This window comes from Puccinia triticina, chromosome 11A (assembly GCF_026914185.1).
Source record: "Puccinia triticina chromosome 11A, complete sequence".
Classification (NCBI taxonomy): Eukaryota; Fungi; Basidiomycota; class Pucciniomycetes; order Pucciniales; family Pucciniaceae; genus Puccinia; species Puccinia triticina.
This window is the reverse complement of record NC_070568.1, coordinates 3755285-3827130: the sequence shown is the minus strand read 5'-3', so window position 1 is coordinate 3827130 and position 71846 is coordinate 3755285. Positions and strand designations below refer to the sequence as shown.

Genomic DNA, 71846 nt, shown 5'->3' with positions numbered 1-71846 from the left:
GCAGCCAGAGTCACGGCAGCAGGCCGAAACCTAGTTTGCCTCAGAGCAACCGGTACTGGTAGCAGCATCCAACCCGGAACCGCGAAATCACCAAATTTCACAGATCACGACTCGCCGCTGGTTTATCGCCGATACGGGATAAATTTTTTGCCCACCCACCCACCCAGTTAGGGGCCCCGCCGGCCCCGGGGCTCAGACCTTCCTGCTAGAGGTTCCTAGGGAGGAGACACGCCATGCTACCAGGATGCATAGGCGCCCCTCCAAGTCCCTTTTCACTTTCTAGACCTGTCCCCCGCCACTCACAGTGGAGGCCGTAGGAGAGGATAGAGAAAGGGAAAAGAGGGACGAACCTCTAGTTCACTTTTTCCCGAACTTTGGAGGACTTGGGGAGTTACAGGAGTAACTCACCCTAGGCGTTAGTAAAATAGACACTCAGCTATTTGACAGCGCTGAAAGAGTAAGCAACATAGGCCGGTGAGTCACTCACGGCCCACCAAGAAGACACCTAGAAGTGTCAGAAGATTGGATGTTGCGGCGACACGGCGACGTTCGCGCCTGACCGATATCAATCGAGGCATCAAGCCATCTCTTAACATCACCCTGGTGTCACACTGACCTCTTGGCAACACCGATGTCAGGGTGATGCTAAAATCCGTCCGATCGCAACGGTGGTGTATGTACATTTAAGAAACCCTCATGCATAATGAAATGCAATAATTTCCTCGCAACTTTGTTATTGGTTCAACTGTTCTAAGTTTTCGAACCCAGAACTGGGTTACACTAGGGTCTTGCCTAGACCCCTCTCTGTTCATGATATAAATTAGTTCCATGAAATATTTGTTTTGTTGTCCCTCATTGTCTGAGTTCCATCATCAACGATAAAGGAATGGGAATACAGAAAAGTACTGAGCACTCACGAGCGTGGAGAACAATCAGAAAAACAGTATAGCATCATTTTACCAGGAGCGTCATAGAAACTAGAAGAAAGGGGGTTGAAAATGGCCCACACGTCACGTCTGCCGCCTGCGAGGTTTTGGTGCTATGGCATAAGCCTCTCTAGTGAGACTATGCCCTGCCCGTACTCTCGCGCGCCTCGAGACGATAAGCTCTGATAAGCTCCTAGCGCGTCGTTGCCTCGGGACCCATGGCGGCTTGACACCGGTCTTCAAGTACATAAATCGCTCGAGTGAATGCCCCGGACCCGTCCGGACCGGAGGGCAGACTGGCCGAGTCTCTGCCTCACGCTATGGGCACCATGCGACAGGGGAGTCTTAGTTCGACTTGACACTTGTCGCAGCCTCCGTTTCAGGAACAGGCGATTGTGACAAGGTTTTAGCCCGCCGATGCTCCCAGAATTTTCTTGAGAGCTCCGTGCACCAGGTTCATAACCTCCCGCGTTGCTCCTGTAACCCCCGAAAACGGCGGGCTGGTCGACGCACTTAAAAACCCTGCATATCACAAAGGCTCGCATAAGAGCACACCTGCAGATTGGATTTACACTGATTCTCATTTATCTCAATTTTTAATCTGTCATCTGCGGAGCGCCATCACTGTTGGGTGAAATATCCATCACATGTCACATGCTCAGCCGCGAGTTCAAATCAACTTCCAGAATATTCCCGAGTCAGCTTTCTCAGCGAACCAACTCGGAACCATCAAGATCAAACTCTCCAAGCAAGACTCAACACCGGCAGTGATCAAGGTAACGTCGACGCTGTCTAGATATCAAAAACTATCACTCATTGGCATTTCTTGCTCAATAGTGTACACCGGTCAAGTCCGTGAGGGAATCACATAACCGTCAGAGGATACTTGCTCAGGGGGAGGAGAGGTACTTGGTCAAACGCTATTTCTCTTATCACTCAGATTGTCAACTCAATGTTTTTTCTATTTTTAGTGTTTGTCTCTCAATATCGTCGCCTTCTCATTAGTCTGATTAATCACAAAAACAAAAAATTATTAGGTAAAATATTCAATAACTCACTACATTAAAATTGTTTTTCTTCATTTATTAACTCTTGTTTTGTTGTTAAGTTTTACTACTACTGGTTTTAAAGTGTTTGCGATTATTAAAGATCTCATCAAACTACATGGTAGCGAGAGTCTAATAATTTGCATAACCGCCAGAGATAGAAAACAGGTACAGACTAAACAAGAACAATGTCGTCCAATTCCGATGAGTCAATTACTCCAAGCAAAATCCGCATAAAAAAACTCAACCGAAAGAACTATGCGGCTTGGTGCTATCATTTGGAACAATATCTACTCGGACGAGGCGATGACGAGCTGTTCGAAGCAAGCTTCTACCAGAAACCACATTCAAAGAAGTACAAGAAGAAGAATTCAGCAGCAATCTCACTCCTACTGAGTACAGTGTGCGACGAACTTCACCCAGAAATACGCACACACAATAACTTCTTGGATGCATGGAATTCTCTAGCTCGAGCATGCGGAAAAGACTCCATTGTAGTTATCTGCGAGAAACTCTTCGAACTTCTCTCACTTGAATACGACCCTTCTACTTCCTTACAAGACCACATTGCTACCTTCAAGAATCTAAACACCGAACTCCTTGTGCTCACGTCCTCAAACAAAGACCTTATGGAAATCTCATCCGGACTCTCAGCTGCGTTTTTTCTTCGTAGCATTAATCAAGACGAAAAACTTTTGGCTTTAGTTCAAACGCAATACAACGTCAAACCATTTGATTTACAGACAGTCACGGATCGAATTGGTATTGAGCATATTCGACGTGGAGGGGACAAGGACAGTGTCTTGACGGCAGGAGCTAAAGGAAAGGGACGCGCTTCAAGTTCTGGATCAACTCGCGGGGGAAGAGGCGCTTCACGTGGACGGGGAGGATTTCGCGGAGTGGCGCCAACTTTTCATACACACACAAAACAAGGCTCCTCCTTGGAACAGCGATTAGCCAATATTGAGCGAACCCTTAGTTCAACTCAAATGTCATCAAATCCTTCTGTTCGTATGATGGATGATCAATATGAACATGTCTCAAGCTCCCAGTCAGCCGGATATGATGCAGGCGACTCGTGGTTTCATGTCGACATCGATCCAGAGACAATCATGACATCGGGTGCAATCAAAGACACGGAACTCATCTTCGATACAGGTGCGACTGGATCGGCAGTATGCAACTTAAGCATGTTGTCTGACATCAAACCTATCCCGCACAAGAAGATTGCCACTTTTTCCTCGCCTTTATTTGCTACTCACTCTGGGAAACTCAAACTCGGAGATATGCATTTATCCCCTGTTCTATTTGTCCCTGGCGCAAGTGTAAATGTTCTGTCTTGTGCTCAAGCTGAAGATCATGGTCTTCGAGTAGTTCACAAAGAGGGTTTGTTTTTGTTGAAGCGAGGAAACTCAATAGTAAAATCGTTCAAGCGACGTGGTTGACTGTATATCGGTCAAAGTGAGGACATGTCAATTAATGCGATCCAACCTCACTCGACTTCATCAGTTGTCCGTCAAGATTGGCATGTGCTCTTAGGACACCCCTCCGATCAGTATCTGAAGATCATACTTGAGAAAATCAGCGTCAAACCCACTCCCGACATTCTGAATGCTCAAAAACTCTGTGATGTATGTCGAGCAGTAAAATTAAAGCAAACCCCACACGTTAATCATATTCCGTCTGCCTCCATGCCCTTTCAGAAGCTTCATTTTGACACAATGGAAATCAATACACCTGCGAAATACGGTCACAAATACATACTCGGTGTCGTCGACGATTTCAGTCGATATGTTCGGATTTTCATTGTCAAGTCAAAGACTGAAGTCGAAGGAAAACTCATGAGCTACTTTGAAGAGATTCATAACAAGCTGAATTGGTATCCAGCTTACTTGCACAGCGATCACGGATCGGAGTTTAGTTCGAAGTTTTTTCTTAATCAGGTTCAGTCACTTGGAATGACCCTGGAGCGCGGTGCACCTTACTCTCCTCAGACTAATGGCGTAGCTGAACGCTTCAATCAGACACTACTTGTCAAAATGCGCTGTCTTCTTGCGCAGTCTAATGTTCCTCTATGTTACTGGCACGAGGCAGCACTGTATTCCACCGTCTTAATAAATAATGCTCCCCACAAGACATTGAACTGGTCAACTCCCTCTGAAATTCTTATGGACTCGAATTCAGCAGTTGAACCTCAGCAAAGACTCACGGATCTGATCCCGTTTGGAGCTCTCACATTCGTTCATCGAAAGGCGGATTCGAAAATTCAGCCGGCCGGAGTCCGAATGACGTGTTTAGGCTTTGAACCTTTCTCAGATGCTATGTGATTCCTCAATCGAGCATCGGGTTGTATTATCCTCAGTCGGGACTACACGCAAGTTGCACCGGCGAATGTTGCTGACCTGTATTCATCCAAGAAGAATCTCAGTGAATTACCAAGTGCAACATCGGACTCGTATAATACATCCGAGTGGGTTACGCTGCCAAAGTTACCTTCCACATCCACTTCTCATTCGAGTGAGGAAGATGAATCTCGGAATGCGGTGAACGAACCACAAACTCAACGGAAATATGCCGCTCTTCCTCAACGTATGGTACCGACAACACCCGCTGCTCAATCAACAAGTGCTGCTCTTGGTCCAAACTCCTTGGTAAACAACACACCTCAATTTCCAGGCTCGTTTCCTGCCAAGGCATCAAATTCAAACAATCCCAAGTCAAGTAATCCTCCTCCTACTCAATCCACTCTTCCGGTATCAAAAAATCCGACTCTCAAGGATTTAATTACCGTGCCTGCTCGGACTCGCAAACTCAACTGGGAATATGTAGTTCGAAATCCGAATGATAAAGCTCCCAAGGATATCAGCAGCAAAATCTCTGCTGATAACATCATTCCTTCAGGTTCTTGGAATAAAGCTGCCGATGTTGAACCGGATGCAGACGATGAACAAGAAGCAGACGATTGGGTTCACTTTATCGCACTAGTGGATCAAGTCTCAGTTGACAAAGCGTTGGCTGATGAGAAGGAACGACCGGTATGGGAGGAGGTGATGTGCAAGGAGTTTGGTTCCCTCTCCTTTCACAACACGGGAATACTGACTCCTCCGCCGGCGGATGAAAAAATTATCGGTGGAATGTGGTTGCTGTCGCGCAAGCGGAACGAGTACAACGAAGTGTACAAACATAAGGCGCGGTGGGTGACTTTCGGAAATCACCAAGAATATCAAAAGCACTACTGGGACACGTACGCATCGGTTGGTCGAAACAAGTCGTTGAAGATCCTCCTTTCGCTGGCCATCAACAAACAATGGAATGTATGTCAATTTGATGTTGAGACGGCGTTTCTGTACGGCGAGATTGATGCTCCCGTGTACGTTCGTCAGGTAAAAGGGTTTGAGGAACCAGGAAAGGAAAACTGGGTTTGGAAACTGCAGAAGTCCTTATATGGAACAAAGCAGGCGCCGCGTTGTTGGAAGGCTCACCTGGTAAAAACCCTTCAATCCATTGGCATGTTTCCCTTAAATGCTGATGATGCTGTCTTTACAAACAAAACAAAGAACTTGTTTCTACATATGCATGTAGATGACGGCTTGCTTGTGGGGGAATCCGAATCAATTGTTCAATCTTTCCTGACGAATCTTCAAAAGACTTACAAACTGAAGATCACAAACCGGCCAACTCAGCATCTCGGATACACCCTCAAGTGGCTAGATAACGGTGAATTAATTTTACATCATGCAAATATGATTGCCCAAATCATTGAAGACTTTGGCATGAAGAACGCAAAGGCTGTTAAAACACCGGCTCCGACAAACATTCATGAATTACTTGACAAAGAAGATACACCTTTCGATGTCACAACTATGCAATGTGTGGTTGGGAGTCTCAATCATATTGCTCTGCACACTCGGCCCGATATTCAGTTCACTGTAAATCAACTAGCTTGGTATACCTCTAAACCAACTTGAACTCATTGGTTTTTGGTGAAGCACTTACTTCGCTATCTTCAAGGTACTCAATCCCTTGGCTTACATATTTGGAAAACCAAACCGTCATTGGAACACAAGAGTCATCTGGTAGGATGGGCAGATGCTGACTACGCTAATATCATTCCGTCGCGCAAGTCAATTTCGGGATATTTCATTGAATTTCTCGGCAATCCAGTTTGTTGGCTCACAAAGAAACAACCGGTTGTCGCTCAATCAACTACAGAAGCGGAATACATATCCATAAATGTTTGTGCCAAACAAATACGGTGGCTGTCCAATTTGCTCCTAGAAATGAATATTCAAATTGCAGCTCCGATAATTTTCAATGATAACTCCGGTGCAAACTGTATAAGTCAAGAAGTTCAACTTAACGCCAACTCAAAACACATTGACGTTCGATTTCAGTATGTTTGTGATCAAGTAAAGAAGAAGCGACTTCAAGTAAAGCAAGTAACTACCACCGACATGTCTGCTGACATACTAACTAAAGCACTAGGACCCAAAAAGATTGAGGTGGCAATTCAGCAACTTCACATGATACATGCGAATGATATTTAGGGGGAGTGTTGGGTGAAATATCCATCACATGTCACATGCTCAGCCGCGAGTTCAAATCAACTTCCAGAATATTCCCGAGTCAGCTTTCTCAGCGAACCAACTTGGAACCATCAAGATCAAACTCTCCAAGCAAGACTCAACACCGGCAGTGATCAAGGTAACGTCGACGCTGTCTAGATATCAAAAACTATCACTCATTGGCATTTCTCGCTCAATAGTGTACACCGGTCAAGTCCATGAGGGAATCACATAACCGTCAGAGGATACTTGCTCAGGGGGAGGAGAGGTACTTGGTCAAACGCTATTTCTCTTATCACTCAGATTGTCAACTCAATGTTTTTTCTATTTTTAGTGTTTGTCTCTCAATATCGTTGCCTTCTCATTAGTCTGATTAATCACAAAAACAAAAAATTATTAGGTAAAATATTCAATAACTCACTACATTAAAATTGTTTTTCTTCATTTATTAACTCTTGTTTTGTTGTTAAGTTTTACTACTACTGGTTTTAAAGTGTTTGCAATTATTAAAGATCTCATCAAACTACAATCACAAGTCCACTCAAATTCTTATCAGCTCACCGCAGCAGTTTTCAACCGTCGCCACAACCATGCGCCAACCCAGAGCACTCGTGTTGGCACTTTTAGTTATCTTGGCCTGCGCCGTCCTCTTCACCAACTCGCATTGTTTGAATCCGTGCCCCGTGTGTAAATTGTCTGATAATCTGAAGACCGAAACTATGGACGGCTTATGCGAGGAGAAACTTATAGGATGCTCTATCCATCTGTGTCAAAATTTCCGAAAAGGCATCAAAGTCACATGTTTGAAATGCGAGAGCTGGATAGGACGATTTGACAACATGGAGCCCTGCACCGCTAATCACGACACATGTTCCTGCCCGGGGATCCCAAGACCCCCTCCGAGCGAGCCGGCATTCCGAACTTTCAAGAACTTAATCTCTGCCGTGATGGGCACTCGGCAACCACGAGGCAAAATAATCCGCTGACAAGAAAATCAGAATCCAAACCCCAGTTTGACCCCGGATTTCTTCCCGACTCCAACTTTACATTTTATATTTCGCAAGGAAAATCTAATCACATACATATGCCAAATTTACTTCAAAATATACATATTTAGTTGAATGAAAAGTCTTCCTTAGAACGCAGTTTCACATCACTGTACCAAAGTCAGGACAGCAACCCCTTGTACGCAACGTGGCGAATCCTAACACGCGTCAATAATAACATAGTTAAATGTCTTTCTCTCTCTGAATTGTATACTCCATTGAGTTCACTTCATAGCCTTTCTTTCATCAATTAATAAACATCTCCGGTCATTCTCTTTCTTTTCTGACTCTGTGCTCAGTTGCAGTACTTTCCAGACACTTTTCCAGAGTCATAGGAGGTTTTGAACATGATGCAAGTACAAGTTCAGGAGACCCAATTCAGTAAACAAAATTTCCTGCAGAAAGAACTTCCCAGTTATTTCTGCATGTGTTTTATAGAGTCTTGGAAAAACAACTCCCAAATTTTGGGAAGACAACTCCCATTTCCGGATTTACGTCACCGGGACCAGTTTTGGGATTTGTTATCCCAAATATATTTTTTTGGGATTTGTTTGTATAATTTTTTACAGACTTACTTCACGCACTGCAAAAAGCTCTTTGTGCACTGAGGGTGAAGGAAGCAAATTTTTCAAATTTTTGTTTGACCAATCAATAGACAAGCTTATGAGTGTCCTCTGTGGAACTTTGGAAGTTTTTTGAAGCTTTCTTGCAAGCTCAAAAGGACCACTGAAAGAAAAATCAAGCACAGTCATTTGGGGACCTGGAGTCCAAGTTCCCACAGGCCAAAAAAATCCAATTAATTTAGTGAATCATGATAAATATGTATTCAAATGTTTTGGAAATTTTGGGCCACTGTGCAAGAAAAAGGCTTTCAAAAATTAGGAATGTTCATCACGTGCTGGCACATTTTGGCATATTTTGAGAGAAAGTTACTGATTTTTCAAAGCCTTTTTGTTGTACAAAGTTGCCAAAAAGATCTAAAACATTTGAATAAATATTTGGACTTACTTCGCGCACTGCAAAAAGCTCTTCGCGCACTGCGCAGTGCGCAAAGTTTGCAAACACTTCACGCACTGCGCGTGAAGGGCGCAACTTTTTCAAATTATTTTTTGACCAATCAATAGAAAATCTTATTATTTGCCTCTGTGAATTTATTTGGAGTTTTTTGAAGCTTTTCTGTATGTTTGAAAATTCCATCAATCAAAAGAACAAGTACAGTCATTTGGTGACCTGCAATCCATATTCCCACCAGCCAAAAAATCCAAATAATTGATTGAATCATGATAAATATGTATTTAAACTTTTTAGAATTTTTTGGCCACTTTGTGCAAGAATAAGGCTTTCAAAAATTAGGAAAGTTCACCACTTACTGGCACATTTTGGCATATTTTGAGAAATAGTTACTGGTTTTTGAAAGCCTTGTCATTGTACAAAGTGGCCAAAAAGTTCTAAAGCTTTTAAATACATATTTAATATGATTCACTAAATTACTTGGAGTTTTTGGCCTGTGGGAATATGAATTCCAGGTCCCCAAATGGCTGTACTTGATTTTTTTATTGGTGGGATTTTTAAGCACACAAGGAAGCTTCGAAAAACTCCAAATAAATTCACAGAGGACAATAATAAGCTTTTATATTGATTGGTCAAAAAATGATTTGAAAAAGTTGCGCCCTTCACGCGCAGTGCGCGAAGTGTTTGCAAACTTTGCGCACTGCACAGTGCGCGAAGTGTTGGCAAACTTTGCGCACTGAACAGTGCGCAAAGAGCTTTTTGCAGTGCGCAAAGTAAGTCTGTAAATATTTATAATGATTCACTAAATTATTTGAATTTTTTGGCCTGTGGGAACTTGTATTCCAGGTCCCCAAATGAAAATGTGTCTTTTCCTCAAGTGTTTCTGATTCAAACCATTCTTTTCAAGTTCTAAATATCACAGCCTGTGACATTACAGCTTTGTAGTCACCTGGAGCAGAAGATGTGGAGAGCCCTTTCCTCATCCTTCCATGTCCATCATCATCACAATCTGCTGTTCCAGGCAATTGTCTCTTTGTTTCTTTCTCTTCTCTTCTTTCCTCTTTTTGTTTTCTCTGTCTGATGCAATGATCTCCTTCCACGACCATCATCATTGCATTCTGCTGTTGCAGATCTATCACTGCAACATAGTCTATTCCGGTAATCAAGAGGGATGTGGCCTCTCAATGGCCAATCTATTCCATTAATTGAGAGGGATGTGGCCTCCCAATGACTAGAGATCACCCGTGGGTACCCATGGGCGGTACCCAGTATTGGTGGGTGGGTACCTGCCAGCCCTTGGCGGGTACCTGCCCGCGGGGGCCGTGTGCGGGTCCGGGTATGTAAATTTTGGATGGCGGGTACCTGTCCAGGTACCCGCTGCAAAAGGTCTGGAGACAAGCAGTCGCGGACGACCTTTTGCACCACAATCATGGCCCCCACTAACCCTAAGAGCATCTCCACCGCGGGTAATAAACTGCATTGCCAAATCTTTGAGTTCGGCGACTGGGGCACAGTTTTAGCAACCTGCAGCAAGGCAGCCTTGCACCGCGAGTTGCCATGATTGGCAGCTTCACTACCAAGATGGATGAATTTGCAATGTTGTATATTGATCAATATAGCATAGATTAATCAATTTATATTGATCATTTTTTTGTCCTCTTGATACCTTTGTCTGTGTTCCATGTCTCCTTAATACTCTTCTATAATCTCTCTCCTTCCCCCTGTGTTAGCTTCAAGCCACAGTTTTTTTTTTTTTTTTTGCCTGATAAAATTCATAAATTTCTACATACACCATTCAATTCTCAATGGAAAAAAAAGACATTGCAAGTTTGAGGATGAATGCAGGGTGGCTGAGGGGTCTCAAGTTTTTTTCTTTTTTTTTTTACTTCAACGATTGATGCCATCAGAAGTCTCCAAATCTGCTTTTTTTCAAAAAGGGAAAAACATTGACCCCTGACCTGTCTCATGATACCATCCTGCACAAATTATTAATTTGGTTGGTTGAACTTCCTGAAGATATTGCACATCATACTTGAAGTGCTACATGCATAAGGCCTTTTTCAAATTAGTTTACCATGGCTTAGCATATTTTTGTCAGGTTTTTTTTTATCTACTTTTGTTGTCAACCACAGATTAATGAGGAATATTTCCACATAAAATTTCATTGGACAATTGTTCTGCATATAAAACGCAGGAATATTGTGTTTGGGGTCACATCCATTATGCAGCAGCAACAATCTGATCAATTGCCAAATATCCCTAATTTGATAGTTTTGTGGTATTTCTGCCACTATATCTCATCACAGCGTGGGAATCCTTCTGCCATATGGTTACCAAAATGTTAAAAAGCCCCCAAAGGTTCATTCTCTACCTTTACTGACCACAAAACCCTCAAATGTAGCAGCTATAGTCTGATCAGTTCCCAAGTATCACTACCTGGTAGTTTCTTGGTGTTTCTGCCACTATATCTCATCCCAGCGTGGGAATCCTTCTCCCAAATGAAGACCAAAATGTTAACAAGCCCCCAAAAATTCATCATGTACCTTTACTGACCACAAAACTCCCCAATGTAGCAGCTACAGTCTGATCAGTTGCCAAAACTCACTACTTTGGTAGTTTCTTGGTGTTTCTGCCACTACATCTCATCCCAGCCTGGGAATCCTTCTGCCAGATGGTAAACAAAATTTTTACAAACCGCCAAAGTTTCACTATGTACCTTTACTGACCACAAAACCCCCAAATGTAGCAGCTACAGTCTGATCCGTTCCCAAATATCACTACATGGTAGTTTCTTTGTGTTTCTGCCACTACATCTCATCCCAGCGTGGGAATCCTTGTGTCATCTGGTTAACAACATTCTGACAGGCCCCCAAAGATTCACCATGTACCTTTAATGACCACAAAACTCCCACATGTTGCAGCTACTTGTTTAAAAGACCCCAAAGCTTTATTGTGCACCTTTACTGACCACAAAACACCCAAATGTAGCAGCTACAGTCTGATCAGTTCCCAAATATCACTACTTTGGTAGTTTCTTGGTGTTTCTGACACTACATCTCATCCCGGCCTGGGAATCCTACTGCCAGATGGTGACCAAAATTTTTACAAACCCCCAAAGTTTCACTATGTACCTTTACTGACCACAAAAATCCCAAATGTAGCAGCTACAGTCTGATCAGTTCCCAAATATCACCACTTTGGTAGTCTCTTGGTGTTTCTGCCGCTATATCTCATCACAGTGTGGGAATCCTTCTGCCATATAGTTACCAAAATGTTTACAAGCCAACGAAGGTTCATTCTGTACCTTTACTGACCACAAAACCCTCAAATGTAGCAGCTACAGTCTGATCAGTTCCCAAATATCACTACTTTGGTAGTTTCTTGGTGTTTCTGCCACTACATCTCATCCCAGCCTGGGAATCCTTCTGCCAGATGGTGAACAAAATTTTTACAAACCCCCAAAGTTTCACTATGTACCTTTACTGACCACAAAACCCCCAAATGTAGCAGCTACAGTCTGATCCGTTCCCAAATATCACTACATGGTAGTTTCTTTGTGTTTCTGCCACTGTATCTCATCCCAGCGTGGGAATCCTTCTACCATATTGTTACTAAAATGTTTAAAAGCCCCCAAAGCTTTATTGTGCACCTTTACTGACCACAAAACACCCAAATGTAGCAGCTACAGTCTGATCAGTTCCCAAATATCACTACTTTGGTAGTTTCTTGGTGTTTCTGACACTACATCTCATCCCGGCCTGGGAATCCTACTGCCAGATGGTGACCAAAATTTTTACAAACCCCCAAAGTTTCACTATGTACCTTTACTGACCACAAAAATCCCAAATGTAGCAGCTACAGTATGATCAGTTCCCAAATATCGCCACTTTGGTAGTTTTGTGGTGTTTCTGCCACTATATCTCATCACAGCATGGGAATCCTTCTGCCATATGGTGACCAAAATAATTAAAAGCCCCCAAAGTTTTATTATGAACCTTTACTGACCACAAAACCCCCAAATCTTACAGCTACCGTCTGATCAGTTTCCAAATATCACTACTTTGGTAATTTCTTGGTGTTTCTGCCACTACATCTCATCCCAGCCTGGGAATCCTTCTGCCAGATGGTGACCAAAATTTTTACAAGCCCCCAAAGTTCCACTATGTACCTTTACTGACCACAAAACACCCAAATCTAGCAGCTACAGTCTGATCAGTTTCCAAATATCACCACTTTGGTAGTTTCTTGGTGTTTCTGCCACTATATCCCATCCCAGCATGGGGATCCTTCTGCCAGATGTTGACCAAAATATTTGGAAACCCCCAAAGTTTCATCATGTACCTGTACTGACCACAAAACTTCCCAATGTAGCAGCTACAGTCTGATCAGTTTCCAAATATCACTACTTTAGTAGTTTCTTGGTGTTTCTGCCGCTATATCTCATCCGAGCGTGGAAATAATCTGCCATATGGTTACCAAAATGTTGAAATTCCCCCAAAGTTTCATTATGTACCTTTACTGACCACAAAACTCCCCAATGTAGCAGCTACAGGCTGATCAGTTTCCAAATATCATTTCGTTGGTAGTTTCTTGGTGTTTCTGCCACTATATCTCATCCCAGAGTGAGAATTATTCTGCAATATGGTTACCAAAATGTTCAGAAGCCCCCAAAAACTCATTATGTACCTTTACTGACCACAAAACCCCCAAATGTAGCAGCTACAGTCTGATCAGTTCCCAAATATCACTACTTTGGTAGTGTCTTGGTGTTTCTGCCACTGTATCTCATCCCAGTGTGGGAATCCTTCTACCAAATGGTGACCAAAATTTTTACAAGCCGCCAAAGTTTCATTTATATCTACCTTTACTGGCCACAAAACCCCAAAATGTAGCAGCAGTCTGATCAGTTCCCAAAAATCACTACTTTGGTAGTTTTGTGGTATTTCTGCCACTGTATCTCATCTCAGTGTGGGAATCCTTGTGCCATCTGGTTAACAACATTCTGACAGGCCCCCAAAGATTCACCATGTACCTTTAATGACCACAAAACTCCCACATGTTGCAGCTACTGTCTGATCAGTTTCCAAATATCACTACTTTGGTAGTTTCTTGGTGTTTCTGCCACTATATCTCATCCCAGCATGGTAAATATTCTACCATATGGTTACCAAAATGTTCAAAAGCCCCCAAAGTTTCATTATGTACCTTCACTGACCACAAAACCCCCGGATGAGATATAGTGGCAGGAACAACACCCCAACTATTACACTACATTTAGCGCATATAGCAAATTTTTTAGCGTAGCGGTCTGCCAGCTACGCTGCAATTTAGCGCAGTTGTCTTTCAGCTACAGTTTCAATTGCAACCTGAGTTGGGAGAATAACAGACAAATTTAATTGCTAATGTTTAGCGTTTGTAGCGCAAAAAAACTACGCTACATTTCTTTTAGCACCCCAATCGCTAATGCAGCGATTAATTAGCTAAGTTAGATCACTAATTAGCGACTAATGCAGTGCGCACTCCGCGGTAATATTTCCCTACTCAGCGCTTGCAGAGCTCATAGTACGACTGTGCTACTGTTGAGTTTTACTGTTGGATTTTACGAAATCCTGCAGTGCGCACTCCGCGGGAATATTTGCCTACTCAGCGCTTGCAGAGCTCGTACTGTCGGATTACGCGTAATCCGACAGTACGACTGTGCTACTGTTGAGTTGTACTGTCGGATTTTGTGAAATCCGACAGTACGCCTGTGCTACTGTTGAGCTGTACTGTCGGATTTCGTGCAACAGTAGCTGTACAAGCGCTGGGGGCGCTTGGGAGCGCTCGCAGAGCTCTTACTGTTGGATTACTCGAAATCCAACAATATGAGCTCTGCGAGCGCTGGGGGGCGCTTGGCCCATCAAACTCCCATAACTTCAACACCACTCCAAATTATCATAGATTGATTGCAGAATCAAATACTACTGTATATGGGGGTAAAATTGCTTGGGTATTTTCCTTGGCAAAGCACCAGTACTCCTTGTGCAAAGATTGATTGCTCATTTTTAGCGGTGCTGGTGTGTTCCAACCAGGTCAAAGCCCCGCTAAAGTACCCCTACACTGCTAATTGGTCAATGTAGCGGTGTAGCAAGTACTTCAGCAATTGAAAGCCGCTGCACAGCTAAATTACATGTAAACTTAGTGTTAGCGCCCTCATTGTAGCTACGCTACATGGGAGGCGTGAAAAGATTAGCGGCAACTTCGCTACGCTACCCCTAAAAAGTCTATTTTTGTGCTACCGCTAACGCTTACCGCCATTTTATTTAGCGATGGTTCTCTACGCTACGGAATTAGCGCCGCTAATGTAATTCAGTTTAATAGTTGGGGTGTTGGCAGGAACACCCAGTCACTACCAAAGTAGTGATATTTGGAAACTGGTCAGACTGTAGCCGCTACATTTGGGGGTTTTGTGGTCAGTAAAGGTACACAATAAAACTTTGCGGGCTTGTAAACATTTTGTTCACCACATGGCAGAAGCATTTCCAGGCTGGGATGAGATGTAGTGGCAGAAACACCAAGAAACTACCAAATTAGTGAGTTTTGGGAACTGACCAGACTGTAGCTGCTACATTTGGGGTTTTTGTGGTCAGTAAAGGTACATCATGAAAACTTTGGGGGCTTTCAAACATTTTGGTGCTCATCTGGCAGACGAATTCCCACGCTGGGATGAGATATAGTGGCAGAAACACCAAGAAACTACCAAAGTAGTGATATTTGGCAACTGATCAGATTGTAGCTGCTGCATAATGGATGTGACCCCAAACACAATATTTCTGGGTTTCATATGCAGAAAAATTGTCTGATGAAGTTTTATGTTGAAATATTCCTCATTAATCTGTGGTTGATAACAAAAGTAACTAAAAAAAAGAACCTGACAAAAATATGCTAAACCATGGTAAACTAATTTCAAAAAGGCCTTATGCATGTAGCACTTCAAGTATGATGTGCAATATCTTCAGGAAGTTCAACCAACCAAATTAACAGTGTGTGCAGGATGGTATCATGAGAGAGGTCAGGGCCAATGTTTTTCTATTTTTGAAAAAAAGTAGATTTGGAGACTTCTGATAACATCAATTGTTGAAGTAAAAACAAAACAAGAAAAAAAATTTGAGACCCCTCAGCCACCCTGGATTCATCCTAAAACTTGCAATAGGAGGTATCAAATATGAGAAATCCACAATTAGAAACCATTCAATTAGCCAAAAATGAAATTTGTCACCAGTGGTTCCCAAAATGGAGTAGAAGAAGGACCAGCATGTTTTAAAAATGGTGGGTTTTTTCAAACCCGTCAATTACATAATGGTGGATTTTGTCATATTTGTTACCACATAATGTCCTTTTTTCATGTAGAATTGAATGGTGTATGTAGAAATTTATGAATGTTATCAGGCAAAAAACAAATCCTATGGCTTGAAGCTAACACAGGGGGAAGGAGAGAGATTATAGAAGAGAATTAAGGAGACATGGAACACAGACAAAGGTATCAAGAGGAATAAAAAAAATTGATCAATATAAATTGATCAATATACACTATATTGATCAACACATGACATCACAAATTCATCCATCTTGGTAGTGCTTGCGGTTGTGAAAAGTGTGGTTTTGTGTTGCTGTTGGGGGAGAAGGTGAGAGTATCACATGAGAGATGTGTGATACTCGCAAGGGTGGCGCAAGGTTGGGGTGCTATCCTGTTTCAAAATTTGCAAACGGGATAGCTCCCAAGAGGCAAGTTGGCAGATTTGATGTGTGTTTGGCACCCGCGGTGGCGTTGCTAAAGCAGGTTTGGGGTGCTATATCTGGTTTAGCACCCGCTGTAAAGCTCAAAAGTGTTCCTGAGAACCTTTTGCTGAGTGCGGAAAGGGATGAATGAGGTTACCTCTGCCTTTCCTGGGTCACTAGACACTAAAACAAGCCCCCCAATCTACGATTGGAAGGTTTATGTAGTGATAGTGGAGGTGTATCAAAAGATAGCCTACGTTGAAAAAGTGGCTTAGGGGATATGGGTGATGTAACCGGTGCTGAGCGAGTCGTGAGTTGATATGGTCCGTTTGTTGCCGCAAAGAGGTTGTGGAACACCCTGACAGAGGGGTTGATGATGATTGAGCGATGTAATAGTGTTGTTGTATGTATGTAATTGTTATGTAATAAGGGTAAAACCACAATATAGTGGGGGCTAATACTGTAGAGTGAGCAAGTGTTGTACTGTTATGGGGTAAGCTGAGTGCAAGTAGTTTGCTGAGAGAAATTTGAGGGATTTTAGCTCCAGGGGAACCAGGGAATGAGGGATTTTAGCTGCCCTGAGCTGTCAAATGAGGGATTTTGGCTGGTGGTACAGCCTAGATGAGGGAATTTAGCCCAATTGACAGGTCACATGATGTAATGATGAGGGAATTTAGCTGGTGAGAAAGTGGAGGTGAGAGGTTTGAGTTTGGCTTATGATGTCATTGACGTATGATGTCATTGGGTCATCTGATCATCTGTACTGCCCCTGTCTGTCAAATGATGTCATACAAGGGAATTTAGCTAGCCTGAGCTGTCAACTGATGTCATGTGTAAGCTGCATGAGGGGTTTTTGCTAGCTTGACACCTGCATGAACTGCAGCCCCTATTACACTAGTCTGCATGCACCTGCATGAACCTGCATAAGACTGCATAAGCCTGCATCTAGTGTGCATGACACTGCATGACACTGCATGACACATGCATAACACATGCATAACACAATGTAATGAGTGCAGCTGATGAGGTAAAGCATATGTAAAGGGTAGACAAGTGTCAGAGCGGACCATGTAACAGATTACATGGTCCTGGGTAAGGGTGGTTCATGTAACGGATTACATGACCTGAGTATGGTGTTTGTGTGCGTGATACTGGCTGATGGTGTCTTGAAGGGGTTGTATCTTCTGATCCAGAGGGGTGTAAGGTGTGTTGTCCATGGTGTCCTGTGTAGTTTTGGCCGTAGAATCCAATGGTGTTGCCGTATTGGTTGATTTGTGAGTGTACATATGAGAAAATGGAAAATTTTGAAATGGGCTAGATGGGTAACCATAAAGCATACCACACCGCGGTGGAGATGCTCTAACCCTCTTGATTTCCGGTATGTGCTGGACACCAAGAGGGCATACACTCTTGATGTCTGGCACAGACTGGAAATTGGGAGGGTATACACACAGTCTCTCCATTTCCGGCAAAGAACAGACATTGGGAGGGTATACACACAGCCTCTCCATGTCTGGCACAGAACAGACATTGGGAGGGTATACACACACTTTCTCCATGTCCAGCATAGACCGGAAATCGAGAATTCGAACGCACACATACACTTTTGATATCCGGCCCAGACCAGGCACCAAGAGGGTATATACACCCTTGATGACGGTCTATGCCGGCTTCAATGGTGGTGTAAACTCTTGATGACCGGCACAGACCGGACATTGAAAGGGTATACACACACCCTCTTGATTTCTGGTCTGTGCCCGTCATCAAGACTGTATGCCCTCTTGGTGTCCAGCACAGACCGTACATTGAGAGGGTATACATTCACCCTCTTGATACCCAGCTCAGGTTGGGCATCAAGAGGGTATATACACCCTTGATGACCAGTCTGTGCCGGTCATCAAGAGTTTACACCACCCTCGAAGCCGGCACAGACCGGCTAGAGGGTTGAATCATAGGTGGTACCTGTGATACCCGCCACAGGTACCGCCGGTACCCGCCCTACGGGTGCCGGGTCTGAGTCCGGGTATCTAAATATGACCAAAATGACCGCAGGTACACGTATCCGCCGCGGGTACCCGGTTCCAATTGGTCATCTCTATTAATGAACAATCTATTCCAGTCATTAAGAGGGATGTGGCCTCTCAATGACCAATCTATTCCAGTCATCAAGAGGGATGTGGCCTCTAAATTACTGGTATGTACCGGTCATCAGGAGGGATGTGTCCTCTCAATAACCGCCAGTCTATTCTGGTCATCAAGAGGGATGTGTCCTCTTGATGACCGGTCTGTACCAGTCATCAAGAGAGATGTATCCTCTCAATGACCGCTGGTCCATCAGTTCATCAAGAGGGATGTGGCCTTTTGATGAATGGCACAGGCCGGTCACTGAGGGGATTGATTCCTCCAGATGGCCGGAGTGTCTCAGCCTGGCTGCCTTTCACTGCACAGCACCCCTGTGTGCGGAGAGTTTCTTGGGAGGAGCTGGTGGCGCGCACGGAGGGGGGCCCAATGTCAAAGGACATTGAGTCAATGGAAATTCCTGTGGAGTTTCCATCTGTGTGTGAAGTAGATCCAATAATTTATTCAATCATGATAGATATTTATTCAAGTGTTTCAGATTTTTTTTCCACTTTGTGCAAAAATAAGGTATTGAAAAATTTGGAGATTGCACCATGTTATACGGGTGCACTTTACAGATTTCCTGCAATTTTTCTTAGGGCCTGTTCGGCCGCGCAGCAGAATCTCAATCTGAACTCGCGGTCCCCCGCAAAAGTGAGATTCTGACAAGATTCTTAATCTTGTCAAATGAGATTTTTGTGAGATTCCAAAAAACCGTTTGGCTGCCAAAATATCTGGGAAAAATCTCTGATTGGCGATCTTGCCAGCCACCAAAGAGAGATTGCACTGAGATACAGCTATTTTGCTGAATGAAACAGAATCTCAACTCTCTTGACACTCACAAGGGACTTCAAAAACACCCACCACAATATGTACTACACCCTACAACCCCTCTCACCTCGATGGCCAACGGCTTGGTCCGGATGATCCTCAGTCAACACACCTCCCAGCCTAACTCAATTCACTGCAAGCAGGCCCTTGACAAGCACTTTGGAACGGGCAACTATGTATCATGTCACCACCTCCTCTTGATGGCGGATTGAACCGGCCATCAAGAGGAGGACACACCCTCTCGATGGCCGGTTGAACTGGTCATCAAGAGGAATACACCTCTCAATAGCCGATCAAACCAGCCATCAAGGGAGTGCACACCCCCTCAATGGCCGGTTGAACCGGTCATCGAGAGGATTATACACATCCTCTCGATGGCCAATGAGTGCACACCCTCTCAATGGCCGGTTGACCGGTTGTTGAGAGGAATAAACATCCTCTCGATGGCCAATCAAACCGGCCATCGAGAGGAATACACATCCTCTCGATAGCCAATCAAACCGGCCATCGAGAGGAATACATATCCTCTTGACGGCCGGAATTCAATCAGCCATTGAGAGGATGTGCACTCATCTCGATGGCCGGTTCAATCGGCTATCGAGAGGTTGTGTCCTCCTCTTGTTCAATCAGCCATCAAGAGGATGTGTATTTGTCTCGATGACCTGTTCGGCCGGCCATCAAGAGGGTGAGAGGGGGCCGGTGTACATGCATATCTAGTTGTGCAGCCGAACACCCTTGATCAGTAGAATCTGGATCTCAGTGTCACAGATCCAGATTCCGGGAATGTTTGGCTGCCTGGCTGTCATTGGGCGAGATCAGAATCTGCCCATGGGCACATTCTGATCTCGCGAGATTGAGATTTTGGCCCCCGCGCGGCCGAACGGGCCCTTAATTTTTCAATGCCATATTCTTGTAAAAAGTGGCCAAAAGATTCTGAAACACTGGAATATATATCTATCAAGATTCAATAAATTATTTGGGATTTCTGGCATTTGGGAACATGAATTCCAGGTCCCCGTTTTTTGAAGCTTCCTGAAAAATTTATGACTGTAATTTTTAAGGAAGCTTCAAACAACCCCAACAAAATGCAAAGAGGACCATCAGAGACCTGTCTATTGATTCATCAAAAAGAATCTTGAAAATGTTGCTTCCTTCACCCACAGTGCACAAAGTTTATGGAAATAGGCTCGCAGTTGCAAAGAGTTTTTTGCAGTGCGCAAAGTAAGTCTGTAAATGTATTCAGGCGTTTTTCTTGAAGATTCAGCTGTCATTGTGATTATCATGGATCTACAAGCCCGTTTATCCCCTCAGGTGTCTTCTTTGAAATTTTTGTATTTCAAGAATTGATTACTTGTGAGCCTGAGTCTCTTATGTGACTACAGGACACAAGAAAAGGAAGGGGGAATGTGTGGATTTCTTGGGATAAAGAAATACAAACAAGGAGAGAGAGAGAGAAAGAGAGAAAAGAGAAGATCAGGCCTAGACTTTTAGTCTTTATTGATTGATCTGGGCTATTCTCAACCTAGAAAAGTTGGATGCCAGCTGTGCCAGGCCAAAAAGAGTGCAACAGCCTCCACTCACAACAAGGAAACGTTGGTGGGATTCAGAAGTAGGGTTACTACTCTGTTCTGGTTTTATAGGTCTTAACCAGAGACAACCTTTTGATCTTTGATGATTGAAAAAGTTAAAGAAATGAAGAAGCAATCAAGAGCAACAGAGTTTCACTCTAAATAAGCAAGGTTCAGTGAAAGAGTTTACTTACCGTCAATATCCTAGGCGCCTGTGATGGTAGGTATACTGGGAGCGTGGTAATCTCTTTGATGGTGATCCTGGGTTATCTGGGGTGTGGTTCTGGTGTGCTGAAGTCTGTAGATCCTCCTCAGGCAGGGGGGGATCCTGACTTCAAAAATTTTCAGAGTTTGCTTACATAATTACATATGTACAAGTGGTTGGCGCGCCTGGTAGCACTGCCACGTCACAACTGCACATGCGCGCCATAACTAAAGAACTCAGGGAAGGAGTAGAGTTACAAAGAAGTGGCATGTTGTAACTAGGGTTAAAATTGCATGGGAAAACATAATATGAAGTCAAAACAAGGTTATCTCTTAAGATGAAAAAGATATGAAGTAATTCATATGTAAAAAGGTAGAAAAGGCAGCTTTTAGGTCAGCTGTGTTGACTCTAAGGCTGACATTACTGGTTGGTTATTGGCATTGAATCCATGAGACCATTTGAAAGAGAATATTCAGTTCTATCATTTTCATCTGGGGCAAGAGGAAAGGTTTGGTGATGTGGAAATCAGAGGAAATTGAACAGGCTCCCAGCCAAATGGCTCAAACTGATACAGACAAAAAGTGGGGATAGTTCCCAAGTCCTTCTTTCAGAGGGTGCCTGTGCGGCCCAGGAGCTTTAGGCCTAGCCACTTGCCCTCTGAAACAACTGGACTACACAATAGCTGACCATCCTGCCTACCACTCCCTCTCCTCACAATCTCATTGGGATGCCTGAACTTGATTGGCCAAGAAATCTTGACCAGAGTTTGGAGATCTTGGTGCCTGTGTATGTAATTGAATTTGACCATGCTGTTTTCTGTGGTCAGTTCAATACACACAGGTCATACAGCCCATAATACTCCAAAACCCACAACTTTTGAAGGGTCATGGAGCAACAATGGTTGACTTCCAGGAACATGTGTAGCCGGAAAAGATAGGGAAGGGTGAGACAATTTGCAGGGTCCAAATGGCATGCGCGGGGCCTTTTGGGAACCGGGTCAAAATGGGTAAGGCAAACCTCATTGGAAGATGGGAATCTCTCAGGCCAAAATGGTGGCATTAGTCCCAAGTCCCTCCTTCAGCGCAAGGGCACTTTGCGCCAGCTCAGGCTGTAGACTAGCAGGGCCCTCCAATATGGGGGGCCTGTGTTAAGTTAGTCTGTAAAGTCAGGGCACCAGAAGAACCCAAATATGTCAAAAGCTGAAAGATATTTATGAACATCATGTGATAAAATCTTTTTCAGAATAATAAACAACATAACGACTTTTGGATTACATGACATCACATTGTTTAGGCCCTGTTTGGCACCCATGATGTTATGTAATAACCACCGCTTTTCTATAACCGGGCCTCACTGAGGCCCATATTGTATCACTTGCATGTTTGGCAAATTTGGAAAGTTATGTGGGTCATCACGACTTGCCTCATGACTCCTCATGATCCCCGCCATTTCCCATATAGTACCCCTGGGGGTGTATTTGGAGTCATATCGGCGCCCTTACACAACACCCCCCACCTTACAAGCTTTTCATCCATATTTGTTCAAGTCCCCTCTTTGCCACCTCTACACTACACACACCACGCAGCAAAAATTTTCCGGCACACTCGATCGACTTGCCTTGTCAACCCAGCATACCTTCATTCAATCTCCCTTCAACAACAAGAAATTTCTGCTCCAGACATTCCAGCAAATCCATCTGTCGACGCCCATCCAATGGAGGCCCAAACTAGCAAGACCCCCCAACCGGATGCTTCCTCTCCACGTGCCCATCGAGCAGCTGGACGCGTTTCAACCGGAGCACAAATAGCGGGCGCATTGCACGAACTGATCAGCTTGAATCAAACTGCCGCGAGGGCAATGGAGTTCTTCCAAGATAATGATGTGAAGGACTTTGACAATCATGAGCAAATATCAATCATTGATGTATTCCATTCCGAGCGTTGCTCAGCTTTGTACATGTCAATTCAGCGAAAGGACCTCCGAGTCGGATGGCTTAGAAAGCAGATCTAATCCCTCGACCTTGTCCACGACCTCTTGCCTGCCCCCTCCGAGTGATAGGTGGTTGCCTGGGGCAGTGTCGGACTCCTCTACAACGCCTTCTTCATCATCATCGTCGTCACCATTGTTTGAAGTTGGATCGTTCGGTCGTTCTGGAAAGTCTTGCCAGAACAAGCTGAGTTTGTTGATACGCTACCAAGTGAAGAATCTGATTTGGTGTCGGAGTCGGTCCCATTTCTTGGATTGCCAAGAGAGCTGTGCTGGTCTTCATCATTGAGGTGAGGTATAAGCCTGCTGAGATCCATACATAGTTATAATATTGTGCCGAGCCAAACAGTTTGTGCCTGATGGTTATGTGTGGAGTGTATGACAGAATAATCAGCCAAACGCTCGAGTTATGTTGAGATATATGAAATTCACGAGTGATGTTCATCACATTAGGTAAGTGTGTGACTTCACATAACATCATAGGTGCCAAACGGTAAAGAGGCTCGAATATGTAAATAGAGAGAGTAATCGTAGATAGCATAAGGAAAAAGGGAGAAAACCATAATGTGCTAGAAATACAAGGTATTTATAGCATACATTATGTAAGTGACAAACACTAATGATGACAAAAATAAGTGTGGGAAAACATGACTGCTCGTCGAGACATGTCGTGAGTGTTACTCATGACGCGCATGTAGTGAGACGTAATCCAAGGTTACGTAACGAGCTACAACACCCCCCCACTCGACGAGCACCCTCCTTGTACAACCATCTGTTGGTTGTCGTGAACTGAAGGGCTAAGGTTCTTAGTGAATATATCGGCGAATTGATCTTTAGTTGACACCCAGGTAACAGAGATCTTTCCTTCGGAAAATGCCTGGTTAGTGATATAGAATTCCCGATCGGTGTGCCGTACACGTTTGTTGGAAGTGTCATTAGAACTAATTTTCACAGTGGCCTGATTATCGCATTTGATGTCTCCAACAAACCAGGTACCATACATATCAAACAGTAAATTGCGGATCCAGAGAATCTGTTTAGTACAGTGCCCAAGTGCCATATACTCGGCATGTGCCGTTGAGGAAGCCACAGTCGCTATCCGTTTAGAAACCCAAGCAATAGGACAACCAAGGTGGAGGATGATGAGGCCGTACGTAGACCGGGAAAACTCACCCCCCCCAGTTCGCATCAACATATCCAAGAAGGGCCGGCTTGTCCGTCTTGGGCCGCAAGAGAAGTGGTCGGTTCCTCGTAGCCGCAATGTAGTTGATTAGAGTCTTCAGACAGTTCCAATGAGTACTCAAAGGACACTTTGAGAAACGAGCCAAAAAATTAACCGCAAAACAAATATCAGGTCTTGTTCCGACCTCTATATAACTGAGGATTCCAACGATGGAGAGGTATTGAGAGGGGAGAGTACCGAGTGCGTCCGTATTCGTTAGAGGGAGATTGCCACACGGGAGGGGAGTCTTACTCTGCGTAACGCCGTCCCAATGATCCTTCAGTAGCTTATTTATAAGTTTAGGCTGGCATAAGGAAAATCCCGAACTGCTCCTGGTAATCAAGAGTCCCACTATGTCAGTTAGAGCGCATTCCCACTTGATTCGTATGTTAGCGGACAAATCTTTTTCCAATTTTCGAAGGATGTCCTCATTTGGTGCCGTGACTATCCTGTCATCGACGTGGATCCAAATTGCTCCCGCTTTCTCGGATCCTTCAACAATGTACATACTGGAGTCGTACTTTGAGGCAGTATAACCGAGATCTGCCAACGTCCCCGCCAGATGACGCCACCAACATCTCGCCGCTTGTTTAGTTCCATAAAGGGCTTTTTTTAAGTGGCAGGCATATCCTGGTGGAGTTGACAGGCCCTCGGGTGCGATGACCCAAAGATCCTCATCTATAGGAGAGTTAAGATAAGCGGCCACAAAATCAAAAGAATGAACAGGCCACCCGTTTGCCGCCGCCATGGTCAAGAGAAGGCGCATAGAAACAAAAGTAGCAGTAGGCGCAAAAGTCTCACCATACTGCAGGCCGGCAATTTGGGAATACCCGCGCGCCACAAAACAAGCTTTATAGCGATCCACAGAACCGTCCGCTTTTAATTTCTTTGTGAACACCCATTTGGCCGTCATGACCTTCGTTCCATCCAGTACTTTCTCCACCGCCCAAACGCCCAAATTTGCCAAGTTCTCGATTTCGTCCTTTATAGCGGCCATCCAATGCTCCTTTTCTTGGCTCCTGGCTGCCTGTTTGTAAGTGGATGGCACGTCAGCTGCATAGACCTCCGGGACGGATAGTGATATTAGGTCTACCATTGCGTCTTGGTTGGCCGCCATCGCTTCATCACGAAAATCACCAAGTTTTAGATCAGACATATCAGCTAGAGAAAACTGAGGTAGAGCGATGTCCTTAGCAACGGGATGGTGCTGGAAAGTAGCTATCGCGGAATTGACAAAAGAGTTGGATGAGGGAATCCAAAAGCACCAACCCTTGGAATCTGGAAGGATGGAAACCACAAAGCCTGGGATTGCCCGTTCATCAAGCTTTTTCCGTTTCTCCGCTGATACGTGGACATACGCTTGATCGCCGAAAACCCGAGCGGTGTTCAGTGATGGTTTAAGCCCAAAAAATTTTTTGTATGGAGTGACGTCCCCGCTCCTGCTGTTAGGAATCCGATTAAATAAGAAACATGCCCATACGAAAGCAAAATCCCAGAAAATTTTGTCAAGCGAGCTACCCAACAAGAGAGTCCTACCCATGTCCTGTAGAGTTTGGTTGAAGCGTTCGATAGTCCCGTTCTGATAGTGGTGATACGCAATCGCACGTTCGACTTGGATGCCTTTTTCCCTTAAACATTTGGCTAGGACAAGGCTATTAAACTCTCCACCATTATCTGATCTGAGAGCTTTGAGAGGTTTACCGGAATGTAACTCAAGACGACAAATGGTGTCAACAAGGAAGGAAGTAGCTTCAGATTTTTGAGAGAGGATTTTTATCTCATTATATCCTGAACCGAGATCTCTAATTGTCAGGATGTACTTGCCACCGCCTATTGCCTCAACCTCAAAAGGGCCGATAAGATCCACATTCCAAAGATCCATCGGTAAAAAGGTCCGTTGAGTGGAAGCAAGGGTGTTTTTATGGACACTTTTGGAAACCATACACGTAGGGCAGTGAATCTGGCCTGGAGGCAAAACCAAAGGCAGACCCAAACCAACTTTTAGCTTGATCATTCGGCGGATGACCCGAAGGGAGACATGTCCAAGTTGCACGTGGATCAGCAACAAACGTTTCTCATCGGCCGTCAGGGCAGGGTTCACAGGGGCACAACGGATCACGTCCGGAATTGTGTAAACGAATGGATTTTCTTCCTCTACTTGGCTAGCATGGGCAATGACCAAAGGGGAAGAAGGAGCAGCAGTAACGACAGGAGGAGGACCAGAAAGCATAGGAACAGTGGGGCCGTGGCAATGGGATGGAGGAACAACAGTAGCGGTAGGAACAGAAGAAAAGATAGGAAGAGATTGTTTGGGGGATGGAAATAGCCATTTCCGGCTGCGTGGGTTGAGAACACACTTGGTCCAGAAACGTCCAGAAGAGAAAACAGAAAAGGAGTCGTCCCGACAGTTGTAAGAGAAGGTAAAACCGGCAATCCGAAGGGCCGCCGGTGAGATGAGCGTGTTGCTCGCGTTGGGACAGTACAAGACCCCTTTAAGCACGATGGGAGTTGAAATGGGACCACGAAAATGCAGGGTACCCACTGCAGTGATGAATTGGGAAGGTCCATTAGTGGCAACTTTCAGGGGAATGGGTTTGGATAACAATTCAAACTGGTGAAGCGCTGACTTATCACCTGTCAAATGATGGGTCGCTCCAGTGTCGAAGAGGGCCTCCGGGGATGGGGAGGGAAACTCAAACTCCACGTTCCTGGCCTCCGGGGACGGCGCGGCCTGATCCTTGTATTCCATGGGTTCGCCAGGGGGTGTACCATCTTCTGGTTCAGGCTCCGCTTGCCTGGCCGATGGTCGTGAAGGACCACGATTCTGAGAGGGCCGGTAGTTGTCTGCTGGCCTCAAACCAGGTTGGGAGCCCGAAGTGGCCGGAGCTGGTCCAGAAGGCCTGCCGGAGCCGGGTTGGCGATAGTTGACAGGAGGGGTGATGATGGGGTAGTGAGCTTGGAACCGATTCGGGTCGCTGGACACTGGTGCAGGGGGATTGATCCTGTTCGATTGTCTGGGGCGTTCAGGACAATCAGCAACCACGTGGGAGGTGGAGTTGCAACGGTAGCAGGACCGAGTTCTGTTGTCGGGATGTCAATCAGGTCTAGCCGCCATCCCGTAAACGTTACCGGGATGGCTCTCGATGGATGGAGTACAATGCAAACCGGCAGCCATACCCGTCGGGGCCGATCCACGGAGTCGGTCCCGTTCCCGCACATTGAGCCGAGTCTGGCTTGCCGACAGGAGGTCGACTACTCGATCAAAGCGGGGGGTGGCATTGTTGTTCCAGTTTAACTCCATATCCATACGCTGGTCAAACTCATTGCAAAGATCAGTACCGTGGGGAATAGAGGATTGGAGAATGAGACCTAGGATAGCATTGCGTGATAAGGGGATCCCGGAAGCAATGAGATCATCATATCGAGTTCGGCACAAGGAAGACACCTCGCTGGCGTTAGTGTCAGAGCCAATGGTGATGTAATTGAGATCGTTCCATCGAGACAGTTGAGTGGCGCGGTTGATGGTGCCGAATCGTCCTCGTATGGCCCGCATCATAGTGTCACTGCGGTCGAAATCGTACAGGTCGGTCCGAATGGAGGCGTCCACCGACCCAAGCAAGATACCACGCGCAACACGCTTGAAGGGATGACCACGCCGATCATTGATGAAGAATTGCTCGTCTCTGAGAACAGAGAACGCAGTCTTGGTCAGCTCATGTAACCATACTCAAAAGTTGCTCCCATCCGGTCGAAGGGCAGTCGTGGCAAATCGGGCGATCCCGTCTCGGATGAGCGCCTGCTCCGTACGAAGATCCAACGGGGCCAATTGAGCAGGGTGCACAATTGGTTCTGGAGGAGGAAGTTCCGGACGAGGAGGAAGTTCTTGACGAGGAAGGTCAAATCGATGGTCTTCAATTGGCAGACCATGACCTCGGAATGTGGTGTCGTCGTCGTCATCTGAGTTTGGGTGGGAAGCCGCTGCACGTCTGGCGTTGGAGCGAGTGTGATGAGCAGGAGGGGAGCGTTGAACGGACATGGTGGTGGTTTTGAAGTAAAAAAAATTTGGTGGGCTAGGCGGGAGGAGGTCGAAAAATTTTCCAGAAAAAAAATGTGATGGTGGTGAAACAGAGGATTGAGAGGTTGGCAAAAAAATTGGGGTCGCAAAATTGGGAAGAGTTTGTAAAAGGTGAGGAAAGCGGATGAAGAAAGGAAGAGTAGTGGGCGAAAGGGTGGAGTATATAAGACTAAAGAGGAGAAATACGAGGCAGAGGAGAAAAGGCAACTAAAAAGGACTTTGGGGCAAGACCTGGAGAGATAAGGCTGTTGTTGTTGGGGTTTCGATGGGTAAAGAAAATCAAACGCGGATAGTAGAAGATAGACTGCCACACAGGTTTCAAGGAAAGCAACAATTCACACACACCAGCCACACAGGCACAGACTGACCAGCCACACAGGCACGGGAAGATACACCCGGAAACACACAGGACAGCCACACAGGCACAGGAAGATACACCCGGAAACACACAGGACAGCCACACAGGCACGGGAAGATACACCTGGAAGATTTTTCTAAGGTAAAAAATATAGTTATATCGAACCTAGTAACTAGCAAAGAAGGCTCAAATATGTAAATAGAGAGAGTAATCGTAGATAGCATAAGGAAAAAGGGAGAAAACCATAATGTGCTAGAAATACAAGGTATTTATAGCATACATTATGTAAGTGACAAAAATAAGTGTGGGAAAACATGACTGCTCGTCGAGACATGTCGTGAGTGTTACTCATGACGCGCATGTAGTGAGACGTAATCCAAGGTTACGTAACGAGCTACAACAAACGGGGCCTTAATGTACATTTTTGTAGGTAAGCGGGCCTTAACAGGCTTCTGCAGGATAACTTATAGCGGGAAGATCAGACTGAAAACTGAAAACGGAAAGAAAAAAAATGGAACTTTTTTTTGGTTCGGGTTGGACGGTCTAATCACTCACTGTGATGTGCAAGAACAAGGGGAACCAACCGGTTAGTTTTCCTTCAAGAAATAATGTTGAATTCCTCACTTACTATGCTTCATGAAGACACGCTGGACGCCGTTAGCGATGCCGGCGCCATTTAGTTCTTGGACTTCCGATGGGGAGAGATCGGATTTCTCATCCAAGACCGTGTCGAGCATGGACTTCATCCGGGTGGCTTTGGAGCTTGTGGTCACCACAATTGCACCATGTGCCTTCGCCCACTTCAGCAGTACTTCGCCAGTCGAAATTTTGCGTTCGGACGATATTCGCTCAAGAAGTGGGTCCACCTTGCCTCCAGGTAGTTTTACCACCGGTACTTGGGGACCATACGCCTATTCAAGTTGTATATTGGTCAACATAGCCTTGGTAAGTGTGTGGATGGTGGCGCAATTTTCTCACCGCCAATGTAATACCTTCCTCCTTCATGTACTTCAACAGTGGCTCCGCTTCTTTCCACACGTACGGATGGAATTCGATCCTATGTCAACAGTACCTGGTCGTTAGTTCGAAAACCTTCTTTACATGGATCTAAGTGATTGCGCCAGAAAACTTTAGGTTCTAACAGAATACTCACTGGTTCACTGCTGGCTTTACTTTGGCCGACTTGAGCGTTTCGTTAAGGTCTGAGATTCGGTAATTGCTTACGCCGATACTTTTCGCTAGCCCTTCTTGCTGTACTTCCTCCATACTCTTCCATGCCTCGGCCAGCGTCGGCTCGCCGGCCTCCTTAGTAAACATGGGAGAATGTATCAAATACAGGTCGACATAGTCTACTTGGAGGTCTCGCAGTTGGGCTCTCAGGGTCTCCTTCACCGAAGATAGGCCCGACATTATCTAAAGCAATCGAGGGATTCCTCTCAGTTCTAAAATCGAACACACCAGTCCGTCTCATGCGATCCAGAGTATGACACACCTTGGTGGTAATGAACAGCTTATCCCGTGGCATACCGCACTGGGATATCGCTACTCCGGTACTTCGCTCATTGCCATAGACTTTGGCTGCATCGAGGTGGGTAAAGCCAATGCTGATCGCCGTGCTGGTGGCCTCGACTAGCGCAGGAGAAATACCGTCGGGGCCCGTGGCTTGGAACCAGGCGGTCCCGCTGCCATACGCGATCCGAGGCGTCTGTTTGCCGTCATTAAGTGTAATGTAGTGAGAGGAAGCCATGTTGAAATTGCGTCGGTGCGAACAGTGAGGTTCCAAGGGGAAGAATCGTGTTATGTTTGTGTTTGCACCGGTCCGCCGGAGAGGACAGGTCCCCACGGCCAGGTCTGGATGACGACAAGAGCTGGGCAAGCTGTGAAGTGGGTGTTGCTTGAACTTTAAGGACCGATCGAACTTGTTTATGGGAGGTGACCGCGGGACGCAGCTCCTAGGGTCCCGGTGTCCACGCAGCCACAGAGACGCGCCGGATGCTACCTGAGTCGGAGCTTGGAGACCCGATGGACCTCGGTTAGCCGGATGCTGGATCGACTAGCGTCAAGCCTGCAGGTAGCATGATCACCATGGGAGCATCCCAGAGTGGTGATGACGTCATGAGACCAGCACCAGTTCGTAGCAGCGGGGTCTAAGACTAGGCTTCCGGAGCCTATAAAGTCTTTCCTCCTGGGAAAGCAGGAGGCCTTCATAAGGAGGCCGACGAAGAGGCCGATGGCGGCAGGTTTTTCCTTCGCGCCACTTGAGCCTACCTCCGTCGTGCTGCTTTCCCTGGAGAGACACTTTCCTTTTTTCGCACCACCCACCCACCCGTCAAGACACAGTCCAGTGAGTGGGGCTTAGCGCCTCGTCCCCCACTCCCAGGACTTTTAGTTGCTGTTTCTGCTCGGGAAGGTGTCTCAACACTACCGGCCAGGACCGGCCGTGCCACACGTGCAGTGAGAGACAGCTTTCCCTTTCGACCCACACACGGCCAGGCACATTGTGAGACACGGGCTCCCCTCCTAGAAAGAGGGTCGAGCCCATAGGCCTAGCCGCGTCAGACTCAGTAGCCCGCACGGGTGAGCGGCGCGAGGACAGACCATGTGCCACAGAGCGCAAGGTCAGCGCGCCGCTCCAGTTAGGCGCACCACTCTGTGAGCAGTGTGGATCTCCGCCCGGCGCTCAGACCGCGTCCCCCGGGGACGCCGCGGGAGAGGCTTTTAGCCTGGTTTTAACCTTCTTCGGCCCCGAGAGCAAACTTGACACTCCGTGCTCCGTGCCCGCGGGGCGCGAGCAGGATAAAACATAAAAGCCCTCGATGACCGACAACACCTCCTGTCAACAACCACTTCTGGATAACCAAATCAAATTTCCTCAAAGCTCCCGATTCCTCGGAGGGAATTCTTCATTAGAGTTTGGGTTCTTTTGCTTTTGCACCACTTAAACTCCTTCAGATGTCGGAAAATGGTTTGCTAGAAAAATGAATAGAGACCGTAATTAGGGTGTTCAAAGTTGACTTGCATAAAATCATAACACCATAAAATTGTAAAATTCTGAGGTGAAAAAAATATGTACACTCAAACACTCAAATTAGAGCAACATTTCTAAAATGGTACATATAAAATCATCATTTGAAAGTTTTATGATTGTATGATTTTATGCAATGAGAATTTTATGATTTCAACTTTGAACACCTTAAATGAAGCCAATGGGGGTTTTCATGATTCAAACCTAGAGCCAGGTGCTTATGACCAACATTTCATAAAGCTTTCAAGTTGTGCTGAATTTTCAGCAACTGCTCAATCACAAAAGCTCAAAAACATCAAACAATGTTGCTCATCAACAACTCAAAGATAGTTCCACACGTTCAAACCAAAACCACCCCATTATTTTCTTGTTTCTTTATTACACTTGGCACAATTACAGACTCAACTATTTGAGTCTCTGACTACCTAGCTTAATACAATATTCTTTTTGCACCATTTCAACATTCTGCATTTCTATATTTCCACCTTGGACCACATGAAGAAACCCACAAATCTTGGATTCATTTTCAGACTGGCTTATCTAGACAGCTGGTTCTTTCCCTTGTTTGAAAATAATCAATTCTCACTTTTCAATCTGGCAAATTTATTCAAGTCCACTCACTTCTTGGTCAACTTTTGAATTCCAATTCCCATTCCAAAGAGGTTTTTTTTTGACCCCTGCTGATATGTTAGTGTTACTAAAAAATCAAAACCTAGAAATTCTTTGGTGTTTACTCGTCTGATTGAGTTCAATTGCCTGGTTCAAATTTGAATTTTTCTGCTATCTTTTATGTTTTTGGGTTTACTTTGCACACAGAGGAAAACTTGTTGTGCCCAGGAGTTTCTGTTGACTTGATGTTGCTTGATGTCAAGCCCCCCTCCCCCCCTCCTTTCTGCCCTCAAAAAACACTCTGCACGCAGGGTCCCCTGTGGCAATAACGGGACAGTGTGCAATAGACCAGACATCAAGACTCAAGAGCAATCCTCTATACACCGGTCATTGAAAGGAAACAGCCCTCTCAATGACCAGTACAGAAAATTTGTTGGGAGGGTTGAATCACAGGAGTAGTCAACCCTCCCAATGACTGGTACACAGCAGTGATTAGGAATGTTGATTCCTTGCAATGAACAGTTCAACTGGTGATCAAGAGGGTTTTGTCCTCTCCGTGACCTGTCAGTACCGGTCATGTCAAGGTTGTGTACACTTGATGACTGTTCTGTAGTGGACATTGAGAGGGTTGATTCCTCTTGATGAATGCTCTGTCCCGGCCATCCAGAGGGCTGATTCCTCCAGATGGCCAGCCTACTTGTCACCGGCTGGTGATTATTGCCATAGGGGATCCCGTGTGCAGAGTAATTTTTGGGGGCAGCCTCCGGCGCGCACGGAGGGGGGCCTGACATCAAGCAACGTCAAGTCAACAAAAATTCTGATGCACAACGAGTTTTTCTCCGTGCGCGAAGGAAACCCGTATGTTTGTTATGATTGAAATTCCAAAATAAATTGATGGTTTAGAAATTATCAAACATTGATGTTCTGTTATGCTTGAAAGTAGATGAAAACTCTACAACTTCCAATTCTGCTGTGGTAAAAATAGGAGTCTACAGCTCAATCAAGCCACTGAAGCAATGGGAAGTCGTCTAATGATGTGCATGTAGATGCGCCGGCTGAAAATTATAACTTGAATACCCTTGTCCTGCAAGAAACTCGAATTGATATGCCTAACTTGAATTGTTGGCCGCAGTGCCTGGGTAACTTTCCTCCTGTTGTTTAGACACACAAGTGATTAATTGATTGTGTAGTATGAATATATAAAGTACACCACAAACCTTGACATAAACCAGATAATAATTCAGCAAACCGCCTCACGCGTCCCAAATAGAACCCTATCATCAATCCGCGCATCAAAACTTGCTTGAGTCTGCGATTTCTATGAAAACCTCGAAGAGAGAATGGATGCTACTCACGAAGGCTGGTATGTTAAGGGCTCGACTGCTCTGAAGGACGTTGTTATTCATCTCTGGACTTCCAACAAACAAGGTGACTGAAATACCATGCAAAGGAATGTTCAAACTGAGAAAACAATTGTAATGTGATTGATGTAGAGCAATGAACACACCTTCAGCGTTCCAATATTGATGAGTATCTTTCAGTAGCCGTACCACATCCGGCCGACCCAATGGCCCCCGGGTATCCCATATTAATCTTCGGTTCTCTGGTATTCGGTTATAGATTAGTTCCATGAGCTCTTTTCCATAGGTCGTTTCCAAGTTGGGACCAATCCATATCAGGAACCAAGAATCATGTTGTAAGCATGTAGAGGCAACCGCTCCGATCCCAGAGCCAGTACAAATGGCAAGTCCACGTTTGAAAAGTCTAGAGAAGTAAGGAAGACCGCATGGCTGGGAAAGAAAGCTAATTGAATGCCTGGTTCTGAATGCGGTGTTGAGTTGTTTTTCCGCATGAGATTGATTTATCTAACCTTCCAACGCTTTGTATATAGCGCCACTGGCTTATCAACGTTCAGCATTTTTGTGAATTCTCCTTGCACAGCGGCTACGATGTAATGGCAGTCGGCATGTTTCCCCTCGCTTAAAGGAAGGAAAAGCGTTGTAAACCGCAATTCAACAAAAGTCCTTCAAGTTCAGAGTCGTAGAATTCAGTAGATACGGAAATAGGTACCTGATCGATCCAAATATATGCCATTCACGCAAACCACCCATTGAGATCCGTGTGTGCAATCCAGACGTCAAACCACCGGGCACTCGTATGACAGAGGCTTTGTCTGAGCTCTATTCAATAAGCGCAGCATTTTCAGTTTCAAGAAATAAATCAACAATTGGAATTCTCTTACTGTAAAAACCGTTACCGGAACTTTTGCAATTGTGATCCAAGAAAAAACGATTCTGATCACCAAAGCAAGCCTGTTTTTCAGCGGATTCATCTTAAAGACAGTTAGAAACAGAAATCTTACAAGAAAACAATTGCTGTTAAAAACCAAAGCTCCGGTTTTGTGATTAGCCTAGAGGCCATTGAATTCCAGCGCTGTTCCGCAACGTCCCACAGGGAGTCTACAATGACAAATAATATGGTGGATACAATTCCAATCCTGAAGCACACATTTCTTGTCAAAATCCGGAAAGACTCTACAGTTTCCACAACAGCCGCAAGGGGCATGAAGGAAAACGGAATATCTCACCAGCCCACAAAACGGTGAATGATTTCAAACAAACTGTTTGGGAAATCGACCAGGTCCTCATGAAATCAGTTTGAAGGCCTGTTCGTTAGATGTGATACCTAATCACAACTTACTTGTGATGTCGCCCTCGTATGAATGGAAAAGCCGATAGGCAAGTAAGATACAAGCAAGCCTGGCAGATCCCCAAGGAAATCAATGTGATAACATTGTGCACAGACGTATTTTTGAAATAAACGCTGGAAGCCACACTAAGCCAAAGCAGAGCAGAAAGACCGCATCCGCTGTGCACACCACCTGTAATTATCACCATGAAAAAAATAAGTAGATTAGTAATTCTCCAAATATTTTAGTTGAATTCCAATGCGCTGAAAAATTAGCGGAGTATTCAAATAGATGCTGCATATGTCCCTCCAAATTAGATCGAGTAGTCAAATGTGCATGGCATATACTTTTATTCCGCCGCGAAATGGGTTGGACTTACATGCCACCAAGAGACAACGAGTGATAATTTTTGGAGGCAACCACATTTGTAAAAATAAATTACTTACCAATGTGATAAACAACACCGACTACTTTGACTCGAACCCATAGGGGAAACATCCTTGGACGAAATGTCTTGACGGCGGACCAATATAGAAAACGAAGGACCCATTCACTGCGTATACCAATAGCTAACAGGGCATTTCCCACCACCATGGCTGTCAAGTGCCTCAATGCCCATGGCCAATATCCTGATAGAACTGTTACAACGCCAGCGAAATTGACACCGAAGGTCAAGACGAATAACTGCCTGTACGGCGTAAACCAAGTAAGGAGCGTGGTCATCAAGGTGATTTTAGGTGCAACGTATGTGCTTTTCTGCTCCAATTCATGCTTCCAACTACTGAAAGGTGTTCTTTCGTGAACCTTTTTATCCTCAGAAGGGCTGTTGTGCGATCCTGTTGAGTGGCTTTCAAGATCGGCTTTTTTACTCCCAAAACCGCCGGATCTTGGAATTGGATCTGAGTCCGAGTCGTAATCGGTGTCTGAATCCAGCTCAGAGCTCGAGTGATTAGGGTCTACATCTGCGCGAAGCTGCGATAGCTCGCCTGAATAATTTATCAATCTAAAGGTTAGGAAGTCATAAATTGTATATCAAGTGAACAAACAAGCCTACTCGGTCTTTCCGGTGAATCGACTGGATGATCAGCACAATCTAGCTCGTGTGGTGGAAGAGAGCTAAATGCGAAAGAGTTCAATGAAGATCTTGGTTCTTCCTTTGGACTACCCGCCATGCTACCTTTGCAATCGATAGAAGAAAATAGCGTTGGTTCAAGGGCTAGGAGACAACCACTCAGAAAAGGTAATAATTTTTTATGCCCTATGGAAGAGAATGTCAGTCCAATTATGGCATAAATTATGGTGAGATCGATCCTTTTATGCCCGATCCCTAAGACCCTTCAAATGAAACTGCGGTTGAAGAATGAAACGATTGTACCAATGTTAACAGTAAATGATTGTAAGTGTATGAGCTAAATTTTTTCAGCACAGTATGGTTACCACTTATATAAGGTGTTTTATTGAGCTTTTAAACACGTAAATGTCGGGATTACATGTTCATAGACGATGTGTGGCACTGCATCAACGGAGACCCAAGGCTTCGTTTGAACTCCTCGTTATCGCCCGTTGGTAGGCCCAGGAGGGCGTCGCGATGGCCACCGGGGTGGTAGTTTCTCAACGTTCCACATTTCTGGGATAGTGCGAAGCTCCTTGTGCCGAGACGATTGAAGGTTCTTAGAACGTCGTCATGCTGACATAAATTGTGCTTTCTCCTGGTTTCATAGAGCCGAAGCACCTCGACCGCAGGCTTGAAAGGGATACTCTACACCAGAAAGAAGTTTTTTAAGATATGAATGCATCTGGATACCTTTCATCTCACGGAGGCATTAAATTCCTATGTAGGAATTATGTATGTATGTATACTGTATTGAGACGATGAGACACAAACTCTGTAGATTCCGTAGAGAACTCTCCTCCGCCCGGGATTGTCCCGGGAAGAGGAGTATGGTTCGTGCTGCGGCGAGTCACGGAGATGCCTGTGACATCTATGTCACAACACCCCCCCTCTCGCCGCAGACGCTAACATACGTACAAGCCTACGAGAAAGAAGAAAGGAAAGAAAAAAAATTGGAGAAGACAAAAGATCTAGAGAAAGGAAGGAAGAAAGAATAACAAAAGCTGAACACCAAACATCATTCATCGCATAGAACTAGGCCGCGCAATTTTGTGAAAAGTTCCGGACCTAAGCTTTTCGTGAATATATCTGCTATTTGATCTTTTGTACTTACCCAGTGCAAAACTGTTTTCTTTTGAAATAGAGCTTCGTTAGTTATGTAAAAATCTCTTTCAGAATGTCTTGTCCTTTTGTTAGAAGCATCATCAGTAGACACCTTTATCGCAGACTGGTTGTCACAATGTAGATGTCCAAGAAAATCTACGCGAAGGACATCGCGTAATAAATGTCTTACCCAAAGTGTCTGCCGCGTAGCCACGCCAAGAGCCATGTATTCCGCATGGCAGGTTGACGAGGCAACGGCTGCCTGTCTTCTGGCGACCCACAGAACCGGACAATTCAAAAAGGAAATATACACACCATAGGCCGAGCGTCCAAATTCTCCCCCCCAGGATGCGTCGCAAAAGGTCTTGAGGGGTTGATCGTTGGTCGTCGGGAATAGACACAGCTCCTTTTCCGCTGTCCCAGCGATGTACCCTATAAGATGTTTCAAACCTTTCCAGTGAGCCGTGCCAGGTTTGGCCGCAAAACGCGCCAGGTAATTAACAGCAAAACAAATGTCCGGTCTCGTCCCAACGGCGAGATAGCTGAGCGTCCCAATAACGGAAAGATATTTTCCAGATTGAGACGGATCGCCGTCGGGGTCAGTCACACCATTGTAACCCGGCGGAAGAGGTGTCTTGAAGATTGATACACCATCCCATTCCGAGTCTAGAAGACCTTTCACCAGGTTCTTCTGACAGAGCGTGAAACCTCGACCGTCTCGCTTGACATTGAGACCAACAATTGAATTGAGTTTATCACTCCAATTTATCTTAAGAATTGCGCTCAGATCCTGTTCTAGCTTCTTTAGAAGCTCCACACTAGAGGCGGTTACTACACCATCATCTACATGAAGCCAGATCACTCCATGTAGAGTTGGATGCCGCAAGATATATAAAGAATTATCATATTGAGAAGGCACATATCCGAGGTTGTCCAGGGTTTGTTTCAGGTGAAGCCACCAGCAACGCGCGGCTTGGCGCGTACCATAGAGCGCCTTTTTAAGCAAAAGGGCATGCCCAGGGGGGACCACCATCCCTTCCGGCGGCTCAATCCAAACTTCCTTGTCGATGGGAGAGTTCAAATACGCTGCAACAAAATCGAAACTGTGCACCGGCCAGTTGTAGGCTGCTGCTACCGTCAGTAACAAACGCAGCGCTACAAAAGTGGCCGTAGGTGCAAAGGTTTCCAGGAAATCAGTCCCAGCAACTTGAGTGAAACCCTTCGCTACAAAACGCGCTTTGAAACGCACCCCTGACCCATCTACATCAGGTTTTACTGCAAAAACCCACCGGCCATTTAACACTTTTTTGTCACTCGGCCGCAAACCCAGAATCCAGACCTTCATCTGTTCTAGGTTGCTGAGTTCTACAGCAATGGCTTTAGACCAGGCGTCCTTTTCTGGAGATTTCATAGCTTGCTTGAAAGTCCCTGGTACGGAGATAGAGTAAAATTGGCATAACTCTATTATCTTGTCCACAATAAGCTCCTGGTCGTGGAATTCAATTTCCCTGGAGAAATCACCCAACTCAATCAAGTTCATGACGTAGTCTAAAGATATCTTCTTTGCCGCTTCTTTCGCAGGTTCTGAGGACACTTCCCCAGTTACGGGAACATCCAAGAAATGGGTCTTGTCATCATCAACAAAACGTGCCATAGCTGACGCGAGAAATTTCTTTTCATCAGGTAGCCAAAAAAGCCATCCTTTGCTCGAGTCTAAGTGTCCTATTACCTGACCCTTGTAGGCCCTGGCGTCCAGTTTCTGCCGTTTTTCGGGTGGGATATGGACATAAGCAAAGGATCCAAAAGCTCTGAACCTGTCGAAATGCGGCTTGGTACCAAATAGTGCTTCAAACGGAGTGATTTTGCCACTTGCATTATTGGGAATGCAATTGAGGATATGGCTTGCCCACAAGAACGCGTAATTCCAGAAATTCTGAGGGAGACAGCTGTCGGATAGAACCGTCCTTGCCATGGCCTGTATAGTTTGATTGAAACGCTCAATCATACCGTTTTGGTAGTGATGGTACGGGAGCGCTCTTTCAGTGTTTATTCCTTTACTGAGAAGAAATTCCTCCAATGCCTTGTTGGCGAATTCGCCCCCGTTGTCACTGCGGAGGATCTTTACAGACAGATTCGTCGCATTCTCGAGCCGCTTGATGGTGTCGATGATAGCGTTGTTTGCCTCCGATTTGGCTTTAAGCACCTTGACGAAATTGTAGCCTGTAGCCACATCCCGCATGGTGAGGATATAGTTCCCTCCATCTACCGCAGGGACTTGAAACGGTCCTACTAGATCAGCGGCCCATATCTCCATCTTTTTCGCAGTTCGATCGCCTTTGCCCAGAGGGTTCAGCTTAGTGGACTTGTTGATCATACACGTTGGGCAGTGAATTGCACCCGGCGGAAGCTCTTCGGGTAGGCCTAAACCCACTTTCTCTTTGATTAGTCTCCGAATCACTCGTAGTCCAGCATGACCAAACATGCGATGGTACAGTAAAAGCCGCTTTTCATTGTTTGTGAGGGAGGGCAACTCTTGGGTCTTCTCCATCATTTTTGGTACCGGCTCTTTGAAGAGGTTGGTCCCGCTGTTCTTTGCCTTAGCTGCATTGAAAGATAATCCTTCCGCAGGTACAGCTGTTGTCTTCATAAGAGATCGAGCAGATTTATTTCCGCACGTAGGAAAACGGACGTTGACAGCAGGGATATTTGAAGAGACATGAAAATTGGAAACGTCGGAGATGTTTGATTGAGAGAAAGAAGAAATAGAAGAAACAGGAGAAAAGGAAGAGGATTGAGGAACAGGAGAAGATAAAGTGTCGAGAAGAGGAGGTAAAGTGGAAACAGAGACAGAAGAGGAAGATAAGAAGATAGAGACATCATCCCCTGCCCCTTCGCAATGCCGATCATCCTTCACCATGTGGTGTGGTAAATACCAACGGTTGCGCTTCGCTTCCCATACGCAGCTGAAAGCAAATTGGCAGTTTGCCGAAAAAATATCAAACTGCTCTTTGTCATTGTCATAGAACACAAAGGCATTAGCTTTCCGCAGTGCAGCCATTGAGATCAGTGTAGATCTGGCATCCTCACAGTAGAGTACACCACGAAGTACGATCAATCGACCGGATGGCTCGAGGAAATGGAGGCTTCCCACACCAGTGATGAAGGATCGGTTGCTGGCGGTAGCTACCGACAGGGGCAAGGGCTTAGAGAGTTGTTTGAAATCATGAAGAAGCTGGCGCATCCCAGTGAAGTGGTGAGATGCTCCAGTATTGAAAATGGCAGGATTACTTACAACATTGTCCCCAAGCGCCATATTCTTGAAATCCAGCTGATCGAGATCATCTGGAATCTCACCAATTTCCATGAGTTGTGCAGACGCCCCCCCCCCCAGCTGAAGTCGTTGCATTTGAAGTCGAGGTCATTGACGCTTGCTGTTGATTGGTGTTCGCAGCGTACCGGGGTCGATAGTAGTCGGCTAGTCGTTTTGCTTGAACTTGAAGGTTGGACATGGGGGGGGGTCTGGAGTGCGCTGAAGGTCGAGCTGAGGGACTGGCGGGTTGGGTGTACAGAGAACCGACGAAAGTCGCCTGGGTTCTGGTTGCTGGTTGTGGGAAAGGCGACACACCCGGACCGCGAAGACGTTTGTTGATTTGATTCGACTTCACCCGCTGCGGACATTCTCGTAGATAATGATCCGCCGCCCCGCATTGCCAACATTGATGCACCGTTGCCGCATAAAAATCTAGCGCATCCGGCCAGTTTTCTTCCGGAACATCAGCTAGGAAAGCTTCGAAGTCGAAATCATCGCCATCAGTCGTCGCCATTAGTACCGAAGGTGCCGACGAATTTGCCAAGGTTCCTTCGGTGGCTGTCGAGTCTTCATGTTGTTTTCGGCAGACATCGTAGGTGTTCACCAAAAAATCTAATTTCGGCAAACTTTTGGACTGATCATTCTGCATCGAGTTTTTGATGCGCTGCTCGAAATCCTTCTTGAAAGGTGCCGAGGATTTCAAGACTGCCCGTTGGAAAACGAAACCGAAGAACGCATCCGAGTGGATCCTGACGTTGAGGTTGTTCCATTCGGTGTACAGATTCCTCATTGACGACGTCAAACCCGTACTCTCGCAGTCGTCCACGGAGAAGTTGAGGAACCGGTTGAAAACATTCATCTGTGCCGCACAAGAAACAACCGAGAATCGCTTCTTCAGGAGAGACAACATTTCAAGTGCGGAGTTCACACGTTGAAGATCGGGTACCAAGGAACTATGGACACCCTCGAGGACGACTATTCTGGCGATCTTCTCAAAGGTCATGTTGTCGATTGGTTTGAAGAAGAAGTCGCCATTCGACATATGGGCGGTACCGATTTTGCTAAGTTTGTTCAACCACCTCGCCAGATTGGACCCATTCGCAGCCAGGCGCTTTTCGTCGTTCCATTTGTCATTGATCAGCTTAGCCGTTTGACTAACTAGCTTCGCCTGTTCGAGCTGTAACTTCGCCGCGAGGAAATCTTGCTGGGCCCGCGTGAGATCGTTTGCTGGAGGTATCGGCCCGGTCGGAGGTTGTGTTTAGTGCGGAGCTGGTCCTCTCGAATGATGAGAGCCCGAGCCAGTCGCAGCAGGACCGGTTTGCTGGCGAGTCCCCGATGCTGGTGGTCGGATCGTTTCGTCTCCTGTACGGTTTCCCGTCGAACTCCCAGCAATCAAATCAAAAAGGTTGGCCATTCTCTCCCCGCCATCTGGTAGAAAAACTTCGCCATCGGAATGGATTGAACCTCGTCGAGACATTTCGCCGGAGCCGGAGGGAGAGGGCAAAAAAAAGGAGAAGTAGACAGGAAAGGATAATCGAAGTGTGGAAAAAGGACAGAGCTACTCACCGCAACACTGAGAAGTACCCACGTTATAAGAGATGGAGGAAAAAGAGGGAGTAGAACGGTGCGTCACAAGACGTCCCTTTTCTGCACCGGTAGGTGGGCCACACCACCGTAATAAGCAGGATGGCTAGTCCGCTTAGCTTATTCAGGTAAGTTCGATCAACACCGTTCAGAGACAGAGATTGGGAATGGCGGAGTCTGCTTATACCGAAGTACCTCACAGTGTTACGGCAAAGTAACACTGACCTTCCCGATGACGGACGATTACGCTCTATCCTGAGCTACCGGTCGAAAAGGTATAACCGACGAGTCGAAGCGTCGATTTGTGAGTTGTATCAGTCGAGTTTCGAGTCTGAGTCCTTGATTATAGATCAAGAGGGCTCATAACCTATTGAGACGATGAGACACAAACTCTGTAGATTCCGTAGAGAACTCTCCTCCGCCCGGGATTGTCCCGGGAAGAGGAGTATGGTTCGTGCTGCGGCAAGTCACGGAGATGCCTGTGACATCTATGTCACAACATACTGAAGTAGGGAAGAATATTGCCAAGTCAGTCCTGCTGCCATGGAACAACTAATTCACTGGTAGCAAAGCTGCACACATTACGCTACAGTTAGCTTTGTAGTTTTATAATGCCCCATTTGGCACCAATATAAATATAGGTAATATAATCACCGGTTAATTCAATAAAAAATACAAACTTCAACATAAAGCCTCCAATTTTTTTTTTAGGCAACCTAAAGTGCTGGTCTCTTCAACTGTGAACCCAGAATCAACTTATCCAGCCATCTTCAGCAACCATAATACCATTATATTGCTTCATATTGGTCAAAAGTGATATAATGGTATTATGGTGCTGAAGATGGCTGAATCAGTTGAATCTGATTTCAAATTTGAAGAGACCAGCACTGTAGGTTGCCTACAAATAAATTTGGAGGCTCTATGTTGAATTTTGTATTTTTTATTGAATTAATCCGCAATTATATCACCTATAATTATATCGGTGCCAAACGGGGCTTAGTGATTTTTGTAGCCACTACACTCATATTGCATTGTATCAAATACTCAGCTACGATTGATGCTAAAAAAAGTCTAAGAAAAAAGTGCATGTTTAGCGCAAATTACAGCTAATTTTCTCTAGCAGTCAGCTCATGAGCTGTAATTTTAGTGTTAGCGGTGTTTATTGGTTTAACAGCCCAAAAGCTTGACAACCATCAGCTACATAGAGATGATAATTTGTCACCCGCAGCAGGTATCTGTGTGCCCTTGCAGCCTTGCAGCTTAACCCACCCACTCAAACTTTGGTTTGAAAGCTTCAAGTGGATAAACTGGCTCTTTTGCTTTTTGTTTTTTCCATATCACTGATCTGTCATCTATTGAAGAATCTCATGCTTAGCGCGATGCGTAATTTTACTATTTGCTGTCCATATTTTCTCTATATCCGAAACAAATTACAGGATTGAATAATAAATACAAGATAGAGGGAAGTGATGCATATTGTGTGTCGATTCTGGTCAAGAAATGTGCTGCGCGTGGGAGACTGTAGGAACGGGGTGAGACTCCGAATGTGAGTTAGAAGAAAAAGTGAAAATGTCCATATTTAACCACATTAAAACTGTCCAATTAAAAGTGATGATAATTCCACTAATGAAAGATGGCACAACGTTACCCATCGGTGTCTGGTGATCTCACCAAAATCGGTGTTTTGAAAGCTCTTCAACTTGCGGGAGATGAGCCCTGATGAGCCTCATGCGTCCCAGATAGAGCCCTGCCAATGATCCAAATTTCACAAGTTGGTTGAGTCTGTGGCTTCCCTGAGAAAGTTCATGAAATCTGGTTAATACTCACAAAGACCGGTGTTTTCAGTGCCCGACAGCTCTGGAGAACATTGTTGTTCATTTCCGGACTGCCGACGAACAACGTCACTGTTCGTAGAATCAATCAAGAAGTAGAACGGATGAGATTTCCAGAAGTGTCTTGAATGTTTCAGAGATTAATTAACATACCTTCAGCTTCCCAATATAGGTGAGTATTGTGTAGGAGCCGAACAACATCGGGTCGTCCCAATGGTCCCCGTGTATCCCATATCAACCGGCGGTGCTCTGGGATTCGGTCGCATATGAGTTGCATGATTTCCTTGCCGTAGGTTTTTTCCAAATTGGGACCAATCCAGATCAGGAACCAAGATTCATGTTGGATGCATGTCGAAGCGACTGCTCCGATCCCAGAGCCTGTGCACATGGCAAGTCCACGCTTGAAAAGTCGAGAGAAGTAGGGAAGACCGCACGGCTGGGAAAGCAACATTTTACCTGATGAGATGTTTGTTCACGGATGCATGAAAAGTGTTTTTTTTCCTGATAAATCGCTTTAACTAACCTTCCATCGTTTTGTATATAGCGTAACCGGCTTGTCGACGTTCAACATTTTTGTGAATTCTCCTTGTACGGCGGCTACAATATAATGGTACTCGGCATTTTTTCCCTCGCTTGAGAATCACGGTGGATCAGGAAATCGGAAGCATGGAGCCCGCAAATTCCAAGGAGTGTATGCACATACCTGATCGACCCAAATATGTGCCATTCGCGCAAACCACCTACTGATATCCGTGTATGCAATCCAGAAGTCAAGCCCCCGGGGACTCTTATGACTGATGCTTTGTCTGAACTCTGTTTCAAACAGTGTGAGTGGTATTTTCAGCTTACGTCGAAAATCATTACCATGTGCTTGAATGCTGCTTACCGTATAAACTGTGACAGGAACTTTCGCAATTGTGATCCACGAGAAACCAATCCTGCTCGTAGAATAATTTTTATCTTCAGATTATCCTAAAGTGAAGGCCAATGTAAGAAGTACTTACGTTATCAGAATTGTGACCAAAAACCATAGCTCGGGTTTTATTATCAGTTTGGAGGCTCTCGGGTCCCAACGCTGTTCCCCTACGTCCCACATGGATTCTAAGACAACATAGAACACAGTGGAAACGATTCCGATCCTGAAGAGAAGTCTGATTGTCAGAATATGCAAAAATATGCCTCGAGTAGATGAAAGGATGGCCGATCAATATATATGAAAATTCTCACCAGCCCACGAAACGATGGATAATTTCGAACCAACTTTCAAAATGCAACAGAATTCATGTCAGCTTACTGGTAAGCGCTCATCGGATGGTATGACTTCGACGTACTTGTGAAAACGTCCACGAACAACAGGGAAAGCAGACAAGCAGGTGAGGGTGACGCAGGCCAGACAGATGCCAAGGGCAACTAAAGAACTGGTAGGGTGCAGATTTGCGTGTTGGAACTGATCGCTGGAAGCTACAGCAAGCCAAAGCAAGGCAGACAGCCCGCATCCGCTATGCACTCCACCTGATTTAATCCCAAACAAAAAACCAGCATGTCAGCATTCATTCAGCATTTATTCGAGCTCAACCACATGTGACCAAGTTCGCAGGATGAGCATCTGTCTGCGATTTTTTTTTCTCAAGATATTCTCATTTTCCCACCTGCTGACGCACGTGCCGCACGGAGTATGATTTCTTCCGCGACATGAGTTTCGCTAGGCCACTTCCTAGCTTGACGATCTGGCCCTCTATCGAGAAAAAAGATTCATAGAAATGCCTTGGAAAGGGCATACTCACCAATGTGATAAAGAATCCCAACAACTTTAACTCGAAGCCATAGAGGATATAAGCTTGGACGAAACGTTTTGACAGCCACCCAATAGAGAAAGCGAAGAACCCATTCGCTGCGTATGGCAATGGCTATCAGAATATTCCCTACCACTAACGGTGTTGCGTGATTCTTCCCCCACCCCCAATGACCCGATAGCACCATAATTACCCCGATCAGATTTATACCGAATATCAAGACGAACAACTGCCTGTAAGGCGTAAACCAGGTAAAAAGCGTGGTCCACCGGTTAAGTTTGGGCGCAACGTATGGGTGGCTGTCCTCAAAATGCTTCCAAGGCGTAGAAGACGCTTGCTGATCAGCCTTCTTATCTTCATTAGCTATATCGCCCGACTGCAAGCATTGGTTTTCAAGATCAACGACGGTATGGTTAACACCATGATCGATGACTGTAGGTGCTGTATCTGAATGCGAGCCGTACTCCGAATGTGAGTCAAGCCCGCGGTCGGATTCTGAGTCCGAGCCAGAGTCCGATACCGAGTTCGCTTGCTCTGTACAAAGAAGGGATTCCTCGCCTGTTTGGATAATGTCAGTTTAAGCTGGTCAGTCACTCATCACTTAATAGCATCATTAAAATACAACTTCGGAAGGAAACAGGCATACATGAGGTATCAAACGGTAATTCTGGGGTCTCATGAGCGCAATCCAACTGGGCCTGGGAAAGGGAACTACATGATTTCAGGCTAGGCCTGTCGTTGATGTTGGTGGGCATGGTTATCACGATGGATTAAGCCTTATGGGCGTATATCACTGTTGAAGTACGGAAAGCGGAACAGGTGAAAAACCCCCGTAAATTGCAAGAAGGTTCTCAGTTCTTATGGCCATGGGTTCACCACACAGCGACGAGCCAGAAAGCCAGACCGAAGTTAAAGCATGACAGGGCCGAAGAAAAATCTGCAAAAGGACACAGCCCAAGTCGAGACATTCTCCGAACCAGCCGAGCGCGCGCTGTGCCCACCTGGTTGACATTACCAATATTGCTGATTGAATTGAACATGAGCTGGAACCGATCCTACAGTTGAAGTTTACCGCTCGGTTTCCCACATGGACATTGGTGACCGTCTACCAGGATTTCCCTTTCTTGGATCCCCCCCTCATGATGCTTAACTGAAACCTCGTGGGTAAACCATTGACATATCATATCGGCGAGCATACTCAACCGTTGGTCTTCGGTGGTCGGAATCCGATACATGCAAGATGCATATTCAGATGTAATCCGAAGTTCCGAACGCGCAGAGCTGATCATATAAATTTAGATGGAAACATGGCTTAAAAGAGTTTTAGAGAATATGTATTTAGATAAATAAATACATATTTACAGGCATACATACATACACCGCTGTCCCACGAGTTTCACACTAGCCCTCGCCTCCCGGCCGAACGGGCGCAAAGCGCGCCCTCAATCCCGCGTGTTTTTATGTTTTATTTTTTTCGAGTGCAGTTTGATTTGACATTGTGCAGTGTGATGTACAAGCACTAGGGTAGAAGCTAGCGCAAAAAAAATGAGAGATGTTCCAGGGGACTACAACTGTTTGCGACAATGAGTTCAATCTATTTAATTTAAAAGTTTAAGAAAGAGTCGAGAGAAGAAGGAAAGAAAGAGAGAAAGAGGTGGAAGTAAGATGGGGGAAAAGAGTAAAAGGACTATACAGGAGGCGACACCATCGCTGGTGAACAAGTGATCGGTGGAGGAGGCTGCCGATAGATCTGTTGAGGGGACTCGGGGAGGATGCAGCTCCGAGTTTCTAAAAACCGACCAGTGCCCCGGATGAATTGAGCTACACCCGGGGAGTCCCTCCAGTACGTGGGGCCCACCGCGAATCCACGTGGATCCCACGGTGAACGGGCGCGCGAGGTCGGACCAGCGGCATTTGGTCCACATGCCCCTCCTGGGCATCATCAGCCCCATCACAAGGGCACCTCGTCATGCCCCCGAGGATTCCGCGAGTGCGTTCTGCTCTCCGTGGCCCCCCCGCGGCGGGCCCTGAGTGTGGAGGTTGACCGTTGAGGAGCTTCTCGTCGGTCGTGGGCTTGTAGAGCGGCGAGAGGCGGGGCAGAAAGCCATATCGTTAGAGGTAGAACTGGGGGTTCTTCGGGTCCCGCGACAATTAGCGTGTTGAGTGGGGCAAGGCGTGCCGCTTGAGGGGCACCAGGATCTTGCGCCGGTCCTCGTTGATCTCTACCACATCTAGCCACGGCATTAAATTGCAGTCCATCCAATACACTTGACCAGACACAACATTAAATAGTGCTACGTGAGTTTGCTTGATAAATAACTTTACTTAGATTGAAGATACTCGAACTAGGACCAAAGGAGTGTACCTATATCCTTGAGCATAAGAGTTTCCACACACACCGCTCCCAAAACAGTTTCCAGTTTTCTTGCTATTCAAACAATCCTTATTCTCCAGTTCGCAGTAGAAATAATTGGGAGAATAAATTTTTGATACCATCCCACCCAGCCAAAGAATTCATTCTTAGAAGGAGAGGAAAAGAATCCAGGTGAGGCACAGATGCCTTCCGGCGGTGCTTGCCGCACAAACCCTCCTCAATTAGCACACAAGCAGATTCTAGATCTGCTGTTACACTTCTACCCAGAATTAAGCTACAACAGGTTAACTTGATTTTTTCCCTAGACTTGGGTAGACTGAGAAAACTCAAAAATTTATCCTATACCCCCTAGAGGAGAGAGAACAGCTTTAAGCCAGAACCGTGGCTTAGGCCCCATTTGGCACTGATATAATTATAGGTGATATAATCACTGATTAATTCAATAAAAAATACAAAATTCAACATAAATCTTCCAAAAATTGTTTGTAGGCAACCCAAAGTGCTGTTCTTTTCAACTTTGAAATCATATCCAACTGATACAGCCATCTTCAGCACCATAATACCATTATATCACTTTTGATCAATATGAAGTGATATAATGGTATTATGGTGCTGAAGATAGCTGGATAAGTTGATTCTGAGTTTAAAGTGGAAGAAACCAGCACTGTAAATTGCCTGCAAAGTAAATTTGAAGGCTTTATGTTGAATTTTGTGTTTTTTATTGAATTAATTGGTGATTATATCACCTATGTATATTTATATCCATTCCATACAGGGCCTTAATCCCCTCATTGACACAAGTACTGGAGGTTTAGTAGGGGGTTTCAAAGTAGACCCGCGCGTGCATGCAGGTTGCTTTGCATAACCCAGTTTTGCAGGGAGACTGCAAGTTGACATTCAAAATTTGAGTCAAACACCGGCTTGCCTGGCCTTGCAAGCTGCATGCGCGGGTCTACTTTGAAACCCCTTAGTACCACTATGCAGAACGGATCAGTATTCATTATCAATCTCCATGACTCGCGGCAGCTGTGGTGCCGTGAAGCTGCCATTGCAAAACAACAAGACTCATATTTTTGCAGGAATTTGGGGGCAAGATTCCACACCAGCTAGGTTGCTGCGGAGATCCATGCTCAGGATGTTAGTCTTTACACTGGGTCCAGGAGCGCAAAATTGCAAACCAACAAGCACCAACATCCCTTTACCCATCTTGTTGCCAAATGGGAGCCACAAAGATTCCAATGGAGCACCATACATTGTACCCAAAGGTCTTGAAGGACCTGTTATTGAGCTCATATCCAGGTTAGCATTGGCAACACTGGGTCGCTACGCTACGCTACGCTATTTCAGCGCTACACGTTAGCATAGCGGCAAAAAGCGCCCATCTATTTTGCATAGCGTTAGCGCGCTGTTAGCGCCGCTACGCTGCGCTAATTTTCAGCGGCGCTAACAGCGCGCCAATTCTTTGTTAGCGTTAGCGCGCCGCTACAGTCGCTACGCTACGCTGCGCTGCGCTACAGCGCTTTTAGCGGAAAAAAATCCCTTTTTTCCCGCTAAAGGCGCTGTAGCGCAGCGTAGCGCGCGCTCTTTTGCGCCCTGCATGTGTAGCGTTAGCGCAATTGCGCGCATCTGCGCTAACGCTACGCTATCAGCTAAAATAGCTGCGCACCCCGTGCGCGTAGCGTTAGCGCATATGCGTGCAATTGCGCTAACGCTACGCTAAAAAATAGTGCATTTGTGCTGCGCTACGCTACGCTAACCGCTATGGTTAGCGTAGCGACCCAGTGTTGGCATTGGGCAGACTCTTATCAAGTTGCAAGTTCTGATCTAGGATGAGATAAAAGTGGCAGATTGTACCACAGTTGAAATGGTGGATTGTTCCTTAAGGCACCTCCAGACCAACAACTCACGCTTTGGTGGTGTACACTTCATATTTTGAGGAGATTTTTGGCTTTTGGCAAACATTGCCCATAGTATGATGTGGGGATATACTTGCTGTCTGGCGTGGTGATGCTAAGAGCAGCTGCCTTCTGGCAACACCAGCTGATGGAAGATATATAGATATACTACCTAGCGGGTGGTAGGGTTTTATTTCAAAGAAATAAAGATAAAAGAACAAAAAAGAGGGGAACGACGGAGCGGGGGTGGTTTTGATCCCTCTAAAATAGAGCTGGGGCCTGCGGAGCAGGGGTGGTTGCAATCCCAGAAGATAGAATATGGGTTGGAGAGCGAGTCGGATCAGGGAAGGGATTCAACTTACTTATGTATTTCGTTCCTGGTGCAACAATGATCTCAATAGCAAAACAAGATGATAGGAGCTGGCTTAATACAGCAAGATCCTGAAAGTGAGGTCTGTTGGGTTCTTGATGAAAAGGATCAAGAAGAAGCAAGTACAACGGTGGTCAGGTTTTCAAGGAGGTGTAATCAGCGGAGGAAGCCCAAAATTGGGGAGAAAATCCCTCCTTAAATAACCCTATGGTTCCCCCAGGAAGGTTCTTCTTGGTTGGTAGCAGCGGTGAAGGTATTGACCAGAAGAGTTCTTTTAGAAATATGTCATACTCCATCCAATCTTGGGAGTATGACTGTTATATTTATCTGGTGACATTTTTACAAGGAACTGTCATTTGTTGTTTGCTATTTGTAAACTACTTGTCACATGTCATTGGTACTAAAGTAAAGTAATAGTCATTCTATCCAAGTTCCTTAAATCCACACAATCGTGGAAACCTAGATCTAAGTTTCAATGTGTTTTGGATTTATTCAGAAAGAAAACAACAGAAGAGCACACAATTCAGACAATACAGGCAGCCATTAAAAACATCCCCAAAGACCCAAAGGCCCTATGGATGACCCTCCAGCTGTGACTAAGCAACAAGCAAAAAAGGACCGTTTGTGAAAGACTCTGTGAAAGAGCTGTTGAGGAGGGGCCTAATCAAGCAATGTAGGGGGCCTCCAGGGAGGGAGTGGGACAAAACTAGACCCCCTGGGGGGGAAATTGACACACTCCTCCCTCCTCAAATATTCAAGCTCAGCAACATCAGCACCCCCCAGCGCATCCTTGCCAACACCTCACCCACCGTATCCTTGCCAATGCCACACCAACACCTACATACACCCACCATATACTTGCCAAAGATTGCAGCACTGCACTTTGCTGTCCCTAGCCCAGACCCGTCCGGTAACCCAACCACCACTGTCCAGAAACAGGTTGACCCATGCAACCTGTTCATCAAAGGCTTCAGCCTAGATATTGAGTCCGGCAACCTGTTCCATGCCTTCAAACAGTTCGGCACTATTCTCTCTGCGTGGGTGACGAAGAACAAGGCAACAGGGGTCTTCAAGCAGTTTGGCTTTGTCAGCTTCACCACCAAGGAGGCCACCTTGAATGCGCTTGAAGCCATGGATGGTGTTGCCCTCAGCCAATCTGCTAACCGGATCGTTGTCCTGCTACTCGAACTCACGAAGGTAACGGACAGAAGACCGGCTTAACTCATCTCCACCATATCCACCCGCCAACCGATTATCCCAAACAGCTTAATCATCATCACCATCAGCCGCCTCATGAACAGATCTCCCTCCTCGCCAAACTACAGGGCGCCGAGTCATCCCCGGCCATCAATCAACCCCCTACAACGGATGAGAAGACAGCATTGGATCATCCAACACCCTTCCCAGGTGGAAAAGCCACTGTCAAGCAGCCACAAGCGGTGAGAAACCTTGCTCAGTCCGGCCAATTTTCGTTTTTTTTCCTGCTATGTGTGCTGTCATTTTTTTTTTTTCATCATCATTTTAGCAACCTGGCGCGCCATAGAAGGAGAATGCTCTGAGGGTTGAACCGGCTGTTCTGACAGTCCAATAAAGACAAATGAATCAGACGGCGAGCGGCTCCCGACTCACGATGAGTGGGCTAGCCTCTCCGGGGGGAATATTAGGATACATAATCCCGACGACGTTGAGTATAATATCATCCGGAGCAGTACGGACAGAGCAGGAGCGGTTGGGCGGCTAGGAGGAAAGGAGAACGGGGAAGATGGAGGAGCTGATTGAGCTGCTGATGGCCCTGCCGACCTGGGAACGCAAGCTGTGTTTGTTCAATCCCCAGGTGTTGGCCTCCAAGGTTTCCGAGGTCTTGGAGATAATCCAGGCACAGTGATACCTAAGGAGTTCGCCCCCTCCCCCCCAAAGGCCCCCAAGTCACTGCCGGAAACCTCGGCCGAGTAGTTGACGCCAGATCTCCAAGGCCCATTTGGACCCGCTGGCACGTGTCCTTGTGCATCAAGGCCGTTGTCGGTAGCTCCATCCACGACCCCTCCGTCCCCACATCTCCCTCCGCCTGACCTCCCCCTCCTGCTGCTCCTACACACCGCGAGCCTGAATTCACAACGCTGGCCCAACTGAGCACCTTATCCGCTGTGGTGGTCTGTCTCGTGGTCAGCTATTCAGGAGCATCATCTCCGCCGCCCGCAAGATCAGAGGGATTCTCAGCAAGACTCAAGATCAACACTCATCCCCCCAAGACCTCAAGATCCTCAAGGCTTCAAGAATGCCTCATTTCCCCCATTTCTTCTCATTCTCAAAAACTCCGCCTCCTTGAAGACTCTTCCTTCTCCTTCCACCTCTTTCTATACTCCTTTCCTTTTTTCTTGGTCCTAACACAGCATGTGCTGTGGGTTTATTCTCTGTTTTGTTGGTGGTCCCCTTATTGTCTTGAGTGTTTCTGTCTCTTCTTTCATATTCTCCTTTCTTTTCTCTGGCTCTTCTCTTTCTGTCTCATCTTTCTGTGTTTTGCTTATTTCTTTGTGTTGTGTTCTCTTTTCCCGCTTCTCTTATCTGTTGTGTTTGTGCGCGCGTGTAGCGCACGGAGGATATGATGAAATACATGTGACAGGTTGCCTCCCAGAGTCCAAGTTCACCAAACTTGGATGATGGGAGAGGCATTGCATTCTGATCCACAGAATACGGTCCATCACAAGAGTTTATTGATCAGGTCATCAGAGTTGAAAAACTCCGGATCACCTTCATCAGTTATAATCATCTAGTTCTGCATCAGTATTCCATCTCTTTCTTAAGAAAACTCCACATCCTCTTTTCAAAAAAAAAAACTCACCGCCAAGGATCAAATACCACAGCGAACATCTCAAAACCACCAACCCCCAAAGCTATCACCAATCCACCTCCGCTCATCACTCCGGACCACCACCAGAGGGCTCTCAAAGCACCTTCCCCTCACCCGACTGCCACCGCCTAGCACGGACAGGAGTCCCTCACCGCCAAGGAAATTGTCCAAATCCTGCTGTCCAAGCCCTACTGAGTCGCATGTCCTGCTGCCCACCCTTCCACGTCATCTTTTGCATGTTTTTACAACAGTGAGGAAGATCGGGACTTACAAATTATAGCCCAATGAATTATGTGAAATTATAAAGCTGTCAACACTCTTCTAGCAGAATGTTAAAAATGGCCCGCAGTGTACTTGAGTTGAAGTGTGCTGCTGCTAACAACAATGGGTAGGTAAGGTATGGTTATTGGTAACGTAGTGATTTCATAACAATTTTTTGCTTGTTACTGTTACCGTTAACCGTAACGGAAGTGCGTTACAATGTTGCACACCCAAGAAGTTCGATTTTTGACATCTGTTACGATATCTTCCCGCACAGAGGGGCAGATATCAGACTATCTATTAGCCAGAGAGGGCCATTTGCCCCTCTTTATCTCGTTAACCAGCGGTTAACACGTTTTGCTACTAGTAACGCAAGTAACACCAAAAAAATCAGGCCCGTGGTTAAAATAGCTTGTCACTAGTAGCGCTAACGCCTGAGCGCAGTAACGGCAAGTGTTACACTACACAGATAACGGCGGTTATTGTAGCGTATAGTAACTACTCACCGTTGATGCTAAGGAGATGTCAAGCCATCCACAAATTTCTAATGATTTTGGCCTGAAGAAATAGATCAATGGCGAAAGGCCACGCTGCGCTACAAAAAGCGCCTGTTTTAGCGTAGCGCAGCGGGTACCTTCTACGTGCTCCTCCCATAAAGCTGTAGCGCAGCCATAAAAAGCTGCGCTACGGCTAAATGTAGCTCACAGGCGCTTTTTTACCCGGTGAAAAAGCGCAAGCGCAGCACAAAAAGCTGTGATTTTGCTACAAAATAGCGCAGCACAAAAATACTTTATTCCCACCATTTGTGCACTACATGCGCTTTTGCTCTACAAAAGCGCAGCTGCGCAGCAGCCTCAATGTGCTATATGCGCTTTTGCGCTACAAAAGCGTAGCTGCCCAGCAGCCTCAATGCCCTGCATGCGCTTGTGCACTACAAAAGCGTAGCTGCCTAGCAGCCTCAATGTGTTACAGGGTTCTACTAGAAGCTGGAGGCAGCTTGCCTCATATATACATATGCATACTTGCTTGGAAATTCATCCCCATACTCAGTGAGTTTTCTGCATGTCAGACTCTGATTGATGGGCCTCATATAAAACCAAAATTCAGGCGGAAAAGGAATATCACTAATTGTAGGTGGTTTTTTTTCCCAATACCCCATGAAGTACAAAATAACAGCTACCCCCTCCGGGAAAAAAGCGTACAAAGAGCGCTTTGAAAACGCTATAAAAGAGCACAGTGTGTTCCTTTTTAGTGTTAGCGCAGCTCTTTTGGGCTATCTTATGGCTATAAATAGTGGCTAAAAAACACAAAAGCTACACACTTGGCCCAAAAAGCGCAAGCATAGCCCCAAAAAGCTGCAAAATAGAACAGGGTAGCCAGGCCAAAAAAGTGCGCACTTTGGGCTGCCCCATGCTCTCCGTAGCAAAAGTCTTTCACCATTGCATAGATCACCTTTCAACTGAATCACAACTGGGAATCAACTCAGTTATACATAGGCATATTTTTTTGCTGGGCAACAAAGAATGAGCTGTTGGAGATCCCTCTTGATTTCAATGGATATTGGGAGTCAGAAGCAAGTATTTCAAAGAACCGGGTACTTGGGGAGAAATCGGGGGTTTACTTAGGCCCTGTTTGGCACCAATATAATCAGCAACATATTTCACAATTATATTGGTAAAATGCCAATGGCGTTTGGCAAACCGATATATCCAAAATATGAAAAGATTACAAATTACAGTTCCTACATGCCAATAGATTGGCAGCTAAATCAGACCCACCCCTTGCAACTCCCAACCTCATCGAGTGGATACAACACTCCACTAGCTCAATGTATCCACTCAATGGCCCAGTTGGTCATTGAGTGGATACAACACTTCACTTGCTCAATGACCAACCGGGTCATTGAATGGACTTATCCACTCAATAGCCCAGTTGGTCATCAAGTGAATAAATACTCCACTTGATGGCCCGGTTGGTCATCAAGTGGAGTAGGTATCCACTCAGTGACCCGGCCGGTTGTTGCGTGGAACATACTCCACTCAATGACCAACCGGTCCATTGAGTGGATATAAGTCCACTCAATGACTGTCCTGTTCATTGGGTGGACTACAATACATCCACACAATGGCCGACTGGGTCATTGAGTGGGTGAGGTGGGTCATAGGCTATAGCCACTCAATGACCAGGTGGGTGGTCATCGAGTGGAGGGTGAGTTTGTCCATTCGCTTTCTTGGTTGATCAAGAGGTGGGTGGTTGGCTGGCTGGGTTTATTTTGATGTACTGACAAACGCCAGCGATACGTTGAATTACATTTTATTTCAGGTGAAATAATCAAAATGGCACGCATTATTTCACCGGTGATTATTTCACCAATTACATTGGCGCCAAACGGGGCCTTAGTATTTTAGGTGGGAATCATCTGGGTGGTCTTTAGAGGCCACAGGTATGTTGGTAGAAACTATAGTTTTACTGCCCATATTGTCCAGGAAATGTCAGGTTGGAATTTGGAAATCTTGTAGAGGATTTAATACTTGCTTGTGTGATCCTGGTCAAATTTCATTTTGATTTTGATCTGTATTGTATTATACTTCTTGAAGTTTTCACTAGGGCATTGAAAGAGAGACTAAACACAGAAGATATAGTCAAACGGGAAAGGGGCCTGAGATTTTCCTTGTGAAACCTTGTAGTGCGCCTTGTAGCACTCGGGGTCTTCACAGTCTCCCCCCCTATAAAAAAATGAGGGGGAGGGTCCCTCCAGGTTAGACAAGGGGGACGTGTCGGAGGGTGGCCGTTGGATTTACTCAGGGATCGCGCAAGCCGTGGTTGACTGGGACCTCCGCGGCGGTGTTGGCTGATCGAAGTTGGACTATTGACAAAGGATCGGGGGCATGAGAGTTTGTGAGCGGGGGTGAGTGGTCCGCAGGGCGGCCGGGGATTGGGAAGGAAATTGGGATAAGATCAGGACTCGGTGAGGTCGCTGAGAGCAATCGTCTAGCGGTCGGTCGGTGAATTCGGGCTTCAAGCGTCAGGGGGATTGACAATGATCTCCGTCCTGGTATGGGTGGGCCACGTAAGCAACACCCTTTGTGGAATTGGTGGGTTGTTCTGAGAGGAGACGGTACATACTTGGCGCTCCTCTCCTTGATACCGGCAAGGAAAGCCTCCAGGAGGGAGGCCTTGTTGAATTGAGGGTCTTCAGGGACAAACTCGTTGTCTTTGGTCGCCACCGAGACACTGATTTTCTTGATTGCGTCCAGGTCGCTGGCTGTGGCGGCTACGCGAGTGTCATCATCAACGGCCGTCAGGTGCCAGTCCGAGAAGCTATGTGACAGAGCATCAACCTGCCCGTCCACCTGGGCCAGGCAGGAGGCTGAGAGTTCATCCAAGTGGGGGGCTTCATCCGTGATTCCCGCGACTCCAGCAGGTCGGCCAAGCGGACGGCCTGTACCCGTTTGTCCTGGTTTTGCGGGGCTGTTGGTCTTTGCTGTCCATGCTGTCGGGGGGTGTAATTGGCTGGTTTGGGGGGTGGAACGAACGAGGTGGAGTCTAAGCCTGAGGAACATTACACAGTTTGATCACTAGTTGTCTCTTGTGTAGTCCTGGCCTGTAGAGACCTTAGTGTCTTGCCATCTAGACCTCAGAAGAATTTAGGGCAGGATTAATTAGGAGCCAAGTTGCTCTCTTAACCTGGAAATCTTAGAATTAACCGCATGCATGGAGAACATGCGGATTACCCTTAAAAGCTATGCAAAAGCAATTCCGGCCAAGGGACCAATGAGATCAGGAACTGCATGTAGCCTGGAAGAGACTGAGGGAGCAGAGCTCAAAGTATAATTCACCAAGATCTAGCCAAAGGGGTGAGATACTTGGTAAAAAGAAATGCAATCTAGTAGAGATCTGTTGCCACCTCCTATAGCCAGTACAGGATAAAAGGAGGGCCTTTGAGTGATTGAAGGCCCCCTCCTCAGAAATTGTCAACATTCTGAATCCTTGCATTGTCTGCCTTGCCAAAACCTTCACTTCCTGGCTATGTTTCTCCAGACAGCCCCTTGGCAAGATCATCCTGTACTGCCTCTTGGTGTCAGCCTACGTGATGCCAAGGGTATTATCCTTCTAGCTACACGTGGTGCAAAGCAAAAGATTAGAGTTATAAAACTCTAAGACAAGGTTATAAGGGTTAATTCCAACGTAATTGTTGGGAATTATGGCGTAAGAACAAGGCAATTTGGGCCAATTTGGGCCAATTTGACGTAATAAAATGAATATAATTAATTTTAAAGAGGGGCCTGATAAATCAGGGGTGTTTAATCCCTCTAGAATGAAGAACTGGGGCCTGTAAACAGGTGTGGTTTAAATCCCAGAAAGAAATGGCAGAGAATCTCAAGAGAAGGGGCTTAAACTTACTAGTATAAGACCCTAGAGGCACTTGAGGTTCTTCAGGCGTGAAGTTGGGCAGTTGGAGGCGCTCAGAGGAGGTAATCTTGAGGGCAGGGTGGTTACTGGGCAGCTTCAGGGCGGAAATTGGGGCTAAAAATCACGAAAGTAGGTATTTTACCTGGCAAATCACAGGCTAATGAGGCTGTTGAAGGCGGGTAAAATTCTAATAGGTAATGTAAAGCTGGGGAATCTCCTTTTGGGCGGAGAAAGGGCCCTTTATATAGCCTAGGCAGGCCTCCAGGGGCGCCCAGGGGACATGGGGACACTTGTGGGCGCATTCTGAGGCAATTTGGTTGCGCTAGAAGGCGCTGTGGGTCGTGGAACCTTGGGGCTTGGATACAAGGGTTGCCAAGGACCTTTTACAGAGGTTCTGCGTGATTTTACACGTGCCTTACACGTCATGGGGGCTGGTTTGGGGGTTCTGTGACGCTCATTTCCGTGAAAATGTGCCACAGAAGGTACTAGAACTGGCTTCTGTGTATTAGTACACGTGTAAGCAGTGCTTTATACATGTTCTGGAGGCGCTTATTGATTGCTCCAGTTCATTTGACCCCTTCTACATATTTACTACAGTTGTAATTTACGTGTAGTGAGGCTTGGGAGAAGCTGGGGCGCTTTCTAGTGTCTCCTGTGCACGCTGCAAGAGCTCTTTCCAGTCTAGAATGTTTTTATATTGAATGACGTGGTAATTACATCTTGTTTGGTGATTAATTACATGTGTACAAGCCCTATAACACATGTAATATTGTTATTGGGGCGTATTCTGGCCCATTCTTACTTATTGGTAACCTGAGCTCTTTGGTTGCGGGCTAGTTTATGCATTATGCATATATTTACACTAGGAGCGCGGGCTTGAGCTCTAGGCAACAAAGCACGCGGGCTTGGGTGCGCCACGCAACAAATAAAGCTATCTTTTGAACTGTACACAACACCTCAGTTACGTCACTGAAAATGGTTGTAAATATATGTACTTATATATATATGTGCATACAAGTGCATCCACGCGGGGCGTGATGCACTTGCGTAAACTTTGAAGGTAGTTTACACAAGGAAGGGATAATAATTAAGGGTACATGTAAGTGAGGTACCCTAGGTTATTTTACCCGTAGAATCAGAATCTTTCATAATATTTTACTTATTAATTACACAAAGCTAAGTAATTAATTATTTATAAGTGTTTTTAATGTTTTTTGCGTAGTTTTACATATGTAAGAGTAATAATGTCTCTTTCATATGTAAAACTACTTTTCATATTTTATTTGTATATTTTTATGTCACGGTGGCTCTGCCATAGTAGCCAGCTGACACTTGGCCTTTGTCTAAAGGACTACTGCTTTGAGTAATTCCTGATCTCTTTTTTTAACTACATACTTGGAATTAAATTTCAAGTAAAATCCTGGGAGCTTTACAAGTTCAAAACTAACCCCTGTTACAGGGCCCCAGAAGACACAGGAGCCTAAATACCCCTGCTCAGCAGGCTCTGTAGTACCCCAGAGGCACTCAAATATCCCACGTGCTTGTGGCCCCTCTGTTAAACATACATACCAAAAATAAATCTATTATTTCTTTATTTTAGCGTGCTTAATCTGCGCGCTACATAGCCCAGTCACCAGTGCAGCTAGAAGAGGTCTTACCTCATGGCATCCCTAAGCCTGACAGATAGAAGTTCCAAATTCTTGGTCATGACAGAACCTGATCCTATTCCAAGTATCATGTCCATTGCTTGATGACCGGCAAGACCCTCTTGATGACTGGTAGAGACTGGTCATCAAGAGGAGACCTGAGTCCCCTCAATGACTGGCACAGACCGGTCATCAAGAGGAGACCTGATTGAGTGTGTTTGGACTGTCAAGATGTCCATTGGGCACTCTCAATTTGAGATTATCCAATGGACGGCTTCAATTTTTGATGTCCGCCCAATGGTTTGAAGGACAAAGCATCACTTGGACGCTTCCGGAAGCGTCCAAGTGATGCTCATTGCCCCTTGCGTCCGCTGGATGCTCCACGGACATCCTCTGGACATTTCTCAGTCAGAAACGTCCGCGGGATGCAGCGCATTTCCAGGAATGCACCCCGTGGTGTATACACATTATCATGTAATTACAATTATTACACCTCAATATATTAGCATCTCACCAGTTCAGACCCAGTATCTCACAAGGTTAACCAACAATGGACAACCAACAACCACCCAACCCAACACCTGCACTCTCTCCAGAGGACCAAGCACACACCCAGCCATTGCCTTGAACACCTATTTGCAGAATCTTTGGCTGCAGACAAGGTCATCTGAGAGGAGGAGTGATTTGAAACTCAAGAAGTCATGCGGCTAATCAGCAAGCAACTGACTGCCTTGCCTCAAGATTCTCAACCAATTGTTACACAAGATTTGCAAACTGGTAACAATGAAGAACTTGATGAATTCATAATCTTAGTTTGACCACATTGTTCCGCTGTGATCACCTAGTCCGCTCAAAAAATCCACATCCTCATCTCTCTCATGTCTTTGGACGCAATTTCTTCACTGATGATGAAAGCCCCTCCCACAAATGTATATTTTTCCTTTGTGTTTATTCTACAAAAAAAAAAAAATCAATGGAAGGAAGGTAATGATGTCATTCGCGTGTCAAGGCAGGAACCACAGTTGGACTGTTGCAGACGGTGGGGGGGCTGAGGGAGAGAGAAGCAATGATATCTGATCAATCACCCAAATCAAGAGCTTGAAAGCTTGCTTAGCAAGGACCTTAGAGAGTGACAACGGTTCAAGCCTGAAGGTGTGCAATTGAGAGGGGTGTCCAAGGTTGAGACTGAGGGCTTCAAGGCAAGATGAGTGGAAGTCCAAACAACGCAGGATTTCTTGTTGTTTGTGGTGGGTTTGAGGCCAATGGAGGCGGAAAGCCTGGTGGTGGGTTCATTACACCTGTACTGACAAACACTGAGGCCCCGTTTGGCGCTGGTATAATTGGTTGAATAATTGGTAGCAATTTAATTTGTGAATTGTCAATTATTTCACCTAAAATAAAAATTCATGATTATATTGCTCAGAATTCATGCTCAACCTTGGACACCCCTTTTGATTGCACACCTTCAGGCTTGACCCTCTGCCAATTCCTAAGGTCCTCACCAAGCAAGCTTTCAAGCTCTTGATTTGGGCAATCAATCAGATATCATTGCTTCTCTCTCCCTCAGCCCCTCCACCTTCTGCAACAGTTAAACTGCGGTTCCTGCCTCAATGGTTGAATGACATCATTACTTTCCGTCCATTGATTCTTTTTTTTTGTTGGAGAATAAGCAAAAAGGAACAATATACATTTGTGGGAGGGGCTTTTATCATCAGTGAAGAAATTACATCCAAAGACATGAGAGAGATGAGGATGTGCATTTCTTGAGCGGGCTTGGTGATCACAGCGGAGGGGGCACAATGGGGGGGGGGGATGAATCCAGCCTGAAAAATTCTCCTTTTGGGACATCCCCATGGTTATTGGACTGGAAAAAAAAACATATGCACGTAGTACTAGTAGATTAATAGTAAGTACCTACAACCTGGCACCTGCTTGCCAAGGTCCAGGAATCATCCTGGGAAAGTGGGATGCACACACTTGCTGGTGGGGCTTTCCAAACGGGTACGCCTTTGTACTTGGTAGGGATGAATCTTCTTTCAGTTCCGCCAGGATAACTTACAACCTTGCTTGAAAAGGAATATTTCTCAGCAAGCAGGTGCAAGGTGACTGCACCAGAGGAATCCTCCGGGCGAGCAGAGAAATTCTTGGGGCTTTTGGCACTTGCCAGGGATGATTCCAAGGAAGAGTCAAAAAGCATATTGGCTTTCCAGAGAGGCTTCCTCCACAGCGATCTAATTTTATGTTCTTGCCAATGAGGATACCCAACCAAGTGGTTCTCTCTACCCTGCTGGCAGGGATAGAACCCCTTTGGGCAAGCAACTTGCACCTGCTCGCCAAAGCATCTTGTACCTCTTTGCCAATGACCTACAAGGTACTTTCCAGGGAGTAATCATCTCTGGTGTGTGGGTAAATGTACATACTCATACTTGAGGCTTCTTCTGCTTGCAGGGCAACTCTGGGCAAGATTCCTGCGAGCAGTTTAAAAATCAGTGTGCCCGGTTCCTGAGAAGGCTTCCTCCTGGGCAATTCCCTTCCCCAGCAAGCAGCTCGCCAGGTAAGATTCCTCCTCCCAAAGGTGGGCCTCTACTTTACTTTACTATAACCAGACCCTTCCAGTAGAGTATAAATTTTTTTATCATCTCTGGTACTTTACTGGTTATAGTAAAGAAATTTTTTTCCAATGGGCTGATATGGTAGAGAGCCCTATTGAACATGTTTCAACCCTAGTTATTTCAATAACCAGGGGTAAAAGCGGGTTTAAATATACTTTTACCCCTGCTTATTGAAATAAAAAGGGGCAAGGCTAGGTTCAAATGCCTTGTTGTGGTTATAAGGAGCCTTTTGCAAGCTCCCATCAACAAAACAAAAAATTACCCTAACTGATACCGCACCTGTAAAAAAATTATAAAATCAAATGTGTTACAGTAAAGAAAACTTATTTACTGATTTGAGTTCTATCTGTTATAGTATTGAGCACAAAACATCTACTCTATCTTTACTTTACCAATAAGTGTAAATTAAAGGCCCATTGTTGCTCCTCCCTTGATGTCTTGCCAGCATGCCATTGAGAAATCCTGGTGTGTGCTTGTTTGGCCCTGAAAAGACAGTTAGCCTTTAGGTATGTAAGGCCCATCCAATTACCTGCAACAAAGGGTAGTTACGCTACGCGTAACGCGTAGATAATGGTAACGTAACAGAATTTTTGCCGTTATCTATGCGTTACGCATAAATTTGGTGCAATTACATTATCGCACCACAGGAAGGCCCTTATTTTTATTTTATTTACGTTATTGGGGCACGCATGGCCCCTGATAATAAGCAAATATCAAGGCAAAAACAGCCTCCAATGGTCTGTTTTTGCATTGGCCGCTGATATTAAGTGAATATTGAGGCAAAAACAGCCTTAATCGGTCTGTTTTTGCGTTATCTAGCGGATAACGCGATAACGGGCCGCTTTTTTGAGGCCCGTTACGTTACACGCAGGGCTTAAAATGCCCCCATTACTAGTAAAGTAACGGGGAGCCCCGGGTAACAAGGGTAGTTACGTTATCCAAAAACATTGGATAACGTAGAGTAACGTAACTACCCTTTGTTGTTACCTGTTTACCTACTTTTTTGCATTTAGTTGGGTTTTTTTAGTTGTACGTAATTTCTTTAGTCTGTTTTGCAAATTGGCAACCAATTCATTTAGCATTGTTTAAGGTATGTTCAGGCACACAGCACAATGTGGTCAAACTAAGATTAGTGATTCATTGAGTTCTTCATTGTTACCAGTTTGCAAATCTTGTGTACCGATTGGTTGAGAATCTCTAGGCAAGGCAGTCAGTTGCTTGCTGAGTAGCTTCATGACTTCTTGAGTTCTGAATTGCTCCTCCTCTTGGACAACCTTGTCTGTGGCCAAAACCTCAACAAATAGGTGTTCAAGGCAATGGCTGGGTGTGTACTTGGCTGTCTGGAGATATTGCAGGTGTTGGGTTGGGTGGGTGTTAGTTTTCCATTGTTGGCTGACCTTGTGAGCTACTGGGTCTGAACTTGTGAGCTGCCAATATATTGAGGTGTTATAATTGTAATTACATGATAACGTTTATATTGGTTTGGCAAACACCACCAGTATTTCATCAATATAATTGTGAAATATATATGAAATACATTGCTGATTATATTGGTGCCAAACCAGGCCTGAGCAATATAATCATGAATTTTTATTTCAGGTGAAATAATTGAAATTTCACAAATTATATTGCTACCAATTATTTCACCAATTATACCGGCGCCACACTGGCCCTCTCCTTCTTCCCTGGCTCATCAGAGAGCTGACTTCATTCTCTCTGAGCCAGGTGAGCTTCTTCTCTTTCCCGCTCCCTTCTAGATAATCTTGTACATGAGAGAACTCACTTCATTCTCTCTGTCAGCCTTAGAGTCAATACAGCTGACCTAAAAGCTGCCTTTTCTACCTTTGTTACATATGAATTACTTTATATCTTTTTCATATTAAGAGATAACCTTGTTTTGACTTCATATTCTGTTTCCCCATGCAATTTTAACCTTAGTTACAACTCACCATTTCTTTGTAACTCCACTCCTTCCCTGAGTTCTTGAGTTGTGGCGCGCATGCGCAGTTGTGACGTGTAAGCGCTGCCAGGCGCGCCAAACCACATGTACGTATGTAAATTACATACATAAGCAAACTGTGAAAATTTTTGTAGTCAGGATCCCCCTTGCCTGAGGAGGATCAACAGACTTCAGCACACCAAAACCACATCCCAGATAACCCCAGGATCACCACCAAAGAGATTACCATGCTCCCAGTATACCTACTGTCACAGGCGCCTAGGATATTGGCAGTAAGTAACCTCTTTCACTGAACCTTGTTTATCTCAGAGATACAACTCTGTGTCTGCTTGATTGCTCTTCTTTTGCTGGCCTTTTCCTCATCCTTGATCACAGGTCTGTCCCTGCTTAACATCATTCTTTTTCTGTGGTTTTTGTAAGAAACAAACCACATAGGTTTCCCTTTAAAGAAACTTGACTATCCAGAAGGAAGCTAAAAAAATTTGGCTGGATTAAACTTGTCTAATCCAGAAGCCATCCACGTTTCTTTGCTGAGAGGAGGCTGTTGCACTCTCTAGCACAGCTTGGCAGAAGGCTTCTAAAGAGGTAGCATTGCCAGTGGATGTGCATTCCAACCAGAATAGCCTTGAATATCTGCTCAATCGTGAATCTGCTCAGTCTCTTTCTCTTTCTCTCTCTCTCTCTTATATTTGTATTTTCTTTATCCAAAGAAATCCAAATATTGCCCCCCCCCTTTTTCATGTGTCCTGCTGTCACTATAGAGACTCAGGCTCACACTCTCCAAGCAAGTCATCAAACCCCCCAGTGTTTGGTCCTAGAACAACTCTAAGCTCTCTGCCTTGTCCCTTGTGCCACGTCTTTGACGCTCTCAGTGAAGAACATCGCAAGTCCTTACATTTCTGGTCAATGGGACTGTACAATTATTTTGGAGTTCAACCAGAAGGGATTTTTCCCAGTTGAACAGCTTGTATTTTCTTGTTGGCCCAGAGGCATTCTCCCCAGAATTCCTTCCTGCTGGTTCACAAGATTGAACAAATCTTGCTAACCAAGTGCATGTCAGCCGGAAAGGTTGTGTTTACAACACCGGACATCAAGATTGCAAAACGTTGCCGGCTGGGAGACATTTCAACCAGTCAAACGCAAATTGTTATTGAATATTTATTTATTTTTTCTCCAGCATCCTTAAATTCTCCTGATCATCATTGACAGGTCTCTGCTTCACAGGGCAGATCAGTGCAAGAGAAGGAGTTTTGTGGCTGTGCTTATTGGAGCCAATGGAGGATTGAAGCCTCAGGGGAGAGATATGTATAGAAGTCGCTAGGGTTCCAAATAACCTAGCCAAGACATAGATCCTCCAGAAACTCCATACCTTATCACATGTATTCCACGACCTTACAGATCAACCTGCCATCATGCAGAGGAAACACACACAGGATGAAAGAGGGGTGTTTATTCCCAAGTGGAGCAACAAAAGCACAAGAAGTACAAGAGACACTGCATCCCAACCTCCAATGAAAGATTCTCTCTTGGTGGCTGTATGTACTTGTGGAGAAATTAGGATCAGAAGTCTAGAGCACTCTTCAAGCTAAAAAAAAGAAACAGTCAACGTTTTTTGGGGTCTATCTATATACATGTGCACACACACACACACACACACACACTCAATGATTGTCTTGATAAGAGAACTCAGTTCACGAGATGTAAGGCTTCAATTTCTGCAAGCGTTGGTTGGCTTCCTTCAATGTGCCATGTATCAAAACAAGGATCCGGCAAAGATAACCAACCTGGTGATGGAAAAAAGAGAGTTGAAAAATGGTGGGAGGGAGAGAGAAGGAGAAGGAGAGACAAAAATTGAGGTCATTGCAGAACGCAATCCAGATTCTGATTGACACATGGTTGCTGGCGGGCATTCACAAAACACCACAAAGTTGGTTCTGAAAAAAAGATTCAAGCAGTGTTGGGTTTGTTGAAGGTGTAATCCCTGTAGAAGGGAAAATGATCAGCAGTGCTCTCACTGCTGAGTTTTCTTCTGACAAGTGTGCTCAGCTTTCTGCTGCCAAGTATGCTCAGCTTCCTGCTGAAAAGCATGCTCAGCTGTCCCTTGCTACAGCTGCTCATAACAGTGCAGAAATCAATAAGAAAATAAATGCACCAGAGAAGTGGAGCATTCCTGCAAGGAGGAGAAAATTATAGCTACTTTTCTTCCTGTCCTTTTGATGAGGACTTTCCATTGGAATGAAGCATTCCTGCAAGGAGGTGATGAGGACTTTCCAATAAGAAAAGATGCTGAGGAGTAATTCCTCAGCAGCATCTGTTTACTATAAATACTGGGCTCTCTTTTCCCCTTTTGTACCTTCCTTACATACTTACACTCACTCATATATACTCTCTGTAAGGGTTTTGTGAACGCTCACTGGCAACGGTATCAAAAGGTGCTGGGACAATGCTAGAAGCCTTTGAAAAGTCTAGTTCAAAGCGGTGGGGGCTAGATTTCAAAGGGGAACTGGTTGGGAGAGATTAGATCTCTATTTCTATCTACAATCATCAGGAACGAGAAAAAAGGAAAATGGAATACTGCTTACCCTGTCTGGAGAGATTAGATCTCTGGCCAACCAGGGAAGTGTGGGACCAGGACTAAGTGATCCTGTCTTGGGGGGTCTGGGCTATGTGATGCCGTGGCCCCTTGTGTCAAGTCCCCATGTTGAGGGGGGCTTCACACTCTCACTCTCATATACATCCACTCATCATCATCATATACTATCATCACTATAAACCTATATAAACATCATTACCACTTTGTCCGGTAGCCTAGCTCAACAGACTTAGACTTATCAAACAAAAAATATTATTATTATATAACTTTATAAGCACAACTTTAACGGGTTGTTGGTGAAGAGTTAAAGAGAGAGAAACATACAAAGAGTAGAAATCAGAGGGAGGAAGGCACTGCAAATTGAGGAGAACAAAAAGGCGGTCAGATTAACACTGTTTGGATTGGCAGTTGACGGCTTCAGGGAGGAGAGGGGCAATGCTTACGACTACTCCGGCTTCTTTGGCAATGAACTGTAGTTTGATGAGATCTTTTTTAATTGCAAAATCTTAAAAAAACCAGTAGTAGTAAATCTTAAAAGGAAAACAAATGTTAATATAAAGAGGTCAAACTGAAAACAATAAGTGATAACTGTTTTACCTAGGTTGAAGAAGTTAGTTTTTTGTCAGACTAAATTGAGATGTTCAAAATTGGATTGAATAGACAACTAAAAGGAAAATGATCAACAACACAAACTAAAACATAAGCATATGGAAAGATTTATCAGACAACAATAGAACTCAGGTACCTATCCTCCTCCCCCTGCTAGCAAGATAGTTTGTTCTTTGGACACTGGGCCGTGAATCGGAATGGAAGGTGTGAGTGATCAAGACTTGAAGTACTGAGTTTGTCAGAGTTACCTTGCGTTGTAGCTTTAGCTTGGTGATGCGTGGTTTGGCTTGTTGACTTCTTGAGAATGGCCGGTGGTTTCGGTCGGAAACTGAAGGAAATAGAGAATTTTCAGGATCTGCACACGCGCGCGTTCCTGACATGTAACACTTGGGTGAAATTTCATCCAACACTTTGGCAATGAACCAGCACATGTGCCAGTCCCTTGAGCGCGACTTGATCAGTTCGAGGATCTCAAACTCCGGAGGGATCTTGACTTTGGATGTCTCGACGAGCACAAAGTACGACTGTGGACAAGGAGGGGGGATGAAGGAAGTTGTCAGGCGATGGGTGTGGCTCTCCCGTGGGCGTTCTTTGACTTACGCCATCAGGCCTGTTATCGGGAAAAGGAAATAAACTTTGTTTCTTGTTAGAAAGAGCAAAGTTAAAAGAGATGAGACGAACACAGACTGCAGTGTAAGGCAGTCCGAGTTGGTTGAGGAAGCCGAGGAGGAGGTCTCTCCGAGCCATGTATTGGTCCCTCTGGGCCTCGAAGAAGTGTTCTTTTTCGGCGGCGGCGAAGCCGGCTGCGAGGGCTTCCTGGAGCGGAATGACGGCGCAGAAGGTGATCCGGGTCATCGCGGCGGTGAGCGGACGAAGGGGGGCGGCGGGGCCGATACACCAGCCGATCCGCCAGTCCGTCGCTGCGAACGACTTACCCGCAGAGCCCACCGACACCGTCCGACTCCATAGCTGGGCCGAAAGCGAGGCGATCCGGGTGTGCGGCTCGTTGAACGTCAGACAATCGGACTGTACATCCCTTCACTAACCACTTCGTCCGCTATGATCAGCAGATTGTGGCCCTGGGCGATCTTCCCGATCGCTTTCAGCTCATCCACCGTGAACACTTTCCCGACCGGATTATGCGGCGTAGTAGTGATTCTACCCTCGTATCATCGGCCCCCGTCAGAATAGACCCGCCTCACAAACACACAGAGACAGACAAAGATGGAGGAGGTGAGACTGACATGACTTTGGAATTGGGAGTCAAGGCGGCCTCGAGCTCGGCGATGTCGAGCGTCGATTCCTTGCTGCTCACGTTCTGGCTCCCGGCGCTCGGGGGCGGACGGAGCGGGACATAAACCGGCTTGCCGCCGCAGAACGTCACGTTCCGCACGTCTGTCTTCCACACAGAGTCGTCAGCATCCGTTTCGCTTCGCTAATGCAGAGATCTGCCAGTGGGTACTCAATATTGGTCGAAAAAGGGCTCGATGAGGATCACTTCGTCGTCCTTCGAGCAGAACGCTAGCAAAGACGCATAAATGCCGAAGTTGGCACCTAGATATATATGCCCACCAATAGAGGGTAGTCATGGGGTCAGCGTCGTGGAGATGTATGGAATAAACACACGCACCCGCAGTGATGACGACTTCGCATTCGAAGTCCAGCTCCCGCTTCAAATTGAAGCTCTCTGATTAGTGCGTCGAGATCGCTTTGCGCAGGTTGACTCGCCTCTTCGGGATGCTGTAATGGTTCGCGGCGATCTCGTCGATCGAGTTCTTGGCCGCCTGCTTCATGAAATCGGCTGTCATTCCCCTCAAATTCGGTCGAGAGACACGAGCGATCGGGATGGCCCCAGTGTCAGCCGGGCTACCATTCTAAAATAGAGCCCCGCCTGCAGCTCCGGTAGCGCAGCCAAGAGCACCGTAAACTGGGTGCAGAGCAGACCGCAGCGCGGACCTCTGCGCAGCATAGATTGGTTTTGATTGTTTTAATTACTTGCAAATAGCTTCCTAGAGAAGCTAGACACCAAGAGGACCGCCGCGCGGTCCAGAACCTCTTCTGTACAATATATTCCAACTAAGTACAAGTAACAAAACCAAGGGAGCCTGTATGAAAAGACCCCCTCAGAAAACCCACATAATACTCAGCAGACAGCCACTGGTTGTGTGAAGACTACGTGGGCTTGGTAGCGGCTAAATCACTCAGCCTGTAATACCTGGTCGCATGGAAACAACAGTCGCCGGTAGGCGGCTAAACAACCAAGCCACGCGACTCAGAGAACTACAGTACCTGGTCGCGTGGTAATAATCTTCTTCCGAGCTCCGTCGCAGCAACAGTAGCGGAAAGACTCGGATACGAATCGCCGAAGAGCTCCGCATAGGAAATGACTCCTAGTGATCCTCTACTCGAGAGCAGAAGATCTCTAGCGTGTCATTCCGAGTAGAACTCAGTAAACAGGTTCTGAGAAGGAAGAATCCTCCTTGCGACCAGTATCCAAGAGATACGGGTCTTAAGAGTAGCAAGACCAGTAAAGAGGCTGTGCCTTCCAACAAAATGTATTGGAAGGCCAGCCAGGAGAATAGCGAGCCGACGAGCCTCCCAGAAACAGCATAAAAAGCCGGTGTTGGGAGGACTCTGGCTCCCCAGAATCGTCAATCACTTTAACCGCCCAGCAGCGCACTACTTCGCCGAACATATTCGTTGATCAGTTCGCTCTCAGCTTGTGTTAGATTGTTTTTAGATTCATTGCTCGTCGCTGGACTCCTGCTCCAACAGTAAGTCCAGCTCATTTTCTCTTTATCATCTCGGGAGTAATCCCCATCAATTATATACTTGGGAACTTGTCGAACAACCCCCGCTTGTCGGACCCCAGACAACACAGGACATACTACCCCTGCTTGTCAGGCCCTGTAAGAACCGCCCCGGAGGGCACCTTAACCATTCCGCTGCTCTCGCGGCCCCTCCGTTACATCCCATCAGGGATATAAATCTTTATAAACCATCATCTTACCGCGTCTACAGACGCGCCCACTCGCCGCAGTCACTCGTGTAGCTAGAGGACTTCGTGTCTTGGCATCACCGAGCCTGACACCCAGTCAGCACCCATTCGGCTCCCGGCTTGGATTCTTATCCAGGGAACTCTCGGCGGCTGCTGCTTAAAAACAAACGGTCAATCACAAGACTTGGTGAGGGAACCCAACCAGCCAGAGAAAGGTGCTTACTTCATGAACCCTTGGCCAAGATTCAACGAGTCCTTGATGCCAGGGATGTCGGAAAGATGATCAATATTAGTTTTTTCTATGTACATGATCCAAGAAATGATGATAGACAAACGGGCGGCATGTGGCCGGAGGCGGGGGAGAAGACGCTCCAGCAGTCCAAGCCTCTGCCAAGCTGGGGCTGGACCTTTTCAAAGAAGGCGAGGGGAGGCCATGGCGGATGGCAGGTGGGTGTGGGGGGTGGCGGTTGCTGGTTATAATCTGCGGCTGCTTCGGCGTGGGTCGGCCGAGCAGTGCGACTGGGGCGCATACATCCACTGCCAGACACAGCCTACTCGCCGCCGTCTCAGGGGTCCGCAACCCTCCATGAATAAACAATCCTTTTCCAAGAAGGCGCGTCTGCATACATATTTCTGGGCTCTGGTGCCTGCTTCTGCAGAGCTTGGACTCCAGCGAGACATGGGGAAGCAAGCGGTCTGGCGCCAAGCCTTGCGCCGCACCACCATCGTGGGCACCCACCAACTTCAATGATATCTGTCCCACCGTGGCCGAGCCGGGTCCGATTATCAACTGCTCCTGCCGGCCAACATCCCAAAAATAGCAGCGGTCCAATTGCTTTTACTTATGTACTCGCCGGACATACATAGTCACGAAGCCTAGGCTGCCAAAGCCTTGGGGAACATACATAGTCCAGCAAACGGACACACGAGCGCCGTTGACCATGCGCTGGCGGCGGCGGATGAGACTAGCAAGGGTTGGACTGGTGAAGCATGGGTGCGTTGCTTGCTGCCGCAGACAAAATGATGGACCCGGACCGGGCAACTCATTCACAACGGCTTCTCACAAGTCAGTCTCTCTCCAACTGGAGAGGGGACGCCGTCCCGCAGGGACCCTACAACACCCGAGCTTGCATAGTAAGTCCCTGCCTTCTGAGTTGGCAGGCAGGCGCCCCTGCCTCTGTGAGACAGAGAGCCTGCGGAGCTCTCCTCCAGAGAGACTGTGTTAAGCTCGTGCGCCTCCCTCCAGTCGGTGCAATCCGACAAGTCTTTGCCACTCCGCCCTGGGAGGGAAATAGCTAAGGTAGATGACTTCTGAGACTGTACCTGTTTCTCGCGCTCGCCGGTACTGGGAACGGATATATGTACCTCAAGCGGTCCGAGCTACAAGCACCACGGGTAATGTGATCACGAATAGTCGGAAAACCTGCCGACAAGAGGGCCCCGATTCCAGCCGAGACGGCGATGGAAACGCGTATCGGATGGATCTTTTGGTCTG

At 45.9% G+C, this 71846-nt stretch overlaps 6 protein-coding genes across 6 annotated transcripts; 2 read left to right on the top strand and 4 right to left on the bottom strand.

Moving 5' to 3' along the window:
* Positions 1 to 29258: 29258 nt before the first annotated feature.
* PtA15_11A369 (uncharacterized protein) lies at positions 29259 to 30462 on the bottom strand (the record flags this gene model as incomplete). The annotated part of the gene is made up of 5 exons (XM_053161269.1): positions 29259 to 29269; positions 29344 to 29626; positions 29694 to 29772; positions 29869 to 30128; positions 30208 to 30462. The coding sequence occupies 5 exons, from the start codon at positions 30460 to 30462 to the stop codon at positions 29259 to 29261; spliced, it is 888 nt and encodes a 295-aa protein (XP_053025233.1).
* A 13411-nt stretch (positions 30463 to 43873) lies between these two features.
* PtA15_11A368 (uncharacterized protein) lies at positions 43874 to 46527 on the bottom strand (the record flags this gene model as incomplete). The annotated part of the gene is made up of 11 exons (XM_053161268.1): positions 43874 to 43894; positions 43975 to 44051; positions 44133 to 44415; positions 44503 to 44611; positions 44683 to 44792; positions 44866 to 44917; positions 44984 to 45118; positions 45207 to 45239; positions 45311 to 45491; positions 45764 to 46330; positions 46419 to 46527. The coding sequence occupies 11 exons, from the start codon at positions 46525 to 46527 to the stop codon at positions 43874 to 43876; spliced, it is 1677 nt and encodes a 558-aa protein (XP_053025232.1).
* Positions 46528 to 51233: 4706 nt separating this feature from the next.
* On the top strand, positions 51234 to 51632 carry PtA15_11A367 (uncharacterized protein; the record flags this gene model as incomplete). Its single annotated transcript, XM_053161267.1, has 1 exon — positions 51234 to 51632. The coding sequence occupies one exon, from the start codon at positions 51234 to 51236 to the stop codon at positions 51630 to 51632; it is 399 nt and encodes a 132-aa protein (XP_053025231.1).
* Positions 51633 to 52173: 541 nt separating this feature from the next.
* Positions 52174 to 52480, top strand: PtA15_11A366 (uncharacterized protein; the record flags this gene model as incomplete). Its single annotated transcript, XM_053161266.1, has 2 exons — positions 52174 to 52228; positions 52329 to 52480. The coding sequence occupies 2 exons, from the start codon at positions 52174 to 52176 to the stop codon at positions 52478 to 52480; spliced, it is 207 nt and encodes a 68-aa protein (XP_053025230.1).
* A 3841-nt stretch (positions 52481 to 56321) lies between these two features.
* On the bottom strand, positions 56322 to 57245 carry PtA15_11A365 (uncharacterized protein; the record flags this gene model as incomplete). Its single annotated transcript, XM_053161265.1, has 2 exons — positions 56322 to 56511; positions 57208 to 57245. 2 exons carry the CDS (start codon positions 57243 to 57245, stop codon positions 56322 to 56324), a joined length of 228 nt encoding a protein of 75 aa, XP_053025229.1.
* An 8466-nt stretch (positions 57246 to 65711) lies between these two features.
* PtA15_11A364 (uncharacterized protein) lies at positions 65712 to 69006 on the bottom strand (the record flags this gene model as incomplete). Its single annotated transcript, XM_053161264.1, has 7 exons — positions 65712 to 65736; positions 67807 to 67877; positions 67954 to 68355; positions 68400 to 68511; positions 68598 to 68748; positions 68852 to 68907; positions 68984 to 69006. The coding sequence occupies 7 exons, from the start codon at positions 69004 to 69006 to the stop codon at positions 65712 to 65714; spliced, it is 840 nt and encodes a 279-aa protein (XP_053025228.1).
* Between the last annotated feature and the right edge of the window lie 2840 nt (positions 69007 to 71846).